Source organism: Myotis daubentonii, chromosome 11, assembly GCF_963259705.1.
Source record: "Myotis daubentonii chromosome 11, mMyoDau2.1, whole genome shotgun sequence".
Lineage (NCBI taxonomy): Eukaryota > Metazoa > Chordata > Mammalia > Chiroptera > Vespertilionidae > Myotis > Myotis daubentonii.
In genome coordinates, this window is record NC_081850.1 from 34,917,925 (window position 1) to 34,983,073 (window position 65,149).

At 40.6% G+C, this 65,149-nt stretch overlaps 1 protein-coding gene across 5 annotated transcripts; it reads left to right on the top strand.

Annotated features, from left to right (window-relative positions):
• The first annotated feature begins 327 nt into the window (after positions 1–327).
• PUM3 (pumilio RNA binding family member 3) lies at positions 328–41,118 on the top strand. 5 transcript variants are annotated; one of them, XM_059656791.1, is made up of 18 exons: positions 328–437; positions 4,104–4,195; positions 5,115–5,333; positions 8,200–8,335; positions 8,940–9,015; positions 11,404–11,497; positions 11,754–11,820; positions 13,118–13,292; positions 14,548–14,651; positions 16,014–16,092; positions 18,011–18,109; positions 19,143–19,196; positions 22,133–22,213; positions 29,599–29,741; positions 31,957–32,179; positions 33,653–33,740; positions 35,480–35,570; positions 39,127–41,118. In XM_059656791.1, the coding sequence occupies exons 2-18, from the start codon at positions 4,111–4,113 to the stop codon at positions 39,257–39,259; spliced, it is 1,947 nt and encodes a 648-aa protein (XP_059512774.1). In that variant the 5' UTR covers positions 328–437; positions 4,104–4,110; the 3' UTR covers positions 39,260–41,118. The 5 variants fall into 5 exon arrangements, 4 of the variants coding, with proteins under 4 accessions (XP_059512774.1, XP_059512776.1, XP_059512775.1 ...); XM_059656793.1 differs by having other exon boundaries at positions 367–437; positions 4,104–4,150; XM_059656792.1 differs by lacking the exon at positions 328–437 and adding an exon at positions 1,237–2,066.
• Positions 41,119–65,149: the final 24,031 nt, after the last annotated feature.

A 65,149-nucleotide genomic window follows, 5' to 3' on the forward strand; every position in this document is an offset into this window, starting at 1 on the left:
CTTCGCGCTAGACTAGAGTCAGAGAAGATGCATATTAACGCGCTCTAAAAACGTGAACTATTTAGTATTACTTCAGGCTACAGAAGGAGCCATGCCTACCAAGGCGGCTTTAAAAATCAAGCCGGCCCTCGAGAAACGCCGCCGTCTTCCTGGCGCGGAAGCGACAGGGTTAATGGCGTCACTTCCGGGAGCCGCTGACACGCCCTCGACGACGGATCGGTTCTAGGGCCAAACCCGCGTGTGTCACTGCCCCGGTTCTTCTCGGTGAGGTAATAGGGGTGGACCAATAGAAATGCCAAACTTCCCGGCTAGCCCCGCCCTTTAACCCAAGCTCCCCAGCGGAAGAAGAAATCCGTGGACCCGGGGGCGGTGCAAGTCCAGGAAGCGGAAGCGGCGGCGGGAGCCGGGAGCTGCCGGGTGGCGGCCACACGTGTGCGGTGAGTGTGGCGGGCCCGGCGACTGCTCCGGGAGGGATTCGCCCCACGCCGGGCGCTGGAATCGGGGCGGGGGGGGCCCCTCGGGGCTGCCAGAGAGGATAGAGGTGTTCGCACCTGTCGCTCGCGGGGCAGCCTTCAGTGACCGTGTCTGCTGTGGGAGTTTGGAGACCCTTTCACCCTCCGACACCCGGGCCCGTGCTAGTTGCGTTCAGTCTTCCTGTCGTTCGTTTGACACGCGTCCGCTCTGCGCCCAGTCGGTGCTACGCGCCGAGTTTGCACCCTGAATGCACATTGCCAGGCTCTGAGCCGAAGGGAAACTTGTTGGGAACGGAGGTGGAGGACAGGGGAGTCTGACGAAGTGATCCTTAAGCCTTAAGCCAGTGGTTCTCAACCTTCTGGCCCTTTCAATACAGTTCCTCATGTTGTGACCCAACCATAAAGTTATTTTCGTTGCTACTTCATAACTGTAATGTTGCTACTGTTAAGAATTGTAATGTAAATGTCTGATATGCAGGATGGTCTTAGGCGACCCCTGTGAAAGGGTCGTTCGACCGCCAAAGGGGTCGCGACCCACAGGTTGAGAACCGCTGCAAGCCGACCTAAAGCGTGAGAGAGGCAGCCCTGAAACCCCGAAGCCCGGGCGAAAGTGCTTTTAGTGGAAGCGGTAACTCGGGCTGAGTCCCTGGGCTGGGAGCTGTAGGAAAAGGACCCATGTGTTGAGCTCGGAGTGCAGCGATACCAGATAGAATGAGAAAGGGGGGGAGGGTGGTGGGACGAGGTTCTGCGGCGCTTTGAAGGCCATGGTGGGGGAGTTTAGGTCTTCTCTCCCTGGGAATACAGCGCCATTTCTGTTCCATGTGTAGAAAACAGCGAAGATTTATTTATAAGCAAGGGAGAAACATGGTAGGCCCCGGTTGTCTTTAGAAAAGGCCTGTAATTTGTATTATTGTTGATTATGTCATTGGAGATGATCGATAATGGTTTGGGTTGAGGTGGTGGCAGTGGAGATCAGAGGTGGAGGGTTAGAGGTGTTTTTAAAGGGGGTTGAACAAGACTTACCGCAGGCCTGAACGTAGCAGATAAGTGAGAAGATAAACCTTAGGTGTTTTTTGTTGTTCTTTTCCTTGAGTGGCTGATGTGCCATTGACTGAGATGGAGAAGAAGAGGGTGGGGAAGATGAGGATTGTTTGGGTGTTGTTTGCGGTGGCGGTAAAGTTAAAGAATTCTGTTTTGGACTTAGTAAGTGTAAGGAAATAAATGGAGGTGTCAGGTAGGCAGTGAGATACACAAGTCAGGATGGCAAGAGAAGTCCCTAATGGAGCGATAATTTGGGAGTCTCCAGCGTAGAGAGCCCTGGGATTGGATGAGGTCACCTAGGAGAAGTCTGGAGAGAGCGGGCAAGATTTGATGCCTACATTCAGAAGTTGGGTATTCCATGTTCACTGCTTTCAAAGCGTAATGCTAAGTCTGCTGAAAGGAGTGAAAAAAGATCAGTCCCATGTCCCACTGTCTGTGGGAAATCTCTGCTATTACCCTTAACAAGGTATAAGCTGGCTCTCAGCTCTGCGGCTCCCTGAACACTTTGCGTATACTTCCGTTATAATGCTCATAAATGCTGCACTGCCGATGGTAGGTTTGTGTCTCACGGGGATACAGGTTAGCATCTGTACCCCCTACATGTGTGCTAGGGTTAAACAATACACAAATTGTGGATACGGAGAGGCAAGTTTCTCATTGTCAGAGAAGGAAGTTAGAGATAAGCAGGAGAGGAAGGGTAGAGAACCCTGTGGCACTTGGTTCGAACTGGGAGACGTTAGTAGGAGCTTATTTAATAGGTACGGAAACAGGTTTGTGTGTTCATACGGGCTCGTGTACACACACATGTTACCAGCCCTGTTTGGTGAAAACACCCAGAAGCAGTGACACCCCAGCGGCAGCAAGCCCACCCAGCACTCATCTCCTGGTTTTGAAATACCATTCTCAGTACAAGGACCCTGGTTCCTTGGAGAAATGACTTATTTCACAGCTATCACAAGGAAAATATAAGGTGAACTTCGAACGTATCAGGAACATGATTTTTTTAAAAAGATGGGGCTTGTCAAAAGGACACAGCAGACTGAAAGATTTCCCACTGACCAAGGTTGGAACAATTCGAGCAACAAAAGGAATAGGTTATCAACCAAGTAATAAAAATATCTATGAGACCATACTGATGTAAATAAATGAACAGAGGAGAAGAAACAAATGTTCTCTACAGAAGAATTTGAAATAACAAAGGTAGAAGTAATGAAGGAAATAGAAAGTCACCATTAAAACACCACAGTTATGGATGCAGGGAGGATACATTGGATAATGCTAAAATTAGTGGGAAAATAGAAAATATTGCATAATCTCCAAATATATCACCCAAAATATTTCTTAGTTGCTATGCTGATTTTAACATACACATTTTAACAAATTGTTTCATACTCCTCCTCTAGGAAGTAGAGTTTAATTCCCCTCCCCTTAATTTATGTGAACGTAGTGATTTGATTCTAATAAATAGAGCGTAGAAAGGGAAGCATAGTGGAGAAACCTGGCAAACGGTACCTTAACCAAGTGAACAAGGTTAATATTGCCAGTCATGTTGATACCATGTTCCTCATAATATGATGTAATGTCAGGGGCACTTCGCCTCTGTGATGTTCTTCCCTGAAAATCCATAAAGCCAGTCTTAACAGTGAGAAAACTATCGGACAAACCCCAAATGAAGGATATTCTACAAAGTGCCTGACCAGTAGTTTTCAAAAGTGTCTCAGTCATGAGAAACAATTAGAGACTGACAAACTGTCATAGAAATACGATATTGTCTAGGGATCCCAACATCTACCCTAGGGCATCGACTTTAGAAATTTAGGAAAGAATTGAATATACAGTTTTGGAAGGTGGAGAAATAGCCAAATAACTTTTGCTTTTGACGTATTCTGCTGCTTTCAGGATCCTTGGGTAAGTGAGGGATTATCTGTTGTCTGCCCTGTGTACCATGGGGTTTCTGTACCCAGAAGTGACCTGTTAGGCAGATTTCTCAAATTATTAAATGTTTCAACATAGTAGTATTTTGAGGGTTACTAGAAAACACTTAAAAGAGTAACAAGTTAAACATTTGAAGTTAGTCTTTGTTTTAGTTACATTGTGTTAGGAAACTTTTAGATAATTTTTTATTTTTGTTCATTAAATTTGAATATATGGTAAATGCAACCTATTGTTTCTGGCTTTTTAGGATAGAGACCCAAGAAAACAAATGGTAATATTTTCAGTTTCTCATCACAAAATCTTCCCCCGTTATAAAAAACACAAATACTGACATGTATATCATATTTAATGTAAATAATGTTCTGCTTTTAGCCAGTACTATTACTGAAGTGTTGCCTCCGAATAATTTACACACTAGCCAGGGTGCACTTGTGCAAGTTTGTCTGTGTGTGTGTGTGTGTGTGTGTGTGTTCTTATTTTTTATGTTGGTATTTATTTCCCATTGTAAAATCTTAGGAGCAGTGATTGTTTACTTCCTGGACATGTGTGGGTTGCCCTGTATGTAAGAACTCGGACTAAATGTTGCAGTGACTACTTAATGACTTAGATGACAGCAATTCAGTGATCCTTTTGGGTTTTGTTTTTGTTTTCCAGAGTTGCCATGATGGAAGTCAAAGCAAAACAAAAATTCACAGGAAAAGGTACAAAGACGTCACAAGAAAAAAACAGATTTTATAAGAACAATGGTAAGATAGCCTTACCAAAATATGCTTCTGGTGTGGTTATTTATTTGGCCTTTATAATTGGAGGGAGGGGCATCAGCTAGTGATACTGTTGCCTCATGCTAGCTACACCAATTCACCACATTTTATTTTAATGTTTGATAAATTGTGGTTGGTTAGTATATAATACTGGTAAACCATATACTTTTATCTTCAAGATTTCTAATTGTGATGTCTTCATATTCCATCAGGTGTCAGTATTGCAGAATAGAAAAGTCAGTCTGTGTAAATGATTAAATGTTTCCTAAGCAATCTTTCCTTGTTTTTTCTTACAGCAGTCTTAGCTGTTGCAGTTTTCATTTCATTTGTTTGGTATTTAATTTGCAAACTTTATTGACCAAAGAAGATTTTTTTGTCAAATAACTTTATTATAGGGTTTGAAAATTATTTTTGAAAATTAGAATTTTTGAAAAATTAACATCCTTAATTTGCCTATATGATATACCTCTTAAATTTCAAGTGTTTATTCTATTTTTAGATTCCTAAGATGTTATTGAACTTTTAGAAGTTATATGTAAAGACTAATGATATGGAGTCATTAAATTAGAATACAAAGGTGTATAAATAATTCCTCACTTCTACTCTATGCTTAAAATAGAGAAATATACTGAACTGGTTATTTCTAGAATTATGTATAGTTTTTATTATGCATGCCTCTACTTTATAGGTTTTCTGTAGTGAACCTGTAATATTACAGTTTTGTAATCAGAGGAAGTTTTTAAATTTTGGTTTGGTATCTTAAATCCTTTGCTCCATATTTGAGAGTAGGACAAAGTATTTTCACTAAAGAGGGTATAATTTTCTGTAACAAATACAACCCAGTGGATACAAGAGATCTAGGCTCGGGATTATTGAACTAATGATCATTTTGTATCCTCACTAGATTCTGGTTCTTCAAAGACACTCCCAAGAAAAGTTGTTAAGGAAGGTGGACCTAAAATCACATCTAAGAACTTTCAGAAAAGTGCCACAAAACCAGGGAAAAAAGGTGTGAAACATTTCAGGAATAAACAACAAGGGGATAAAATACCAAAGAACAAATCCCAGCAGGCAAATAAATTCAACAAGAAGAGAAAATTCCAGCCGGACAGTAAAAGTGATGGTAAGCACTGGTTCCTTCGGCATGGTTTTTGTGGAAGGCTTGCCCTACCTGCGCTATTGCCAGGACCACTGTGCACAGGGACTCTAGAACTATTAGTGGCCTCCCATTGTTCCTTGACAGGCAGCATTTGGGGTGGGGGTGAAAAGTAGATGGGATTGCCCTAGCCGGTTTGGCTCAGTGGCTAGAGCGTCGGCCTGCGGACTGAAGGGTCCCGGGTTCGATTCCGGTCAAGGGCACATACCTGGGTTGTGTTCTCAATCCCCAGTGGGGGGGCATGTCGGAGGCAGCCGATCAATGATTCTCTCTCATCATTGATGTTTCTATCTCTTCTTCTCCTTTCTGATATCAATAAAAAGATATTTAAAAAAATATATATATATATATATATATCTGCATTGGCTACGGACGGATGCCTTGGTGATCAAGAGACATATAGACCGTCCTTTCACAGAGCTTAGGTCAACCCATCAGGTGGCTCAGGTCCAGCAGGCAGTTCCAAGGAGGGTGTAGAGTACACCTGGCATATTTGACTTTCATTGGTTCAGGACAAGTTGCTCACTGATGGGATGTACTGGCAGGGCTCCCATGTGTCTGTTGAAACACACTGCTCATCTCTTCATCAGGCTGTTCCAGGGGTCGTTTCTAAGCCAGAGCCTTGCCGTTTCTTGTACAGTGTGCCCCTCTTGTGTATTATCTTGCATTGGCCTCCACTTTACATGTGCTCTGCAGCATCATGGGACTTTCTCTGGTGTCTTTCATTCTCTTTTTCTCCAAGATGGCATCTCATAACACTGCTCCTCTGCTGCCAACTGAGACCACTGCCATACAGCCTTCTCACTTGTTCCCTAACCCAGGTCCCTGCTCTCTACTCTGCCTGGGCTGTTCACTAGAGGGACAGCAGCCTTTACACAGGGAGGTTGGGAGAGGGGAAGGAAGGAATAGTTTTCATTGTTTCTCCTAGGTCTGCAGGGTTCTTGCATGCTCTAGCTTCAATGTTTTCTCTTGATCCTTTTTTCTTCCTCTTCCCCCCATCACACACCCACACCCCATAGTTTCTCTTTCCTGCTTCGTCTAATAGCTCCTAAATCTTCCTTTCCCTACTAGGATTTGGGCACCTGATTTTTAAACACACACACTCTCACATGATCCTGTCATGCTATAGTCTGGGTTCGTTCTTCTTTGGGAGACATGTTCCTGACATCTCGAAATGGAACTCTGATTTTATTTTCTCATATTTTTATTCTAGCAACTGAGGGGGATTATATGCTAGACATTCCCCAAATTGGTATGTCTACTGCAACCTAGCATGGCATATGTCAAGGGTGCCCAAATGTTTATGGAATTAAATGAGCTCTGAGTCAGTTATTGTCCTTGGCTGTATAGTGCATGATAGTCTAATATCAAAGGTAAATATGCCCTCTGCTACCTATAACCCTCTATTACCAGGCCAGGAATAAATAACCAGTAAGGGGAATACATATGTTGTATAGCCATTAAAAATTACAGTTTCAAGGAATAGTTATTTTCATGGAAAAACGCTTGCAATATAGTTATGAAGTTTAAGTGAAGACAGATTCTGAATTTTTAGGAAGAGTAATATAAAACATGCATAGATAAAAAGACAAGAAGGAAATAAAATGTCAATGGTTATATCTAAGTTTTGGGATTATAGAAGAATTTTGTTTTTGCATTTTCTAAGTTTCTTATAATGAGTGTATTTTCTAATCAGAAAAAACTAATTCTCTGAAGAGAATACTCATGTTAACAATACACATTAAGTTATTCTTTGGCCTCTTTAGGCTTTTTGATTCAATTGGTTTTGAGGACAAAAAATACTAATAGAAAGACACTTGACTTTTATAGAATTGCTCTGTTTGTAGAGAACTTAGAACTTTTGATTGTGCATTGTCATGAGTAAAAGGAAGCAGAGCATAAAGTTTCAGAGTTGTCTCTGGATATGAATCCCGACACTGCCACTTACCAGTTGTATGACCTTGAACCTGGGAGCTTAACTACTTTATGCCTTTGTTTCCCCAATGTGAAAGGGAGGGCAATAATAGTACCTACTTCTTAGCAAATGTGTAGTATTAAGGATAGTCATCATGCTATACATTATCTCTAGACTTACTCATCCTGTTAGCTACAATTGGTACCCGTTGACCAGTATCTTTCCATTTTCCCCGCCTCCCTGCCCTGGTAACCGCTATTCTACTCTCTGCTTTTGTCTTTGACATTTTTAGATTCCACATGTATATAAGATTTTACAGTCTTTTTTCATTTGTGTCTAACCCCAGAACTCATCTTAAAAAAAAATAAATAAAAGTATTCACCTTAAAATAGAGTTGTTCTGAGAATTAAATGACTTAATACATAACAGCACTCAGAATGGTGAATTTCTTATTACATTGTTTTTCCTGTTTTAATTTGGACTAAGTAACCTAATTATTTGGACTAATTAATTTGAACTTATTTTTGTTGTCCTTAAGAACTGATTATACCTGAAGTCCAATGAACTTGATGTTCAAAAGTAGAATTTTATTTTACAATTGAAAAAGATGCTTAAAAGTTCTGAATTGCTTTTTACAATCCTTTTGCTTTCCTTTTTTTTTTAATTGGTATCCTCTTAAGAATCAATAAATAGCTACTGAATAAATGGATGGCTAGTTTGAACCAAATTTAAAATGTGTAAACTGCTCAAAGAATGAAATAAAGTATAAGTGTATAGAGAAAGATATTTTCCTCCTTCTAGTTTCCCCATATAGTATATGTAGATCCTGATCAGTGATTGCCCTATGTACTTGACTTATACTTGTCTGTGGCACTCAGAATGTTAAAAATAATTGGAAATAATTTCTATAATAATTAGAATCAGCAGCCAAGAAACCCAAATGGGATGATTTCAAAAAGAAGAAGAAAGAACTGAAGCAAAGCAGACAACTAAGTGACAGAACCAACTATGACATTGTTGTTCGGGCAAAGCAGATTTGGGAGATCGTGAGAAGGTAATGCTACTTAGTGGCATCTTTATTGGCCTCTTTGAGATGATGGAGGAGTAAGGGTATGCCTGGTAGATAATGAGATGTCATAAACAAATGACATAGCACTTGGGTTATTTAGGGAGCATTCATAACACTCCAGTGGAGGTATCAGTATTTGGATATCTTCTTGTTTTAGAAACGTGGGGATCACTAGGATGGTGTCAGATATGTTTATAAAAATGCATTCAAGTTAAATTGGGTTTGACATCCTTCCTGAAAGATTTCTGAGAAAATGAAGGACAATTTCTCATCAGCTAGGTTTTGAGATACTTAAATCTTTTGTGTCTTGCACTTGTTTTATTATTTTCTTCACTTTTGAAGTTCTGGCTGTGAAGTTTTAGATTGATGCATGAAATTATACCTTGTGAGATGAATTTCTGCCTTTGAGAAAATTACTTCTCTCTGGCTGCTCTGGAATAGTAATGTTAATGTCAAAAGGTTTGCTGCCTTCAAAGAGAAAATCACACTTAACGGGGTGAACATACACTGAAGCAGTTTTTAGTTTCGCGTGAATAAAATGTCTTCGCTTAAGCTATATGTTTCCACCCTCTTTTATTCTCTTTTATAGAAAAGACTGTGACAAAGAAAAAAGAGTGAAGTTGATGAGTGATTTGCAGAAGTTGATTCAAGGAAAAATTAAAACTGTAAGTAGGGCATACTTACAGTTGCAATTTTAACTGTTGAAATTGACTTACTCTGTAAAGGGTAGCTGGCCATTTATGACAAGTGAAATTGTTGTTATTTTAAATGCATTTAGCCAAAAATTTCAAATAATGACTAAGTAAAAAGTTTAATAATTAGAGAATATATTGCTGGGAAATTGTAAAAAAAAACAAAAACAAGTATTTGGCTGTGTCATTTTAAAATAATTTACTTAAGATAAATCAGTGTTCTTGAAAGTTATCTTGAAGAATTTATTAGTTAAGTAGTATGTGGTAAAATGTCTTGCTCTGGACTCTATTCTTTTGTATGTTCTAAATTACTGGCTTTTTAGGCATGTGATGCAAACTATTCTTTCTTTCATGCTTTTACAAACATGCAAAGATCTTTCAAATGTTACAGGTTTGGGAGTTCTAACGTAATTTTCATTGTTGATGTTTAGTCCTGTTTATAGTAAACAGTTGACTCGTGTATTTGGATAAATACTTAGCGACTGTTCACCTGTGAGACAGCAGACTCAGTAGCTTTGGGGACTCTGGAGGAGCAGCATGTGCCAAACCATGTACAGAGGTCTAACAGGCTACATTGCAGTTAGAAGGAAAGTTCCTCGCTGCTGCTTCCTTATACATCTGGCAGGATCTTTTTAGAAAGAACTGTTTCTCTGCTCCAGCAGTCTGTTATCCTCTATATATAAACATTTTACACTCAGGATCCTTCCCCAGTTACTCTTAGGTTATTAGTACATGCCCATGGACGTGGGTGTTTAAATCTGGTGTTCAATTCACTCTGCTGCTTAGCACCTGTACCTTTGGACAATTACAACATATTTATTATGTACTGTGTGCTAGGAGTTGTGCTAACCAATGCATATGTTGCCTCCTTTACCTTAGCGTTATTATCCCTATTAGACATTTCATACATCTGGGACTCAGACAAGTTAACTTTCATCTCCAGGGTCACAGGGATTACAGGTTCCTTAATGTCTCATACATTTGTTTTTCTCATCTGTAAAGTGGGAATAGCAACAGCCCACTCTTAAGGTGGCTTTGAGGTCTACATGAGAAAAATATATTTAAACCATGTATATTGGGTATGTAGTAAGTAGTCAATATATGTACAAAAGCGGCCTTATTTTTTAAAAATTGTTTTGGTTTTAGTCATTAATGTCTATATAAATACCCCTTAAGGAAATTCTAATGAAATCTGTGGCTTTGATGGGTGTGTACCTCACCTTCTGATTTATTGGAATTAAAACATTTTAGAGACAGATTGAGCAACTAATAAGCACTATTAAAGCAGACAGGTACTATATCATAGTAAAAAATAATTTTGCATAACTGATAGTTGTTGCTATAGAAAATTGATCAGCAAGTCCTCCCTTCATTGAGGACCTAATCTATCCAGTAGTTGTGATGAGGGAGTGGGTTGGGGAATTAGATTTGAAATACAACAAATTTCTAGGAATATAATTTGATAAATGTTTAGGAAATCATAATAAAAATGTAAGAAATGGAGGGATTAACTTACGATTACCAATGTGTGTATTGACTTGTGTAGCAAGACTTTTTTTAGATCTATATCTTTGGTTGCCAAAGCCAAACTTTCTTAGATTTAAAAAGATCATAAAAGAATAGAATTTTTGAATAAGAAAATTCCCTTTTAGGGAAAGTAACTTTCAGAGAATGAGAAATATGGTATGTATAATCATTAGACAGGTTTGCTTTGATTTTTGGTTTTAAATAATAATGATCGGAATCTTGCAAAATAGTTAAATCTGTTCCTGTCTCAGTGCTGTATTTTAGGCAGCAAAACCAAAGAATGCCATTTTGTACCATTAAAACGGGTGTTTTTACTCCCCAGTAGCTTAGATTTAATTTTATCCATGGAGACCCTACCTTTTATCTAGCAAGGAATTCTGAAAGCGATAGTAATAAAACATAAATAATACGAGAGGCCTGGTGCATGAAATTTGTGCACTCGGGGGTGGGGGGTGTCCCTCAGCCCAGCCTGTGCCCTCTCACAGTTTGGGAGCCCTCAGGGGATGTCTGACTGATGGCTTAAGCCTGCAGTCAGACATCCTTAGTGCTGCTGTGGAGGCAGGAGAGGCTCCTGCTACCACCGCTGTGCTCGCCAGCTGTGAGTCCGGCTTCTGGCTGAGCATTGCTCCCCCTGTGAGAGCGCACTGACCACCAGGGGCCAGCTTCTGTTTTGAACGTCTGCCCCCTGGTGGTCAGTGCGCGTCATAGTGACTGGTCGTTCTGCTGTTCAGTCGATTTGTATATTAGCCTTTTTTTATATAGGATAAGATAGGATGATAGAAACATAAATCTCAGAGAGAATTAGTCTAAAGGCCCAAACTGTCTTTCCTACAGATTGCATTTGCTCATGATTCAACTCGTGTGATCCAGTGTTACATTCAGTTTGGCAATGAAGAACAGAGAAAACAGGCTTTTGAAGAACTACGAGGTATTTCTTATATTTTGAAGATTAATTTTAATCATGTGTAATGAGTCACTTGTTTTCTCTTGAAATACCCAAGACTGTCCTGCAAAAGAATTCTGTTGTGGGAAAGCAGTGTGTCCTCTGTAGGACTGTTTAAATTTTTATTTGTTCTTTGCCTGGGATAGACAGAGGGCTAGTTGTTTATATTCCCAGGATTATGCATTTATTTAGTTCTTTCCTTTGTTTCTAAGGAGTCATTGTAATATATTTTGTTTTCCAGATGATTTGGTTGAATTAAGTAAAGCTAAATATTCCAGAAATATTGTTAAGAAATTTCTCATGTATGGGTGAGTTGTTTTATTTATAAAATCTATTTATATTAGTTTTTTAAAGATGTGGGTGCCAGTTGTGTGCAAATGTTTCTTGAATGTCTGTGACCATAAGAATGTGACCCTCAACAGTTGCTTGTAATGTTTCCAGGGAGTGTGATCTTAAGAACAAATACTGAAATTGATGTAAATTGATGGCACTGCCTTCACCATTCTTAGTATATATTTTGAAACCCTAGAAGAAGAGAAGTAGGATAATTAACTTGTAATTTGTTACCAGTATTTAGAGGGGAGAGGGTTGGGAGGTGCAGGTGAGTACACACAGAGGCAGAGGCAGAGCCAGTGGGTCAAGAAATGTCAAGATGGGCCCTAGCTGGTTTGGCTGAGGATAGAGCATCAGCCTGTGGACCAAAAGGTCCTGGGTTTGATTCCGGTCAAGGACAGGTATCTCGATTGCAGGCTCCTCCCCAGCCCTTGCCTTGGCCAGGGCACATGCAGGAGGCAACTAATCGATGTGTTTCTCTCACGTCGACATTTCTGTCTGTCTTTCCCTCTCTCTCTCTCCCATTCTCTCTCAAAATCAATGGAAAAATATCTTGGAGTAAGAATTAAAAAAATAATAAGATGAAGAAATGTCAAGATGGGAGGATTTCTTGAATTAGGTGGAATTGATATTTGTCTTGATTTCTCTTTCTGAGTGTAATAATGTGCCAAAATATGTTAATCAACAAAAAAGTACTGTTGACAAAATTTTCAACAGCTATTCCTGACTATAATTATCAGCTGCTTGATTTTAGGATGTAATATAAATACTTGTGATTAAGTTCTGTTTTAAAAGAGCATCCTTAGAATATGTTTTATTCCTATTTCTATGCATCTTTGACTTTTACCTTCCCCTTTCTCTTTCCCTACTTTTCTCAAGCTGAATAATTTAATGGGAACTGACATTTATTGAGCACTTATTACGAGCTGGTCATAGTTCTCAGTACATCTTAGCTCATTTAATCCTCACATGAACATTATTCTTTCTATTTTATGAATGAAGGAGCTGTGGCACAGAGAGGTTAAATAACTTGTTCAGGGTCTTGCAGCTGATAAGCAGAACCAGGTTTCGGCCGCCGAGTAACTTAGAAGCTTGAGGTAGAAATACAAGGCAGTTTGATTTTCTTTCCCATCAGCATTTCTCTGTGGTAGACACCCCTCAGCCCTCATGATGAGTTGGTCTCAGGAGTTATGCTGGTGTCAAGTCATGTTTTGTTGTTACCCAGCCTTCTCCTGTATCACTTACCTTTTCCCATTATCTCATCGGGTTTAGGGGTAAACCTCAGATTGCAGAGATAATCAGAAGTTTTAAAGGCCACGTGAGGAAGATGCTCCGACACGCGGAAGCCTCGGCCATCGTGGAGTACGCATACAACGACAAAGCCATTTTAGAGCAGAGAAACATGTTGACAGAGGAGCTCTATGGGAACACATTTCAGCTTTACAAGGTAGCACTTCAAAGCATTTTTCTAGCGTTTTTGCTTTTCCTGTGAGCTGTTACTTACCTTCTGATGCCCTGTTTTCAAACTGTATTTTTACTTTGGCTGGTCCTTCAAGAGACCATCTTAAAAGACCCTTTTTTTTTTTATGAGTTATTTTGTCTCCAGTATAGTGAGCAAGTGATTATACTTTCTCTTTCACCCGGAGCACTATTTTTAAATCCCCTTTAAATTGAACTGTCGTTACTCCCTCCCAAATGCCGTGTGTAATGCTTCAGTACTTCCGTTTCTGCAGTCAGATAGACTGAGGTAAAAGGCTCTTGAGTCTGCAGGCCGATGCTCTATCCACTGAGCCAAACCGGTTAGGGCTAGGTAGAAGACTCTTAACAGAAGTGAAGCTTCTGGCCAAAGTGCATTGGGCTCCCTGTTGCTGCCTTTTCCTGTGTTTCTTCATGTGTGTGGATTACTCTTCTCCAAGTTGTATCTAGAGAGGAATGGGAGTAGAGAGGCCCAACGTTGGATATAGTCACAGGGACTGAATCTGGAAAAGGCCAGGAATGCGAATAGGACATTTAAAGGATCTCTTCCAGACTTGGGACATAAATGCCCACACTCACCTCCAGGGATATGGATTAATTCCTGGGTTGCCTCTACCAGTCAGGTTCAAGTCCTGGATTGAATTTAGTGCTTTATTTCTTTTGTAACTGTCGCTGTAGGTGAGTACAAAACACATGTTGGCAAGGATTTTCAGCTGACTACTTGATTTTGTGATTAGGCATGTGGTAGGCCATGGGCAAACTACGGCCTGCAGGCTGGATCCGGCTCGTTTGAAATGAATAAAACTAAAAAAAAAAAAAAAAAAGACCGTACCCTTTTATGTAATGATGTTTACTTTGCATTTATATTAGTTCACACAAACACTCCATCCATGCTTTTGTTCCGGCCCTCCGGTCCAGTTTAAGAACCCATTGTGGCCCTTGAGTCAAAAAGTTTGCCCACCCCTGTTAGGTGCTTGACAAGTACCTATTGGCTGTTGAGTTGGTTGGTTAGCATGGCTCTTTTAAGTACATTGGTGGGTGTACACACTGAGAATGAGATAATCAAGAATTACTCTACAAGTGTATCTATAGCAGGGCTTTTGTTATATGTTTATGGGATGTCTGAAACTTTAAGTTTATTTAAGTGAGTGTTATTGGTTTTCTTTGCTATGAAGCTGAAGAAACGTCATTAAGTTTAGAGGGCTTTAATGTTTTTTCTGTTGCAGTCAGCAGATCACCCAACTCTGGACAAAGTGTTAAAGGTACAGCCAGAAAAACTGGAGCTTATCATGGATGAAATGAAACAGATTCTAACTCCAATGGCCCAAAAGTAAGAAGCTGTTGCTGTTGTTTTCTTAACAAATAGCATTTGAAGGAGGAAAGTTTTTGTATAGCCCTTGCATAGAATGATGGATAGTTTTCCAAATATAATGTTATTTCAGTTGGATTGTAAGTCTTAGAAATTGGGCATTTGGACCATGGTGGAGGGATTAAGATGTAGCCTCAGACCAGACGGCCTGGGTGTGAATCCTGGTGCCCCCTCAGTCACTAACTATGTGACCTTGGGCAACTTAACCTTTCTGTGCCTCAGTTTCCATATCTATAAAAATTGGGATAATAATAGTACATATTTTATAGAGCAGAGGTCCTCAAACTTTTTAAACAGGGGGCCAGTTCACTGTCCCTCAGACATTCCACACATGCACACTGCGGGCCCGGGACAAGTCGGCTGCTAAGCAGGACAGGCAGCGGTGGCAAAAACACCCGGCGGGCCGGATAAATGTTTTTGGCGGGCCGCATGTGGCCCGCGGGCTGTAGTTTGAGGACCCCTGTTACAGAGTTTCATGAATATGGGTTGATATTTCCAGAATACTCAGAACAGTGCTTTGCCCCTAAAAGCAATATGTTTCTGCTGTCTATTTAAACACTCAATGTGAACTTGAAGTTGTTGGTGCCTGACCATCAGCCTCCACTGTAACACCTGAATTCACCAAGTGTCACACTAGGAAGTCTGGGTCAGTTAGGTGTTGGCAGTTGCTGGTAATGTTTTGATCTACTTGGGTTTTAACTTTGCTAAAATTATTTTATGAAACATGCATTGTGAAGGGTGCTTGACAGAAAGAAAATAGGTTTATAATCATGTGCCCATTGTTGGGTAAAGAATATAGATGTTCTTATTTAAGAGAGTGTATTTTCAATGATTTCATCTGCTGGTTAAATACTAGTGATCTGTATCCTGGTTTTGATCATAGATGGTAAGCACTAAAATATTTCTATACTCTAAAAGGTTTTTTTAAAAAATATATTTCTTTATTGATTTCAGAGAGGAAGGGAGAAGGAGAGAGAGATAGAAACATCAGTGATGAGAGAGAATCATTGATGGACTGCCTTTTGCACGCCCCATGCTGGGGATTAAGCCCGCAACCTGGGCATGTGCCCTGACTGGGAATCGAACCCGGGACCCTCCAGTTCGCAGCCTGACACTCTAACCACTGAGCAAAACCAGCTAGGGCTAAACGTTATTTTTTTTAATCTTAATATTGCTGAAAGATATAATCTGTCTTTTGATGAATTAAATTCCCTGAAACCATTTCACTTGCTTTGATTATTTTAGGACAACTGAGGTTACTATGTCTGTATTAGTGTAGTGGCAGATCTGATGTATTCTCTTTTCCCTTTTTTCTATTTCCAGGGAAGCTGTGATTAAGCACTCATTGGTGCATAAAGTATTCTTGGACTTTTTTACCTATGCGCCCCCAAAGCTAAGATCAGTAAGTTCTTGGTTTTAGTTTTTAGACCAAAACATAGAAGAGCCATGTTAATATGTAAAATACTGCTTTGATATACACTGTCTTTTGGGAATTTTGAAAAGCTACTTATTTAAAGAAGATAATGCAGTAAACTTCCTTTAAGCAACTCTGCTAATTGCCTTTAGATTTTTACCGGAAGGCAATAGAATTGATCATAGTTTTATCAACTCCATTTAATTTTTATATTTTAATTATAATCCAGAGTATCCTCTAGCTAACCTAATTTAAAGATTAACTAACAAATAGAGGGAGATTCAAGTAGTTTGAAATTCACCTGTACCGATACCAAAAAAATTATGTTGGTGTTAACAGATTAGAGAGCGGGAAAGATTAAAGGAGGACAATTATGTAAAACTAAATGAACCATAAAAAATTGGACCTCATGTGATAGAAAAGAAACAGAGACTAAAGGTAAATTGCACTGCCCTTCAAGTCAGTGATGGGAATACAAATGAGAATTCATCATTTAGTCCCCTGAGCTTTGCTTGCCTCACCATACAGTGAGCTCATTGTCTGTCCTCATCCTAATAATAAGGGATCACTAAAGTAGTAACACTGACTTCCTAACACATATGCCAGACTAAACATTCATAGGAATTTTGACCTGCCGGAAATTGACATACAAAATAATTTCCCAAGAATAACCACCCACCTGAGCTTGTGGCTCAGTGACCATAGCAGCTGCTGCTTCTCTTTGGGGGAATTCTCTCCTGCCCCTGCATAGCAGAGTATCTCACAGTTCTAGATGTACTGAGGCAGGACTGTTTTCAGAACTGGAAAATGATCATGTCAATACATTCAGTGGTGGAAAATCTTTGTTTTTAGTGTTAAATGTGTTTTAGTAATAGCAAAATCAATCACTGAGAACCCAGTGTCAATATAAAGTGATGAGGCAACTCTTTTCTGGCCCTGGGGGCATTTTCAAAAGAGAGACAAAAAAACCTTTTGGGGATAGTGGAAGCATAATTGGAATATATATATATAGCTCTCCAGCTGGAGAGCTTTGAAGAGATTCATAAGTTTAGGTACATAAGTTGAAAGCTGTGCTGTTGAGATTCATCCTGGGTAAGGATTGTAAGATAATTAAGGATGGAATTGCTTGTTCCTTATTGAAGAAAATAGGCACCTACCTTCCTCTCTCCTGGCAGGAAGGAGGCTTTGTACTTACTTATTTAATATAAATTTTTTCACTGGGAATGGGCTAAAATGGGACCCTGCAATTGTTAACTGCCAGAACTCATTTACATCTATAATTCCAAAATACAATTTAAGCCAGACTACCTTAAAGAAAGTAACAATTGGTTTTTTACTAAAGAGTCATTGATAGTATTGGCCTAGTCTAATATAGAGATTAATTTTATTAGGGAAATGTTATTTAGTGTTTTTATGGTGAATTATTAATGTGATTTCTTAGAAGTAACCCAGTGATAAACTAAAAAAGAGAAACTTTTTAGGCCAAACTAGTGTTTTGGTTCTCTTCCTTTTAGGAAACAGCATTTTATTTATTTATTTTATCTGGCTCTTCTTTTTACCATAGCCACTTCCTAGCCTTCTTTTTCTTAAAAAATCATTTAGAATATATTGTATATATGCATTCTTATTTAAATAGACATTGTATTTTAATATAGACATATTTGATAAAATAGAAGTGTATTTTAATAGAAATTGCTTGTCAGCAGTATTTGTCACTCCTGATGGAAAAGAATATTCCTAGAAAGATGATATATATGCGTGTGCTTGTCTACAAAATGAAAAATTAAATTGTTTGCTACCTATAATCTTTTTCATTCTCTGCGCTTAACTGCTCCCTAGCAGACAGATTAGTTTTAAAGGCAGAAAGAAAGCATAAACTAAAGCCTTGATGGCATTTGTTCCCCAGGAAATGATCGAAGCCATCCGTGAAGCGGTGGTGTACCTGGCACACACACACGATGGTGCCAGAGTGGCCATGCACTGCCTGTGGCATGGCACGCCCAAGGTAAGTGTCAGGGCTTGGCCTGCTTCCCTCAGACTTTCTGTCTCCTTAGGTCTTACGTTGTGCATAAACGGCTTATCTTTGCAAAGTTGTGCCTCAGGGCCTCACAGGAATTGGCCTTCTTTGGGCCTAGCTCTAAAAGGTGTAGTAGTAAAAGACATTTTTAAGTAGTAAAGTCAGATTATTTTAACTTTATACTTTATAACAACAATTTTTTTCACTGCTGGAGTTTTCAGTTAAGTGTGAAAATCTTGAGTTGTCATTATTTGGGAAGGGATCTGTCAATCAAATCAATACAATATTTATTTATCTTAATGGGAGAGGAAGCAGGGGGAGGAGATAATGAACAGTTACACATTTGCTCATACAGATGTTAAGTATTTTGAGGGAAAAGTCCATATTAACTACAGAAGTTTAACAACTGATTCTCATTTCTTTGATCAGTATAATTCTGCCTTTAAAAGACAGTTGTACAGTGGGGCCTTGACTTATGAGTGTCCCGACTAAGGAGTTTTTTGGGATACCAGCTGTCTCTCGGCCGATTTTTTGCATTGAGTTGACAGAGTAATTTGAGTTAGCGAGCTCGGTCTCGGAACGAATTAAACTCGTAAGTCAAGGCCCCGCTGTACTTTGTCCACATTTTACATGAATACAAATTTAATTTCAACAAATATGTATTGAATGCCATAGACTATATATTTGAAGACTGTTCAGACATTGGAAGAGGGATCTCTCATTTCTCACTGTAAAAGAAGGTCATTTCACTAGGTTAGTCTTGCAACTGATAATTTTATGACTCATATTTATGTCTGAATGGATATCACATACAAATGTAAGATCCTAATAGCTCTGAAAGGGCTAATATATTGCAATTTTTTTTTGTTCTGGCTGTATAATTATTTTAACTAATGGAAATAGTTCGAGACCAGAGGATAGTATAAAGCCACTCCAATGACAACTTAATATTAAATCAAAATTTTATCTATGAAATACCTTAAATCTCTAATTAAAAGTTGAGTTTTGTGTTTTTTTTAAGGACAGGAAAGTGATTGTGAAAACAATGAAGACTTATGTTGAAAAGGTGGCTAATGTAAGTATAATAATATTTCTTTTAATTGTTAATAAAATGAAACCATGTTTATTACAGAAAATTTGAAAATTTAAGAAAACGACCAATAAATTTATTCTTTATTTTATTACAATCTTATTCTATGCATATGCATGCATTTTTATATATTAAACTTACACAAAATGAAATTTCACCTTTATTTAACATTGCATAGTGACACATTTTCCACTTTTATTAGATGCTTTTCAAAGACTTGATATTTGCTACATTATTTAGTGAATTTGTTCAGTCATATTAATTACGCATGGAAATTGCTGCCTAGAATAAATTCTAGTTAAGTTTTCAGTTCTTTGGAATCCTTTGGAGGTGTAACAGCTTTCCTGGTAAATTAGAGGATGTGTAAAGTTTTTGTGAGGCACTAATGACCTCATTAATGTTTTGCATACTTACAGCTATAAACTTATTTTGCCCACCCTGTATTTGTAGTAGCAAATACTATAACATTTTTTGAGTTATTATATTATGTTTTATAACCTCTTATTTATTGGAGAACTAAAATTTGTATTATCAACAACTTTTTCCTATGAAAAAATCTAATGAGAACGACTAGCATCTTAATGTAGTAAATACTAATTCAAGCACATTTGCTGCTGTGTGAATGAATACATACCTGTTGTCTTCTGTAGGATTGGAGACCAGGAGGAGAGTATAAAACCACTTAAAAGGCAGCTAACTTTTCTGTAACAAAATGAAATAAGATTCTCTAGTGGGTTGTATCAGAGTATGAGAATATTTTATGATTTATTATTCATCATCAAGTAAGTCTTTTTGTATAACATTTTAGTTTGAATATTTTAAATTAGAAATAAATATAAATAAGATGTTAGTAGAAAGTTCTTTAAGTAGTAAAATTAGATTATTTTAACTTCATAGTTTATTTTTAATAACAAATTTTTTCAAGAAACTAATCCCCGCAAGGCATTGTAATGGTAACAAGAAATTAACAATGCAATGTATTTTTTATCTCAAGAAGTTCCTCTAAGGGGGGAGTTAAATTAATACAACCCATGAATTTGACTTACGGATTGTTTAGAAGTGTGTCATTTCCAAATATTGGGGGTTTCCTGACATACTCTATTATTTTAATCCTTTTCTAAATACTTATTTTATGGCCTAACATGGTCTATCTTGGTATCTTGAAAGGAAAGTGTTTTGTGAAGTTATAGGGTGTAGTACTTTATAAATGTCAATTAGATCAAAGTGGTTGATAGTGTTCAGATAATCAAAGTCTTTACTAATTTATTTATCATTTTTCTATGAGTTACTGAAAGAAGCCTTAAAATCTCCAACTGTAATTGTGAATTGTCTGTTTCTCACTTAAATTCTGTACCAGCTATTTTTGTATTCACTCAGATGTTTTGTGCTTGGGCATGTTCCTGTGTGTCAGACTTAAAAAGTCAGAAACCAAAGCTTGTGTACTATATGCACATTGTTCTCTACTTTGTTTCCTTCACTTAATTTGTCTCAGGGGTCATTTTATTTCAACATACATATATGTACATCTATCTACCTCACCTTTTTGATGACGTCATAATATTTCATTATATGAGTTTCATAATTTATCTAACCAGTCCCTACTATTGGACGCTTAGGTAGTTCCTAGTTTTTTATTATTTCAAATAGTACTCCAGTGCATGTCCACTGTGCAAGCATGGCTATAAGATAATTCTAGAACTAGAATTGATGAGTCAGAAAGTACATGCATTTTAAGTTTTTTAGATGTTGTCGGTTGCCCTTCAAAATAGTTGAACTACTTTGCATTCTCAACAACAACATAAAAGTGTGCTTGCTTTTCTCCAGACCTTTGCCAAGTTAGTATATTATCAAGGATTTTCACTTCTGCCTATAGAGTAGGTAGAAAATGATATTTTATTGTTTTAATTATTGCCTTTAATTAATGAGCATTTCATATGCTTAGAGCCATTTGTATTTCTTTTTCAGTGAACTGACTCTTCAGTTTCTTTGCCCATTTTTAGTAGATTGTTGGTCTTTATATAGTAAAGATGTTAGACCTTTGTTATTTGTCTAACTGGAATGTTATTATTTGCCATACTCATCAGACCTGGCTCTGAAGAGGGTTATCAAAGTCAAATGCCCTCTCAAAGTAAAAAAAGGTTCATACTATCTAGAATACAAGAAGAATAGGCCTCAAACTCTGAATGCACTTTCTTCTTCTTTTTTATAAAGTAGTTCTTTAACTCTTTGGAACTATATCAGCATCCTGGATAATTCTGTCAGTTCAAGAGGTGGACATTGTGAAATTCACAGTGTGTATTTGTATGATCTCTTGCTGTTATACTTTTTAAACATAATTATTTTTATTTCTCATTCAGTATATAAGTATATTCTTCTAGTTTATTTTTAGTATTTCTAGTCTAATTATATAGAATTATTTTAAAGAAATTGGACAGTATATAAAGGAAAATGAAAAGTTTTTATCCTTCAACCCAGAGGTGACTATTACATTATAATGTTCTAGGATTTTCTGTATACATGTATTTTGTATACTTTGTATATGTATAATTATATTTGGATTTATATAATAGTGTTATGTTTTATAGTCTTGGTTTTTTTTTTAAACTATTGCATTTCTTTTTCAGTTTAATTTTTTTTAGTAGCTATTCATTAACAGAGTACCTATTTTTGAAAGATGTAATGAGTCCAGGCTATTTGATATTGAAGAATGTGCTTTTCTGTTTTTCTTTTTAAAAAATCAACCTAGAATATTATTAACTAGGTCCTGATAAGAATTCCTTTGAATGGCTTTTATCCCTCTTATTTGTATTATGTTGTGCAGGTTACCAGGTTGGTAACCTTTATAAAGTGACTCCAGGGGTGGAATAAAAGGGAGAAGCTATGCATTTTTTTAAACCTTTCCTGCCTTTCGATTCTTACAGGGCCAATACTCCCATTTGGTTTTACTGGCAGCGTTTGATTGTATTGATGATACTAAGCTTGTGAAGCAGATAATCATATCTGTAAGTAATTATCATGGTCTTGAATTTAAGTTACATTGATATATCATTTGTGGATTAGTAAGTGTTATTTCACATATATATGTGTAAAGACTTTGAATTATTTGCTCCTTGATGGTATTTCGTTATTTATTAGTTGACATTAAATCTCTTTGGGGGATTTGCTTTATTCCTGTATAAACCATAATCTAGTAACTTGATATTAATAATTATTGTCTTAAGTATGTAAAAGAATGGTTAAATTAGGATAACATGACTTTTTAGACCATGATATATTAAATGAAAATTTAGCAAAGCAGTGCTTAGATTTGATTAGAAATTCGTTGACATAGTAATTCTTCAATTATTCAGGAGCTCATATCCAGGCAGAGGACACCTGTGACCTTTCTCCCTCTCCCTGTGGAGAAACTACCACTGCACAGTACCCAGCCTGTCAGTACATCTGTCCTGATTGAGCTGGAGAGGCAAATCTGATAAAACTCAATTGTGATCCTTCCTAGAGCTTTCATGAAAGTTTTTGTAGAGTCAGATTAAAAATTATTACTAAAATGAAAATACTAGCTTCCATTTTACATTTCAGTAATTCCTTTTAGCCTAGTATAATGACCATAAAGTGGTAATAATTGAATGCAATTTATTTAACTCTAAATTTTCCTTCAGAAAAACTGAGCTGTCCTCTTGAAAGTACTACTCCAAAGTAAAAACTGCATTCCGAAATCATTTCCTTCATTCTGCAATGATTGACTTCTGAATCTGTGCTCTCTTCCCTTCCTTATTTCTAGTGTGCAGGTAGTGTTGGATATGTAATAGAGGTTGCAGGGGTAGGGTGAAGAAATTGCAGCATTGGTTGCAGGGACAAAACTTGGGCACATGGTAAAAACCACATAATCTGTATAGAAATATTCATCTGAAAATTACACAAACGTTTCTCTTTGATACCATGGATGGGGCCTTTGGAGAAATCTCAGTGACAAAAACTACTTTCATGCCAGCTGCAGAGAGAAGCAGATGGGGTTCAGAAAGAGACTTTACCTGTTGGCACGTGGCAGTGCTGTGGCCTCTCTCTGTAGCCTGTCTAGACCAGTAGAGCTGGGTGTAGGGGGAAATGTATCCGCTAGCAGAGGGGAAGGAGATTTTTCTTAGATGCCAGCTGTACGTCCCAGTGTATGTGAGTTTCTCATGCCCTGGCTGTCATTTTCCAGCTTTCCCCTTGACTATGTTAAGATTGTGATGACTTTCTTTGGGATAAGATTGTGGGAAGAAACCATTTGGCAAGACTTTCATGTCACAAACTGAGTTTTTTTGACATGTTCCTTGTATCTTTATTACCCTTTTGACTCCAGTCAATAATGATAGTTTTTCATTCCAGTGACAGTGATGTGAGGCCATAGATTTTTTAATGAATAAAGTTGTTTCATGAAAATGGAAACAGGCTGGGCTATTCAAAGTTTGCTTTTGTTTAATATATTCAGGACAAGTAAAATTTGCATAATTGTTCCAGATAGATTTCAAGAGAAGCTATACTTCCTTCAGAATTTGCCACAATTTGTCTGCTGGATATTTTCCCAAGATTTAGCCCACTTAAAGTTGCTGTTGAAACAGTTTTAATTCCTTGTGCTTATTAGATTGATTCCCAACACTACTTAACCCACATTCCTAATGACTTTCTCATACTCAGGGCAGCTTTCCGAGAATGGCCTGATTTACTGATCTCTTGCCTCTAGCTGACAAATGCTCAACAGCTTCTGTGTGTCATTACACTATGTAGCTGGTGATAAAATCCTGGAATGCTAATTGCACTTGCATTTTCCCCACCCATCTACCAGAAAACCTGTTGCAGTATGCAGTTCTTTTTCAAAATACACAAGAAAGCTTAGTGTTGCTAAGAATTCTCTTCAGGGTAGCCAGACTTCCTGAAATACCATGTTGATATAACAGCCTGGTCAGCTGAGCCCTCACTTTTCTAACTGGATACACACACTGCCCTGGCCGATGTGGCACAGTTGGTTTAGTGTCATCCAATGCATCAAAAGGTTGCCGGTTCATTTCCCCATCGGGGCACATGCCCAGGTTTTGGGTTCTGTGGGTCAGTGTGCATAAGGGAGGCAGCCAATCAATGTTTCTCTCTCACATTGATGCTTCTCTCCCTCTCCCTTAAAAATATCAATAAAAAACATTCTAAAAAAATAGATGCACACTGTTTTCCACCTACTTTACTTTCCAAAATATACCTATACAATTTTATCCATTTTACCCTGAAATTGTTGGTATGATGCAGCTGCTTTGACAGCAGTGTTTCTCAGAAAAGGAAATATATTATCATTAAAACATACAGAAAGGTATAAGGAATTATACAGTGGATATTCAGCCACCTACTGTCTGATAAAGAAGTGAAACTTGACAAATACAGTAAAAGTTCAAGCCCTTTGTGTACCTGTCCATGATTGCCTATCCACCCTCACCCTCACCCATGGTGATGGATTTTGTTTATTATTCACATGCATTTCCTTATCCTTTTGCTATATGTAGATGTATATAATACTATTTTGCATGTTTACAGATCCATGTCAGTAATATTGTGTATATTTTCTTATGTAACTTGCTTTTTTCTTTTGATACTATGTTTGTGGAATTCATCATCAGGAGTTGGCAAGCCCTTTTTAAAAGGGCCAGATAGTATTTTAGTCTTTGTGGGGTATACATGATCTCTGCTGCCCGTTTATTTTGTTTTTATTCTTTAACAACCCTTTAAAATGTAAAGACCATTCTTAACTTGTAGGATGTACAAAAATAGGCTGCAGGGCTATAAAGTGATATATAGGCTGTAGGATGTACAAAAAAAGACTCATGGGCCTTTGTTTGCCCACCCTGTTCTAAATCATTTCTGTTTCAATGCCAAATTGTATTTTACTAGGAATATACTGCAGTTTATTCTTCCATTTTCTGTAGATGGACATTTAGATTGTTTACAATTTTTAAAACTTTAAAAACTCACTATTTTTTTGCTATTCCAAATAATTCTATGGGCATTCTTGTATGTCTCCTTGTTTCTCTAAGTCATTTACTTAGCAAAATTGCTGGGTTGCCAAATATGCTGCACATGGCAGGGGTGGGCAAACTTTTTGACTCGAGGGCCACAATGGGTTCTTAAACTGGACCGGAGGGCCGGAACAAAAGCATGGATGGAGTGTTTGTGTGAACTAATATAAATTCAAAGTAAACATCATTACATAAAAGGGTACGGTCTTTTTGTTTGTTTGTTTTATTCATTTCAAACGGGCCGGATCTGGCTCGCGGGTCGTACTTTGCCCACAGCTGGTATAGAGTCACGTGTCCATCCCACTGAACCACTGCAGAGCCTGTTGCATTGTGTAATAATAAAAAAAATATATATCACTTTATAGCCGTTTTCAGTTTGCAGTGTGAATTTTCAGCTTTGCTCCTGGTAATGACCCACAAGTCAGGCAGATACATCATTTCCTTTTACAGATAAGGGAATTGATGTGTGGGGAGGTTAAAAGATTTGCCAAAGGCTACTCTGCTTGAGCTTAAAGACTGAGTTCAGCAAAAAGTCAACGATACCAGTAGTTGCAATAGTTGACTTGTTCTTCTTCTTACTTATTTCTACATGTACTACACTCATTAGTGTTCTCCTCACTAGAAATTTCTCTCCTCTTTCTAACTAGGTTAAAGAGAAATGAATTAGTGCTCTAATATGACAGCACTCATACCGTTTCCTTTTAGATATATGTTTTTTTGGTAGGAAAGCTGGAATGAGGGTGAAATTGAGGAGAATTAAGTGATTTCACACTCAAACAAACATAACTTCAGATTCTCAATTCCTAAATTACAAACTGAAAGGCAATGAGTTTGGGCACTAGTCCTTGAATAGTGTTTGTGCATGGAATTAAGCTTCTCTTGTTAAAGTGAAAGCTTTTCTGCCCACGTCTGTGTATATTACCCTAGTCCTTAAGTGTGAAACCCACAGAGAAAGTAAGTACATTGAGGAATAATAGCAGCCATTTATATTTCTTCACTGAATACTTCACCCATTTTGAGTTTTTGTTGTATGTGTTTTATTTATTTATTTTTTAAGCAACTGTTTTAAAGGAATTATAGCCAATAGTATTTTAGGACAGAAAGGTTGTGGGGGTTTTTACAGAAATTGGCCTAAGCTGTGTATCCTCACTCTCTTCTTTCAGCAAGTTAAAGCATCTTTGCTCTCATGAGTTGGTTGGTTAAACTTTAAATAGGAAAATCCATACTAATGGTAGACCATTATTTGTGGCACTAAATGCTTCATTATAAAAAATGTGTATGTTGACCCCTGATCTGTGTGGCTCAATTGGTTGGAGTGTCTTCCCGGGAAACGAAGGATCAAAGGTTTCATTCCTGGTCAGAACACATAACATACCCAGCTTATGAGTTTGAACCCCAGTCAGGGTGTGTGGGAGACAACCAATCGATGTTTCTCTCTCTCTCTCTCCCTTCCTCTCTCTAAAATCAATAAAAGCATGTCCTTAGGCGAGGATTTTTTTTTAAAATATATTTCTTTATTGATTTCAGAGAGGAAGGGAGAAGGAGAGAGAGAGAGAAACATCAATGATGAGAGAGAATCATTGATTGGCTGCCTCCTGCACACCCCCTAATGGGGAAGGAGCCCGCAACCCAGGCATGTGCCCTTGGCCAGAATCGAACCTGGGACCCTTCAGTCCGCAGGCTGACGCTCTATCCACTGAGCCAAGCCAGCTAGGGCAGGTGAGGATTTTTTTTTTTTTTTAATGCATATGTTGAATCCACTTTGGGTCATGTTTACCTTGAAATTACAAAAGAGCTCCCTCTTCTGTGAAGTGTACAATTTTGTTTTGTCTTGCCCTTTTTACTGAGATTTTTGTTCATTTTCCTTGAATGGTTGACATTTCTATTCTTTTTGAGGTGGTTAGGTCTATTGCATCTGTTCTCTGGAAACCTTTATGTTGTAGAGGGAAATCTTTATACATGACCTTAAACTTCTTCAAAGGTAGAAGAGCAGAGTGGGGTTTAGAGTCAGGGAAAGAGGCGATCATGTCCTGGATGTATGACCTTTACTTCTCTACTTTGTCACCTTACTTGTTTAAACCTTGGGCTTCTTACATGTAAAATGAAGGTAAGCTACAGTACCCTTGTCATCCATCATGCTGTGAAGAGTGTTTAAGATGATGGACATTGCACTCTCAGATAGGGTCTGGTTCTTAGTGAGCACCGTAAGTGTTTAGCTGCTCTTACTAATTACAGGAAGCACAGTATACTTTTGTGCAGGAAACGAGAGATGTTCGAGAATTTAAAGAGAAAATGTGTCTGGAATCTGGGTTTGTGTCATCAACCTCAGGGTCATGGACTTTGCTGTATCATGATCCCATAGTTGATGACTAACTTAATTTTTTTCTTTTTAAGATTATTTTATTTTTAATTAAATTTATTGGTGTGACATGGACTAATAAAATTACATAGGTTTCAAGTGTACAATTCTGTAATACATCTTCTGTATAGTGCATTGTATGTTCACCCCCAAAGTCAAATCTCCTTTTGTCACCATATGTTTGACCCCTTTTACTCTTTTTCTATCCCCTCACCCCCTTTCCCTCTGTTAACCACCATATTAATGTCTGTGTCTATGAATTTTTACTCATTTGTTCATTTGTCACTTTCAGTTTTATGTCCACATATGAGTGAAATCATATGTTTTTTGTTTTTTGTTGTTTTTTTTTACTTTTTCCATCTGACCTACTTCGCTAGCATGATATTCTCACAGTCCATCCATAGTGTCACAAATGGCAGTATTTCATCTTTTCTTATGGCTGAGTAGTATTTCATTATATATACTATGTACCACATCTTTATCCAGTCATATGTTGAAGGACACCTTGATTGTTTCCATATCTTGGCCACCGTGAATAATGCTACAATGACCATAGGGCATATATCTTTATGAATAAATATTTTCAAATTTTTCAGGTAGGTACCTAGAAGAGGGATTGCTGGGTCATATGGTAACTCTAGTCTTAATTTTTTAATGAACCGCCATACTGTTTTCCATAGTGGCTGTTCCATTTTACATTCCCACTAGCAGTGAATGAGGGTTCCCTTTTTCTCACAACCTCTCCAACACATGTTACTTATTTGTTGATAGTAGCCATTCTGATAGGTATAAGGTGGTATCTCATTGTTTTGATTTGCATTTCCCTAATAACTAGTGAAGTTGAGCATCTTTTCATATATCTATTGGCCATTTTTATGTCTTCTTGGGAGAGGTGATGACTGACTTAATTTTTAGTTTGGTTCCTTGCACTAAAATTACTGATCTCATTGTAATGAATAGGCACTTAATAGAATAGCAAATCTGAGTATATCATCTCATAGAGAATTCATTTCCTTAATAGAGAGCTTATGTTTTCTTGGAAAGAGGCTAGAGTTAGAATCAGGGACCAGAACTTGTCAGAGTCCTGCCACTGATACTCTACGTCCTGTGGCAGAGTTACCTCTCCTCTTTCTGGGTTCCTCATCTGTAAGCCTGCGTGATTGGACCTAATTCTTTCTATGGCCCCAGCCAGTTGAGAATATCTGGTGCTAAAACATACATGGCTTTGAGTATCTGTTAGGCTTGTGGCATGAAATAGGAATGTTAGAGGGAGAAATAGCTGATGATTTTTCTGTTGTGTATTGTCTATTAAGTGTAAAGGGATTTTTAAACAGTGAATTTTCTGACTTTGAAAACAGCAAATTTACACAGGAGCTTAGTTGAGATAGGGATACCATTGCCATTGTTCCTTAAATTCATACAACTAGAAAAGGTTACTGTTCATAGAGTGTAGTTACTTGTACCTGCTCTGTGGAGTCTTTCTGCACGTTTCCCTCCCCTTTCTTTCTCGTGCGATCCTTAAGTAGCCTTCATTTGCCATGAATGAGCAACCTAACTTTAAAAGCCTTTATCCACTTGTCCTGTTTAACAGAGTTTCTTTATCTCCCTCCACATACATTTCAGTGGGAAATTCTAATAAGAATGTTCTTCATCGATGCTGATGCTACACTTAAGTGCAGCTGCAAATTAACCGATCTGCTCTGGTAATGGTGGCCTAAGTAATATCGGTTATATAGTGACTGAAGATAACTGCTTTAAGTATTTTTAAGTCTCCTTGGATTTTTCAGTAATGCCAGTCACAGCAGAGAATCTGTTCTGTGTTCTGAGTGTAAATCTCTGGTACTTTAATGAGACGATTTTACAGCTAGCTGCACATTTTCCATTAAGTAAGTTGGGGGAAATAGTTAAGTATGTATCCTCCTTTGCCATTCAGATTCCAAGCATCCTTTGAGCATACAGATTCACTTTTTTTGTTTCTGTAATTTTACAGGAAATTATTAGTTCCTTGTCTAACATATTAAATGACAAATACGGAAGGAAGGTCCTGTTGTACCTACTAAGCCCCCGAGATCCTGCACATACAGTACGAGAAATCATCGAAGTTCTGCAGAAAGGAGATGGAAACGCACACAGGTAAGAACGGTAGACGGGTTGCGCCCTTTGTCCTCTGATTTATTAATTTCAGTAGTGCCTGCTTTCAGAAATCTATTCCTGCATGCAGGCCCCTTCTCATGCTCCTTTTCTCTCCAAAACTCAAAAAGTGTATTCCATTTTTAAACCTTTACTCATTTTTATCCTGAAAATAAAAGTGTTGTGCCTGTGAGCCCCTTGTACATAGTAGGTACTTAGGTGTGTGATTTGTATTGGTTTTGCTTTTATTTTTTAAAGCTACTGGTACCATATAAATGAGTATTCTAGAGAGTAGAGTTCATAAAATGGTGTAAACATGGGTTGTCTTATAAGATACTTTGTTGTCATTTGGTTTTTGGATTGATTTAGGTTGTTGTTGTTTTTTAATTATTATTATACTAGAGGCCCGGTGCACAAAAATTTGTGCACTGGGGGGGGGCGTGGGGGGGGGTCCCTCAGGCCGGCCTGTGCCCTCTCGCAGTCTGGGACCCCTCGGGAGATAACAACCTGCTGGCTTAGGCCTGCTCCCGGGTGGCAGAGGGCAGGCCCAATCCCTAGGTGCAGCCACTGGTCGGGCTCAGAGCAGGGCTAACTGGGGATTTGGGGCGCCGTCCCCTGTCATGCACAGAGCAGGGCGGATCGGGAGGTTGTGATGCCACCCCCAGTCACGCTCAGGGTAGGGCTGACTGGGGGGTTGGGGCACCGCCCCCTGTCACACTCAAGGCAGGGTCGATGGGGAGGTTGCGGCGCCACCCCCTGTCACGCACAGAGCAGGGCCAATGAGGGGGTTGGGGCGCCATCCCTGTCACTCACAGAGCAGGGCCCATCAGGGGGGGTTGGGGCTCCGTTCCCTGTCACGCACAGAGCAGGGCCCATCAGGGGGTTGGGGAGCTCCCCCCTGTCACGCACAGAGCAGGGCCAATCAGGGGGTTGAGGAGCTCCCCCCGTCACTCACAGAGTAGGGCCGATAGGGGAGTTGGGGCACCGCCCCCTGTCACACACAGAGCAAGGTGGATTAGGGGGTTGGGGCGCCGCACCCTGTCACACTCAGGGCAGGGCTGATGGGGAGGTTATGGCTCTACCCCGTCACACACAGAGCAGGGCCCTTGGGGGGGGGGGGGTTGGGGCGCCGCACCCTGTCACATACAGAGCAGGGCCGATCAGGGGATTGGGGCACCGCACCCTGTCACACACAGAGCCGCAGGGCGATCAGGAGGTTGGGGAGCTCCCCCCTTTCAGGCACAGAGCAGGGCGGATAGGGAGGTTGTGCGCGCCCCCCCCCCCCCCCATCACACAAAGAGCCGCAGGGCGATCAGGAGGTTTGGGCGCTGCCTCCTGTCATGCTGATCCCGGTGCCGGGAGGCCTCGCAGCTCCGCTGATCCCGGTGCTGGGAGGCATATTACCCTTTTACTATATAGGGTAGAGGCCTGGTGCACGAGTGGGTGCCGCCTGGTTTGCCCTGAAGGGTGTCCTGGATCAGGGTGGGGGTCCCCACCGGGGTGCCTGGCCAGTCTGGGTGAGGGGCTGAGGGCTGTTTTCAGGCTGACGGGTGACTGAAGCTCCCAACCGCTCCTTTTTTTCTTTTTTCTTTTTTTTATTCTGGGCCAGCTTTAGCTCTGAGGCTTGGCTCCAGCTTTTAGGCCTCCGCTGCTGAAAGCAGGTATCTGGTTTATTTGGGTTCTATAATCGAAACACTGTGTCAACTCCAGCTTTGAGATCCCCGCTGGCTGAAAGCAGGTTTCTGGGGTTTTGTTTAGCTTCTATATTTGTAACAATGTTTCAAACTGCAAGTTCAGAGGCCGGCAGCAGCAGGTGGGGAACGTTGGAGTCCTCCATCACTGAAGCAAGCAAGCCTCATGTTGGCTTCAAGCTGCCTGGCTGCCGGCTGCCATCTTGGCTGGCAGTTAATTTGCATATCGCCCTGATTAGCCAATGGGAAGGGTAGCAGATGTACGGCTAATTACCATGTTTCTCTTTTATTAGATAGGATAAGGCAAGCTTCACTTGTTGAGTGCTTGTTCTGTGCCAGGTGCTAGTCACATCCTACGACACAAGCATGAAAAACACATCCCACCCTGAAATCACTTAAGCACATGCATAACAGAAAGATATAGTAGCGTATGCCACAGATTGTTTAGAGGTTTTTGTGAAAAAACAGTCACCATGTTTCCTCTGTCATTTATCTCACCTTACTACTCATTCAACCTATTCCAACAGTAAAAAAGATACAGAGATCCGGCGCCGAGAGCTCTTAGAATCCATCTCCCCAGCTTTGTTAAGCTACCTGCAAGGTCACGCCCAAGAAATGGTGCTAGATAAGTCTGCCTGTGTGTTGGTGCCTTGCATTCTGGGAGCTGCCATTGGAGACACTCAACCTGCCATGAATGCCGTCGCCAGCTTGGCAGCAGCAGAACTGCATCCTGGCGGCAAGGATGGAGAGGTAATGTGCTCTTAGACAGGCAGGAAAGCTGCAAGGAGGATTTCAGTCATAACTGCCTCACTCACTGCATATCAGCAGTGCATTTGAAAACTGAATTCAAAACAGTGCTGTTGCAACACTGCCTTGCAGTGACTCCCTGAGCAAAAATAAGTCTCTCTGTTATCCATGATTGGCCCCAAGCTGTCTTCCCAGTGTATTATATGCTCTTAATTCTATTTTGAATTTTTTTCTGGACTTTTGAACCTCTTTGCATTTGTCCATGCTTCTTCCCTCAGTCTTGAGTGTTGCCCATATCTCTATGGTCCTATGCTTTCCATGTAGAAAGCCTTCTCATCCTTCAGGGTCCCTAGAATCCTCTGTGACATCTCCCCTAATCCCTTCTTAGTAAAAAGTCTTTGCTGTTTCTGATAGGCTCTCTCTATATTTATTTGGGTCAACGCTGCCCCTCTTCCCCAGAAGCTTACCATTTTGATGAACATGAATATAATATTTAAATAAATAATCATTTCAAAAAAATCATTTCACATTGAAATAAGCGCTGTGAAAGAAAACTACAGGTTCTATGGTATTGTAAGTGGGAGCCATCCTATCCCCAAAAAGGCTTCCCTGGGCCAGTGAAAGCTAAACCCAAAGGATTAGTAGCTCAGTGACGAATGGTAGAAAGAAGATTCTCGGCAGAGGGAAGAGCATGTGCAGCAGCCTGAAGGAAGGAAGGAGCGCAACTTGTGTAAGAACAGAAGGTTGGAGGGGTTGGAAATCGCTTAGCAAAGAGGAGAGGAAGGCAGAAGCCAGATCATGCGGGACCCTTGCCCTGCACTAGGTGTTAAGTTCCTGATGAACAGATAGATGTATACGGGAGCCTGTGGATCTTAGAGAAGCCTGGGCCCCTGCCCTCATAAGGCTGATCATGTTAGCAAATAGGGACGATGCGTGCATAGTGAAACTTTCTTTTTAAAGAAATTGGGCCCCTTGTTTCCCGTGCTTCAAAAGGAGAGATCCTAAGTACTGTGGGAACAATGATATGGCCTTGAGAAAGGAGTAAGATTGAGCTAAAAAGATGCTTTCTTGGCCGGAATCTGATAATGCCTGCATGTCAACATTCAGCATTAGTTTTCAATGTTTCTTCTAAAGGGTTCTGTCCCATAGGTGTATTTGTACCTCATAACTGCATATCGCAGTCTGAAAAGAGGTGTTTGATCTCTAGATGAACTTTTGGGGGTGCTTTTTAAACCGGGACTCGTGAAGCCCAGCCTAAACTAGTTATCAGTGGCTGTGTTGTCTTGAACAGTTGTCCTCATTTTAGTCTGGGGATTAGGATAGACCTCCAGGTATAATGGTCATTCTAGATAAAGATCTCTTAAGCCTTATGGAACTTTCAACATGGCTGAGTCCTTATCTGTATATGGTGATGTAGAATGGATTGTAGGCCAAGGCATGGATGAAATAAATTAATGTGTTCTTGATGCCTCCTAGCTTCACATTGCAGAACATCCTGCAGGACACCTTGTTCTGAAGTGGTTAATAGAACAAGATAAAAAGATGAAAGAAAACGGAAGAGAAGGTAGGTTGTTAAACTTAACCTTTGGGTTGCAGCCTAAGTGAGATTTCAGTAATTCTTGGCATCCCTGAACTTGATGTGAGCCATGCAAGTTCACATGAGTTTGTTGAGTGTTCAGAAATAGTGTCCTATAAGTAAGAACTGATTTAGTGGTTGCAAGTATTGCTTTAGTAAATGCTAGAAATTTGTGTCCTAGAATCCTTAAATTTTTTTCCTCTTTCCCCCCTCCCTCCTCTTACTCCTCTTTCCTCTGCTACTTCAGAATTCTGACTGGGCTTGGCCAGCTTTCTAAAACACCATTCTATTTCTTGAGGATGGTGAGAGCAGTACAGTGGGGGTGAGGAGGGGATTTCTGAGTATCATTACCCCAATTGAAAGGCATGGTATTTATCTCTAGTTTTGAGGAAGGGATGTGCAGAAGAAAATTATCCTTATCAGAGAATTTTGAACTGGTGCCTATTTGGCATTGAAGTACATGTGACCAAAGAGCAAGCCAGTAGTTGGTATTTATTGGTTTTTCATAAACCTCATGGCTGTTCTGTAAACTCAGCTCTCCAGGAGGACAGCATCTCTCATCTAATCGAAAAGTTGCATACCATTCCCCTCTCAGTCCTGTCTTTGACCAGACCTTCTCTTAGTAAATTCAACTCCCTCTGGTATTTTAGCCACTAAAGAGACTTTCCTCACTTGAGTAGTTTGGGCTTTTTATGACTGTATTTGAAAAAAACTGACAGATTATGAATGTATGTCTTTAGGCAAGTTGCAGTTCTAATGGTTAATAAGGCAGTCAATATAGCAGAGCTGTCACTTCTCACTCCACCTTTGAGAATAGAGACTAGGAGCTATTTTTCACTAAATTTTTTACAGAAGAGAAAAGCTTCTTATATTTTGAAGAAAAAAAAATATACTGAATCATCTTTTTCAAAGTCCAGGAATTTCCTAGTAATTTTATTCCTCGTAATCAAAATGCACTGAGAGCCCTATCACATGTCTGAAGTGTTTGTCATTTTCACGGAGCACCACATGAGTGTGGCTAGCTGTCTTGGTTATCTCTTGTTGTATAATAAGTTACCTCAAAACAGTAGTTTTCAAAAAAGTAATCATTTGATCAGGAGCTTGTTTTTCCTCTGTGCAGAGTGCTGCTCAGCTAGGGGTTGGAATCTACTTTCATAGTCGCTGGCAACGGCTGAGGCCAACAGACTCCTTTCCTCTCCTTAGGCTGCTGCTTGGGCTTCCTTAGAGCACGGAGGGTTTGGTTTTAAAAGAACAAAGTAGGGGGGTGATTTTTTCATGATTTAGCCTCAGAATTGTTTAGCATCACTTTTATTGTACTCCCTTGGTTAAGTGAGACATAAAGGCCCGCCAAGATTCAAAAGTAGAACACGTTGATTCCATGTGTTGCGTCGGTGCTGCTGTCAAACATTTACTTCCTGAATACCTTTCAGGTCGGGGTTAAGTCGTTCAGTAGAACAAAGAAGCACAAACATGACCAAGTGAGCGTTTCTTATGAGTTATTACTGCTAACATAGCTTAGAATTTGAACCAGATTTGAAAGAAATGGCTTTACAAAAAATGCATTATATAAACCTGAACAGGAATTTTTCATCTTAGGGGAATTTGGGAGAGAATTCTTTTTACTAGCTTTTTTTATTAAAACATACAGATTTAAGGGCAGAAGAGAGGGAGATTGGGGGTTTAAATCTTGGTATATGATGTCCACTAAGTTTCAGTATATTTTACAGGTTGTTTTGCAAAGACGCTTGTAGAACATGTCGGTACGAAGAGCCTGAAGTCGTGGGCTGGTGTAAATCGAGGTGCCATCATTCTTTCTGGGTATGTGTAATGTGTGTCCTTCCCTGCGCAGGGTCCCCATCCTGAGTGCTTGTTCGTACAAAAGACTTCTCACATTTATTTCTCCGTTCCACCATTTGCTCGCCATAGTCCAGCATTACTTTCAGTCACTCATGATCTATACAAATATAGCAAATAGTAGAAAGCACATATAACTCTTTCAATCAGTCCTTGCAGTTTTTTTTCATCTGCCCTCTTTTGGATGTCAAGGACCATAGAATTACAACATTCAGAGGAATCATTTAATTATCACATCACATTTATGGTTTTGACCAAAATGTATTTGTGTTCTTTTTTTAAAAAGAAACATGTTTTTATTAATATTTTTAGAAAGGGAGGAAGGGAAATCGAGAGTGTCAGCTGCCTTCTGTATTTCAGTTGCCTTCTGTATGCCCCCTACTGGGGATTGAGCCCGCAACCCAGCCACGTGCCCTAACTTGGAATTGAATGGGTGCCCCCTCGGTGCAGGGGATGCTCAACCAACTGAGCCACACCAGCCAGGACTGTATATTTTTTTTTAATGAATTAGTCTTGTCCTTAGGAAAATGTTGACAAGTTATTTTTTAAATTGTGACTGAATTTACATGTAATTTTCATTCATTGTTCTCAACTATTCTAAAAGGATTTAAAAGCATTTGCTTCTGAAGTCTGCACAAGTATTGTTTATTTCTAATTAAAATGGATAGGAAACTGATGATTTGTGAATTGAGGCATATGCTTTACTTGCATATTGTTCTCTAGACACCATATGTTAAGTTTATAATTTACAGGTCATCGAAAATTTGTGTATTCTATTCCCAGATGAAACCATCTATTAAGAACATTCATTTAAAAGTAGGTTTAGGTGCCTCGTTAGCGCAGTAGGTAGCGCGTCAGTCTCATAAAAGTAGGTTTGTTTGTAGATTGTTTTAAAGCAATCACTGTTGATTTTCCTTGCTGTATTACCGAGGTTTGGAACACATACCAATCTTAGTTTGAATTTCCCTCAGTATTTCACATGCAAATGCTATGCAATTTCATCTGTAATGTCGGTAAATGTTATGTTTGTTCAATATATAATTTAATTATATAATATACTTACAAATATACACATTCCATATGAACATTTCTTTTTTTTTTAGGTATATCAATATCTACAAACATGGGCGACACATCATTTTGTTCATTTCCCATTAAAATTAATTTTTCAGTTGATTTTTAACACCCAGAATCTATGAGCTGAAACATGCACTTTTTTTATATAAATTTCTTTATCAGACATTTGAAAGGTTACCATCTACTGACACATTCTTTCATTACACTTAATTAACTAGAAATTTCAACAGTGCCATGAAATTAATTTATAGAGATCGTTCATCAATCTGAGCTGCCCTTGGGTGGATTGCAAACATATGGGGGATGTTATAGGTTCTTATGGAACACTGCTTAGAATTGGAGCAGGAGCACATGAAGTATTTGGGGTTCGGAAGGGAAGATGAACCATAGATAACCTAATAATTTATTAATACAGTAATCATTTTTGTTTGGTTCTTAGAATATTGTCATGTGCTTGACTTGTTTGGTAAAATGATCTGCCTGCTTATAGTTTACTTCAAACTCTTGCGATTTTCTTTTTTTTTTCTAAATATTTTTTGCATTAAGTGAAAAAGCATTCTGGGTGAAAAAGAAAATCGGCCTTGTGTGCAGTCTGAATACTAACCCAGGGAAGCAGAATTGTCTAACAGGCATGAGCTCTAGACAAACAGACTGGGTTCCAGTCCCAGCTCACTGTGTGGCCTTCGGTACTTTATTCAGCTTCTGAGTCTTAATTCTCTGGGTTTTAAAATGAAATAAATAATAGTTCTGTGTTGTTATAAAAAAATTAAATGAGATGATGCATATAAAATACTTAGCATTATGTCCAATACACATGCTCAATAAATATCAACTTTTATCACTGTGCATTATGTGACTATGTGCTTAGCCACGGTATTTAAAATAAAATTGCGTAGTGAGTCACAGATCTATTAAAAGGGCACTTTTCAGTTTCATAGGTGGCAAGCAGTATTTGTTGCTTGTATCCCACGAGTGAGATAATGCTGCTTGGGGCTGCTAGCTTATCCTTCTCTTTCTCAACATGATGAAAGTTATAGGGACCAGGCACTTTAAAAAATGCCAAGCATATGTTTAAGAAGTTCACATGTACATGTCCTTCAGAAGTGGGGGGGAAACTGGAAATTCAGCCCGGGTGTGCTGCCTGAGTCCCAACCCCTATGTAAAGAGAAGGGCCTGCATGTAGCCTGCCGGGGTCCAGCCCCGGCGGGCCAGGGGTTCCCAAAGGTGTGGACGGAGTCGGTGAAGAATGATTTACACGGAGACAGCGTTCATAGCTCCCTAGCTCTCTTTAGTTTCCGTGGATCTTCCTGTGCCTGGCTGAGGCCACAGAGAAAGATCTGAGGCAAAATGAGCCTTTATTTTATAGTCAGAGGTAAACAAGGTAGTGGTTACCAAAGTTACACTGTTCTTGTGAGTTTCACTTGTTTTTGTTCTTGTTCTTGCTGCACTTCCCTCAGCCCATTAGCTTCCCAGATAAGATCTAGGGAGCCTCATAAGGTCAAACCTAATTATGCTAAGAGGACTGTGCCCTCTAAGCTGGGACTTGTTTGTGACTTTGCCAACAGGTCAGTCCGTCCGAGGCTTAACCCTATATGGGCTTCCCACAGTAGCCCGCCTCTGGGGCCCGGTTCCCTGGTGATGGATCACTCCAGCAAGGTCTCCGGAAGCAGAGCTGATGTTATTTTGTTTAATGACTCACACTGATTGAATGCCTCCTGAGTGTCAGGGTCTGGTTAGGTGGTGCTTTACATACAAGATCATTTGAGCCCCGAAAACAACCCTGTGAGGAAAAAGGTGATTCTGTTGTTGATCCCACTTTACAGGTCAAGAGTGTTCGAGAATTTAAATAGCATTGTTCTTGGCTATTCAGTTACTGAGTGGCAGAGGCAGGTTTCAGATGTAGGCAGTAAAGCTCTTCACCCCTTCACTAAATGTTCTAGCTGCAGAGTTCAGAAAGGAGGCCGTTAACTGCTTCCCTTTCACGGCCCCACCTTTCTCTGTGCACCTGTTCATTCATGTGAATTCAGAGGCTCAGTGAACATTCTTGGCCATCTGTTCTGTACACGTGGTGCCATGGAGAAAAACACCAGGTTTCTGCTTTTGAGTTCAGGTGGAGAAGGGGAGATAGAATACACGTGGTAAAATAATTTTAAGGCAGGGTGTTAGCCCTAAGATAGTCAAAGTGAAAGGACCAATTCTGTATGAAACAGAGTTGCTCCTACTTTCCTTGAGTGACTCCACCAACAAGACTATGAAATGGTTTTTATTTATGTGGTTTTAGAACATAGGCTACTAGCCCTATCATTTATCTGATGGAAAAATGCGTTTATAGTTATAAGACTTGTCTCACAAGTCAATAAATTTTGTTTACTGTGGCTGCAGGTAGCACTGGCAGACAATCTAGGGATTTCTATGGAATTTATTTTTCTTCTTCTCTCTTCAGCCTTCTCCAGAGTTCTGATCCAGAAGTTGCAAGCAAAGTCAAAGCTGGACTGAAAAGCCTGATCCCCACATTGCAGAAAAACAAAAGCACCAGCAAAGGAGTAGAAATGCTGCTTGAAAAACTGTCTGTGTAGATGGACACAATTACCAAGATGGATCCATTGTTTCTCGTCAGATCTGTTTTCCCAGAGTGGAGAGAAGGGCTAGGGGCCCACCACACTGGTGATTTGTGTACTCGGTGTATGTGCTGCTGCTTTGTACATGAATTTATTTATAAAATGCTTTCTAAAAATGCCCTTTGAAAAAAATTCCAGCCATCTTCTTTATCGTCTTGAGTAGTAAGTAAATCGCAGTGTGAGGAGTGATGTAAAGGGTTTAATGGTCAGATGCAGTGAGACCGACCAAATACATGTAAAGTGGTTGCATGAGTTGCTTCAGGGGGAGACATCCTTTGTGAGCAGCAGTCTGAGAAGGCTCCATGGAGGGGGCGGGACTTGAGAGGGCCTCCGAGGAAAGCAGGATGTAGAAAAGAAGAGCTAAAGGGAGTTTTGAGGGCAGTGAGGTGGGACTTAATGGTTGTGAACTGAACTTCAGGAACTGTCCACCTTAGGGCCTGGATGGATGCAGAGAGGGGAGGGTAACCTGCATCCAGGGCAGCCACATTCCTAGCTGCCTTATGGATTGGGTTCCACTGTAGATTTTGTTTGAAAGCTACTCGAGGAAATTAGGGCTAATAGGGAGAATGTGCTAGTCAGTGGTCGGCAAACTCATTAGTCAACAGAGCCAAATATCAGCAGTACAACGATTGAGATTTCTTTTGAGAGCCAAATTCTTTAAACTTAAACTATACAGGTAGGTACATTGTTATTAACTTAATTAGAGTACTCCTAAGGCTTAGGAAGAGCCACACTCAAGGGGCCAAAGAGCCGCAGTTTGCCGACCACGGTGCTAGGTGAGTAAGGGGATGATGATGGGTCGGGTTGGTAAGGTCCCGGTCACTGGGGAAATCTGCCTGTCTTTGGGTCTGGGCTGTCCCTATAAATAGTTTCCTTTGATGACGTTTTCTTCCTTGGGACTATCCCTAAAGTAGTGGAAACATAGGGTTTGAGTTAGGAAGTAGATGCTAATTTGTTAACAGTGCAGAAGTTTGAATTACATTCAGTTAGGATGTTTAAATTCTGTAACTGCACTTGGCTTTTAGCAGCAGAGCTTGGAAGGTTTGGTAGACCATTCAAGCTCAAGTAGCCTGCTGTAACATGATGCCCCCTGGGGTCTGTCACTGTAACTACACTTGCTGGAGAATTGCTGGGCCTTTCCTGACCAGACAACAGGGTCCCAGGACTACTCCCAGGACTTCACCTGCCACCTTCTCCTGCCTGGAACTTTGAACTCCACCCAATGCAAAAAAGCTGACCCATTCATACTTCTCCTTGGCATGAAGCCCCTTAACCCCCACTACCCAGACCCCACCAGTGTAAGGGTGGGGGTGGGACAGCTGGGGGAATGGGATGGGAGGAAAGGCAACATCAGAACTTGCTTTTGTTTGAGTAATACATCGTCAGTTGTGTTTTCCATATAAAGGGCCCATTCAGAAAGTGGGGGAACCTCACTCTTTTCTATCTATGAGACTAAAAAAATAAAGTGACATACAGAATTTTAAAAGTTAGAGTACTGTAAAGTGTATAATAAAAGCTGCAATCCTGCCTGGCCCTCCCCAGAAGCAGCTACTTCCAACTCATTTAGCTTTGCTAAATTTTTAAATATATAGTTTTTGATGGGATTTTTTTTGAAGATGGAGGGATTTGTGTAGCAGTTAAGGCACTTTCTTTTGACTTCCTGTTATGGGACAATATAGATTAAGACTTTACCACTCCTGCCCCACTTTTTTTCTCTCCATGTTCCCAGTATAATTGCATCATTTTTGATAAATCAGTTATACTGACATAAATTGTGAAATATTCAAATAACTAGTAAACTGTCATTTCCTAAACCATTTTTATTTACCCTGGAATTAATAACTGTCTCATTTATTTTCATTTGCTTACTTTCCTACGTTCCTCTTATTTACCAAACTTTTATTTACAGAGAGGAAGGGAGAGAGATAGAGAGTTAGAAACATTGATGAGAGAGAAACATTGATCAGCTGCCTCTTGCACACCCTGCACTGGGGATGTGCCCGCAACCAAGATACATGCCCTTGACCGGAATCGAACCCTGGACCCTTGAGTCTGCAGGCCGACACTCTATCCACTGAGCTAAACCGGTCAGGGCTATTTACCAAACTTTTAATGAGAATCGCTTAAACTCTTCTGGAGCAGGCACCATTTTCCTCTTTTTTTTTTTTTTTTTTTTTTTATTCAGCCCACTAGTCTCCCATGTTATTCTGATGTTCACAATCTTTACCCTGTGGCTCTGATATCCTGACTGGTCTAATTCAACATTTCACACCCAATGTGATGAGTGGGTGCCAGATGTGCTGAGATTTTCACAGCTTCATTTATTATTCCACTGGGCTATACAGATATTTCCCTTGTGTGTCTAGTGCAATAGAGCACTGCTGTGAACTAAGCCTGGGCACATCCCTTCAGTCAGTGGTGGATTGGAAGGAGCCTGGCCCAGGAGCCCTAGAAGAGAAGTGTTTCTGGGGAAGGTTTCCTAATAGCCCCACAAGGAGGAGAGTCCCTTTCCCGCGGCTGGCTTTGGTGTGTGCAGATCAGAGGCTTAGAGTGGGGCATGCAGCATCTTGCAGCTGAGAATGTTAAAAGCATGCAGAGGATAGATGAGCAGCAACCGGTAGGAAGAATCTGGAACGATGGTGATGTTGAACTGCTGAACAAATCAGCCACTGAAGTGGCCTCCTCCTGGACCTCTGGTTATGTGAGAGAATAAACTCCCGTTTATCATTTAGACCATTCTGAATTGGATCTTCAGAAACTTGCAGCCAAACATGTGCTAAACTGACTGTCTTTGAATACTAATTTCCACACTATTCAACACAACTCAACTAGCGTTTCTACTCTCTTCATACGCCCTTCCTGGAGCCAGCTGGCTTTCTGGATGTCCTGAAGGATAGTTGCACAACCAGCACCGTCATCTGTGCCTTCCCTCATTTCTGCTATGGAAAGTCCATTCCAGGATCCCATGCATTTCTTTTCCTTGCTGAACACCTTTGCTTGTTGCTATTGTTATTTAATGGATCAGTAGATTGATTAATTAGGTTAAAACTTCTTGAATCTTTAGTAGCTTCCTGAGAAAGAATGCATATGTGGCAAAATGTTAAAGATTTGCATGTCAGAATGTCTTTATTCTGCCCTTTCATATTTGATTACTTAATTTAGCTGGATATAGGATTCTAGTTTGAAATTAATTTTGCCTTGGAACTTTGATGGCACTGGTCAATATTTTCTTTGACTTGCAGAATTGCTATGAAAGTCCAGTGCCACCCTAATCCTCAGTCTTTTGTATGTGGCCTTTGGGATGGGAGTCGGAGGGCGGGTTCTGAAAAGTCACAGGACTTCTTTAAATCCCCAGCTGCCTTATATGTCAGGGTCATGTGAACTGGTATGTGTTGTGTATGTCTGTTTATCGTTCTTCATGCTGACACTTACTGAACTATTTTAGTTAGAAAAACAGAGCCTTTTTTTATTTCATTCTGGGAGCTGTATTTGTATTGTTTCGCCGATCCCCCAGCCTTGTTTTCCCTCTTCTTTCTCTCTGGCACTCTCCTTGTTGAGATTTTGAATGCTGGTTTGATCCTCTGGTTTTCCTTTTCAGTTCTTTGGCTTTTTGTTTTGCTTTTCTGGGTGAGCTCTTTCCTCCCCACACTCTGCCAGTCCTTTCTTTGTAATACTCTTTTGTTGTTTTGTTTCTTGGATAAAATGTCTCTGTGTCTCTGGGGATGTTGTATTTTGTGTTTATTTGTGTTGTTTTGAGTTGCTTTATCTCTTCTGCTATCTGCTTTTTTTTTAATTTTGGTCTTTTATGTTCAAGGCTTTCTTGGAGATCTTTGTCTTTATATACTAAAAACTGATCAGAAAGGGGGCAGGCTCCACCTTTCTATTGACTGTTCTTTGCCCAGGTGACTGGGTGTGGATTCTGCTCTTTCACTGGCATCCTTCAGATGTCAGGATCTCTAAGCCTTTTGTCCTGGGCCATTCATTGCCTCTAGACAGAAATCTACCTGACAGCCAGTATTCTGTTTGCTCAATACTTGGTGCAGATTTTAATTAACCCACCTGCTCTCAGTTCAGTGCCTCTCTTTCATGCTCTCTTTAATCTAAAGTCCCCTGGTCTGGAGAAACTAAACCAACATGAGTCCATGAAATAAACTGTCAGCCTTCTGCCAAGGTGTGGCATGGTAGTCACCGGTTTTAGCCACTACCCCTGTTTTCCATTCCAGGCTTCCCTTGAGTTTTCCCCAGTGTCTGGCGTCTCTCATTGCCGGGACTTGCTGTATATTCCTGTGAGAATGAACCATCTCTTCTGCACGCACTTGGTCCTCAGCTTTCTCAGCCCTGCTACTTTCTGCACAACTTCCTTCGTTGCTGTTGCTCTCCATCTGATGGTCTCTCCGGTTTACTTTGTTCCTGTGAGTTTATACATCCTAAGCAGAAATCTACAAATAGTTTCAACCAAACTCAAAACAATGCACCTGGAGGGTTTATTTTCCATGTAAGATCTTGCTGGGTTTGAAATGTCTTTAATTTTTAAATTGAGCTTTTTGTAGTTTCCAGATTTCCCCAGGGATCAGACACTGCCTGGAAGGAAGAACCCTGTTTTCCCTTTAATCGGGGTGATGTGTGTTTGTGGAACAGAAATAAGGGCCTCTTGAAGGAAATGGCTTCCTGCGTGCCAAACTCAAAGCTCTTTAACATATGAGATGGCACTTCTGTTTTTGTTTTCAATGAAAATTTGAAAAGGTCACATCTTAATTATAGCAGATTAATCACTCTGTAGAGACATGTGTATTTCAGTGGTTCTCAGCCTTCTGGCCCTTAAATACAGTTCCTGATGTTGTGACCCAACCATAAAATTATTTTCGTTGCTACTTCATAACTGTAATGTTGTTGTGAATCGTAATGTAAATATCTGATATGCAGGATGGTCTTAGGCGACCCCTGTGAAAGGGTCGTTCGACCGCCAAAGGGGTCGCGACCCACAGGTTGAGAACTGCTGGTTTAGAATAATGGTTAGAGCACACAATCTCAAAAAGAGCAGCGGTTAATACTGAGTCACTAATCATAAACTGTTTCTATACCAAAACTGAGGAAGTAAACAAACACAGAAGTCCTCCTCTTGCACTCTTTTTCTCACCTCTGGATTGCTTAACCCGAGGGAACTAAGTTTCTAATCACCTCCATCTGTTTGTGCCCCCCTCACATTTGTGTGTAGAAATCCTAATCCTCCAGAACTGCAGAATGCGACTGTCTTTGGAAATAGGGCCTTTACAGAGGTGGCTGCAGTGCAGTGAAGTCATGGGTTGGCCCTCATCCAACATGACTGGTGCCCTTGGGAGAAGAGTCAGACACACATAAAGGAAAGACCATGTGAAAGCAGAAGACCACTGACAAGCCAACGGGTAAGGCCTGTGCGTGCCACCCACCCTGCTAACTCCTTCACCTGGGACTTCAGATCAATTTCTATTGGTTAAGCCCACCAGTCTGTGGTGTTTGGTACAGCAAACTACACCATCTCTCCTTTTCTAAATCTAAAGGCACCACCAAAGTGTCCCGAATTCCCTAACCTTTTCCCAGATGAACAGTCTTTTTTTTTTTTTTTTAATCAAGATGAATAGTTTTAAACAGGAGATACAGTTTGCTGTTTGCATTGCATGTCTGATGATTAGTAACGAAATGTCTGCCCTGCATTCCAAAGTGTTCCAGCAGACAGTGGCTGCTGTGTACATGTATGTACAACAAAGGGTTGCCTTGGAAGATAGGGCCCATATTCCCACTCCCATCCCCTATAAAGTGATGGTGTTTGGAATCCTTCATCAAAATGTTTTATCCAATTTTAAACATGGAGTCATGCCAATTGTTGAATGTAAGTGGACAAAGCAAACTGCGATAACGTGCTAATGGGAAATATTGGTCGTGCTGTCTTGTTCTTAGGGGAATTGATTATGCCTTGGGGGAAATGATTAGCTCTTGGCTGTACTTGATATGTGACAACTACTTGAGTGGAAGGCTGGGAATCTGGTAGGGTTATGAGAATCATTTTGCCTTGTTTCTTGGTGACTATAATTAAAAATAATGAATAATTTAGATGTTTTAAATGACTTCCAGATGCTTAAAAACAGACTTTCCTTTTAGATAGAAATTCTCTTATATTTAAAACTCATTGGTATACGTACCAGTAAAGACATTGGCTTGCTGCTTGCTATTCCACCCAACAGTGGGCAGTGATAGAAAGAACAAACATGATTCTTAAAGACCTGTGTAACAGCACAAAAGTGCTTCTGAGGAAATGGACAAGTCTTGAGTTCTCTTTTTCTTGCCAAGTCAACTATTCTGCCCTATCTGTGTTGCTTAATATTTAAGTCTAGTTCTAAACATAGACCCGTTGGAGTCCGCTGTGTCTGCTTGTAATAGCTTGGTGGACGTTTGTTTTGGTCTGTCTCCCACATTTTGCAGTCATCCTGTTTGGGTGGGGTGAAGTCATCATGACCTGCTTCCGCTGGCGGCACATGACCCAGGTCTCCCAAGTCAACACCATTCCCCTGACCACAAGGATTAGTTCATGGGGTGAAGTGTAGTCATTAGTAAGCAGCATCAAATCAGAATTTGGCGGAGGCCCAAACCCCAGGCATTTGGAGTTCTGGGGCTTATAAATCATGAAAGATACCCTCCATTCCCCTAGGATCTCAGCTCCTTAGCCTGTTGCCGCCTGCCTGGATGTATGTCACCAGTTGTACAAACGAACTATTTTTGTCTTATTTTAACCTCTGAAAGGCTGCATCTTACAGTTGATGGCATCTTGGCATGATCCTTTTTAATAGGCAACTTTTTTTTTTCTCATCTTTTTTAATAAGTTTTTTTATTGACTTCAGAGGAAGAAGGGAGAGAGAAAGAGAGACATCAATGATGAGAGAATCGTCTTTCAGCTGCCTCCTGCACGCCCCCTGGGAATCAAGCTTGCAACCCTAGCACATGCCCTGACTGGGATCAAACTGACCTCCTGCTTCTTGGGTTGACGCTCTACCCCTGAGCTACACCAACAGGGCTAGGCAGCTTTTTTTCTTAGTGACAGAAAATAATGGTGGGTTTTTACAGTCAGGTTACAATTGGTAAAATACAGTATTCCATCTTTTCCTCTATCTAGCCTGCTTGCTTTTCTGTACATTTTTACTCCTCTCAAAACTTTTCTTCGTTGCTAGATTCTTATGTGTCTCCTGCTATGTATTTGCATGCTTCACCCTTTGGAAATTGAAAATCAAGTAAAATTAGAGACATGTAGGATAGTGACTGGGAGCTCTGGCTCAACCACTTTGTAATTTTTGAGCAAGATGCAGAGCCTCTCTGCTTCTATTTCCTCATTTATGGAAAGATGATGCACATTTCACTGGGTCACTGTGTGAAGTGAGCTTATGTACATACAGGACCTAGAACTGGGACACACACACACACACACACACGGGGCTCACTTTTGGGGCCAGGCTTACATTTGGGCAGGTAGAATCATGGGAGATTTGGGGGTTGCTGAAAAGGCCTCTGTGACAACTATGAAACCATGACATGGAAGTCAAATTTCCCATCGTTGAGATTTTTAATATCAAATATTTCAGCAACCCTTGCCCCAAAATGCAAAATTACATTTGTACTCCTGAGCATATATTGGCTAAGAAATCACATAAAAAACCCATGAATTCACCATGTTTAGATGCTTATTTTACAATCTGAAACAGCTGTATGCATTTGAATAGTAGTTAAACGTGTGAGCCACTGTCATTCCATTTGTAGCTGGTACCTGGGTTAAGGTGGGGTTTGCAGGCTCCTTGCATTATTTCCGCCCACAGGTTAGCAAGTGGAGGGTGAAGGCAGGTGAGACCAAATTGACTATTTTTAAAAATGCAAACAATCCTTGTAGGAATAACACCTTTAGCTGTTATCTGTAGTTAACATCTTCCTTCAAAGTCTATCAACTTGTTCAAGTAGAATGCTGAGGGCTAGACAGGTTGGAAAGGGAGTTGGTGTCCTTGGAAAAAGCATAAGGAGTACTTTGGGATCACTTTCCTGGGCCAGTAGGCCTAGGTACAGAAGAAAAGTGGGAGGTTTCACCTTAGATAGTGGTCTTGGCATCCAGAGATGGCGTATGGGTCGCACCAGGAGACGGGGTGTGCTAACTCCAGGCAATGGTTCTAGAGAGGAAACGGCCTTAGACTTGCTTGGGAATCTTGGACCCGGTGTGGTTTCTGCCACTTGCTAGGCAGGTGATGTTGGTTCTCAGTTCTTTCATCTATAAAACAAGGCACCTGCCTCATGTTCCTTCAGTTTACGAAGACTTTTTAAACAGTAAAATTCTCTACAGCTGTGGAGAGCCGTACCTCACGAAAAGCGCTGGGAGTTTGTTTTCAGAGGATCCTGGCTCTGACCAAGAATGTGGGTAAGTCACAATCTTTAGGAACTTCTGTTTTGTGTTTTTTTTAATCTGTAAATATTTTTTTAATCTGTAAATACCTGAAAATCTCAGAGGGTTGGGGTCAGAATCAATGAGATTGTGCTTGAGAAGGTGCCTTGTAAAATTGGTAAAATTCCCCAGGTAGAATAGATAATCCGTGCTCTATTTGATTCCCAAGTCACAGGATTTCAGTGTACAAATACAACTTTTTAAAGAATCTAATGTTAAGTAAAATTATCCAAAGCCTAGAACTAAGACGAAAAGATTGGCTCCATTCAGAGACATCCTAGAGCACTGTTTACAAAACTACAGGCTATTTGACTTTTCGGGGGATGGGGGGAGCTTTGTTTGACATATTAGTTTATTAATTAGGGCCCAGACTCTGGAAAGGTAAGTTATATAGAATATCAATAAGTTGCAAAAAATTTCTGTCTAAAGTAGGGATGACTCCAAAGATAAGTTTTATTGCCTTGTAGAAAGAACATGAACCAGTATTGATATAACTGCAATCTTATTTTAGTAATCTTTTGTTGAATATGTAAATATATGTATATTTTAGAGGAAGAAAAAAATAACTTTCCCTCTACCCTTCTAAGATGGAGAAGAAAATATCTATGGTGCCTACATGTGACATATCTTTAAATCTCTGTGTCTTTTTCATACTATTAAGATAACTTCTATCTATGCTCAGTTTATAAATATATTTTATGTCCCCATAAACCCAGGGGCTCCCACTTTTCCCTCTGGGTGGTACAAACACTGTCTATCTGTTCCATTCCCTTTCACTCACCTTTCCCAGGGACTTGCCCAGAGATAGAAATAACTTGCAGTTAATTATGTGGAAGGGGTACCCAGTCCTTCCACCAGGGCTGCGGTGGGCGATGTTCTGACTCGCCATAGAAGCAGGTAATGGCTGTGCTTTGATTCTACAGTATAACAAACACTGCCTTGGGGATTAAGTGAGAGATCACTTGGCAATAGGCATTTAAGGGCTGGTCTGGGAATTGAAGGATGACTATGGTAGAGTGAAAAGATCTGTGTGCGGTAGGCTGAGCTAGTCAACCTTTGTGGGTCTTTGTCCTCTATAAGAAAAGGGGCTTGGAATAGACCCGGCGTTTTTTCAGATGGGATCCTGGAAGACCCAGGGTGCCTGGATGCCTTGGGAGTTGTGGGGTGGGGGGAGGCAGGGGCAGAGTAGATGGGTCTCCTGACCAACTATGGGAGCAGCCCCACTTACATCTGTTTAACATGATCTGACTTTGAGTAAGATTTCTCTTTGTAACAGGGTTCTGCTGCTAAAAAACAAACAAAAAGTTAGAAAACTACTCATCAGCATCATCTCCCCCATCTGGATGAAACAGTCTGAGTGCCTGATTGCAGTCACCTGCACGCGTGCTCAAGGCCAGGTACCCTGTGCCCCGTGCAAAAGCAGTGCCAGGAAGGGAAGTGCTGGCAGCAGATTTCCTGGGAAGCGCAAGGTGCTTAAGTATCAGGGCCCCTTCCAAAGCCTGCTACCTAATGTTTTATTCACAGTTTAATGTTTTCCTTAAAGGGAGATCCTAAATTGTACAAGCTTCAGGCCCCACAAACCCTGGGTCCTCCCTTGCATTAGGCCCAGCTTCTCTGGTGCAGACACCACTGCAGGCCTGTCCTGTGAGCTGGAAATGCAGTCTTAAGACAAGCCAGCCACCGGGAGTGCGTGGGGCTGCTTTGTACTCACCCTTATTAAGTGACAGCAAAACCAATGCTACATTTTTCCTGTTAATGAGGAACGGATGTAAAATATCGTTAGTACTCATCGTTCGTCTGAGAAGCATAGCTAAACTGCCTCGGTGGAAATTCTGCTCCACCACTTTCTAGTTATGTGACATCCGCACATTAACCAACCTCTGCAAGCCCAAGGTTTTTGTTGTTGTTGTTCTCCATCTACAAAAAGTGACAATGCCCCATTAAATTGTGAAGCTTAAACAAGATACTGTTGTGTTTAACCCAGTTCCTGGACACCCCAGTTCCTGGACACCCCAGTTCCTGGACACCCAGAAAACATGCATAAGTTTTAGTTTTCCTCGTTGCTGTCATTAAGTCACTAGTTCAGGCAGAAACAACTAGTTGTCTATCTTAGTACCTCTAAAACAACTTCAGTTTTTAGCTGGGAGCCTGTGCCCGACTCAGACATTTCTAGCCTTCACAGGAAAGATTTTTGTCAGTGAAGTGTAAGAGGAAGTGTTGTATTTGGGTAGGAAATCACGTTACAGGAGACAGAGCCCTTCTCTGTTTTTTTCTCCATCCTGCTCTTTTGAACTTAGATGTGATGGCTGGAACTCTAGCAGCCACATTGGATCACAGAGACAGGTTTTTGCCCTAGGGATGGAGTGTTGAGCAGAAAGGAACATGGGTCTCTGACAACTTCATGGAGATGCTGTGCTAGCCGCAGAATGCAGCTCTGAAGGTCTTTTATAAAGGCAGTTCTCAAATCACCTGCAGGCCTTATTAAAACAGAGTTTTGAGTTCCACCTCCAAAGTTTCTGATTCAGTAGACACAGTTTAAAGCCTGGGTCTGCATTTTTATTTTTTTATATATTTTTTTGATTTCAAAGAGGAAGAGAGAGGGAAAGAGAGAAACGTCAATGATGGGAGGGAATCATTGATCTGCTGCCTCCTGCACACCCCACACTGGGGATCGAGCCCAAAACCCAAGCATATATCCTGACCGGAAATGGAACTGTGACCTCCTGGTTCATAGATCGATGCTCAACCACTGAGCCATGCCATCTAGGCTGGGTCTGCATTTTTAACCAGTTCCTAGGTGATGTGGATGGTGTGCTGGTCCCAGGACCATGTTCTGAAAACCAAGATGTTATGTGTTAGGGAAATGAACATTTATCTTGTTTAAGCCACTATTAGTTTGGGGCTATTCTGTTACTTAAAATGACTTCTATACATTATTTAACTTCAGTAACTACTTATTCTGCTAAGTAATAAAAAGCAAAATTATTAAAATGCCACTCAATGTGAAACAGAGAGATGAGGTGAATTGCAAATTGAATTTTTGGCCTCTGCACCATTCTTTTGTCAAGTGAGTACTGAGCTCCTGGTATGTGCTAGGCATATACAGAATACTATGTGAACAGCAGTTACCTCCTCACTGCCACGCATGTGGATTTCAGCTGAGACAGACTCACTGTAACCGATGTCTGCAGGAGAGTGATGCACTAAGCCAGCGACTTCCCTTCACCCAATTAGTCTGGAAATGGGGAGGACACAGGCCTGGAGGGGTCCTTGGAGACCACCCAGTGCAGTGGGGATCACCTCACCTGCACACTGGAATCACCTAAGGAGCTTTAAAGTACTAACGCCTCGCCTGTCTCCAGGATTTTCATTGCTCTGGGCGCGCCGGGTCTCTGGATTGTTGGAAGTTGCCTTGGTGATTCTAGTGTGCATCCTCGGTTGAGACCCACTGATCTAAACCAAGCCAGAGAGAGGAGGTGACTGCCCCAAGGTGGTATAGCGGGTCAGAGGCAGGTCTGCCATCCTGCCAAGTGCCCTTCAGATGCCTGGCTGGCTCTGGGAACCTGGCCGAGGCTGGGTACCCCACCAGGCCAATCCTCCTTCGCCCGTCATCGTCAGTGACATAGGATGCCTGGTGCTCCAGGCGCGCTTCTGCTCCCAGCCCGGTGACAAAGCTCGCTGCAGCTCATCAGTTTCCCTAACAAGATTTTCCTTAGTGACAGGGAAACAGATCATTTTAATTAGCATTAGATAATGAATTTAAACAGCACTGAAGTAATTTCCAGAGTCTCCCTTAGCTGCCCTAAATAACATCATGCGGGAGGTATCGAGGGGGATTTATTGCTGAGAGATGTCTGATAAGGGCCCAGCTGAAAGTCTCCTTACCTGGGGTTGTGTTCCCTGGTTCTACTGGGAACATGCAGTTGGGTTGGAACCAGGGGCTGTGAGGGCTGCGGACTCGGATGTCATCTGGTGTCCTCACCCCTTCCGAGGTATGCACATCTTCCTGTCTGCTCGTCCCCAGTGACCTCAGCTCAGACCCTGCTGGCGACAGGGAGTTCGTTTTCAATCTCCCGGGAACCTCTCTCCACTCAGGAAGTCATTCTATTCAGCTGAGAGGGTCCCCTGTAACTTCCTGCCTTGATCCCACTTCTGCTCTGGGAATTGGTTCCTACTCTCCACTCTCAAGGGAGCCGGGCAGCGTCTGAGGGCACCCTGGGCGGTTGAGTGGGTGTGTGTTTGGGAGGAATAGTGCTGCTGTTCGCCTCTGACTGCAGGGACTGGGACAGTCACATTATCCTCGTGACCCTGGAAGGGTCTGCAAGCAGAGTTCCGCTTCACCTAAATTTCTGTGAAATTGGCAGTAGATTTTTTAAAAAATATATTTTATTGATTTTTTTACAGAGAGGAAGGGAAAGAGAGAGAGAGTTAGAAACATCGATGAGAGAGAAACATCGATCAGCCGCCTCCTGCACATCTCCCACAGGGGATGTGCCCGCAACCCAGGTACATGCCCTTGACCGGAATCGAACCTGGGACCCCCCAGTCCGCAGGCCGACGCTCTATCCACTGAGCCAAACCGGTTTCGGCGGCAGTAGATATTTTTGATTCATATTTCTCTGAAAGGAAAAGGAAAAAGAAAAATCTTGCCAACCTTTAAGGCATTAGGCTGTGGACATGCTCATCTTGTCATTATGGTGTTAGGGTCTCCCAGTTCCTATTCTGACATAGAAAGAGGGGTTCTGCCCTCTCCCCAGCCTCACAAGTTGTTGTATCGCCGGACCTGAGCTGCTTTATGGCAACATGAGTTGGTAACTTGAAATCACAGGAGCTAAAGACTCTTAGGTTCCAGTTTTCTTGCATCTTTTGAACATAATTTTCATAAAGTGGGATAGTAAGAGATAATTACCTAATAATGGCTTCTGTGTGTGTGTCTGGGGGCGGGAGGGCATAGATAAAAGTGTTCGTTTTGCTTGGTCTTTGCTTTAAGAAAGAATTTTTGAAGTTTGAATACTCATTTGAGGTACTGTACAACCACATCCCTGTCTCTAAGTTACAGTTGCTATGACATCAACTGGTGTCCCGCTGTGCAATTTTGACACTAAAAGCCTAGTTAGCATTGGACTCCGTAGGTTAAAGACTTGGTTCCCAGCAGGACTACCTTTTCCTTAATTGCCAGCCTCCTGAACTTCTGACTACTGACTACAGATTCCCAGTTTCCCACAATAGCCTCAGGTTCGATCCTTCACTATAATGACTCACAGAGCTCAGGCAAGCACTATGCTTATAACGACAGCTTTCTTACAAAGGGTAGCCAAATGGAAAAATGCATAAGCTGAGGTGTGGAAGGGTCTGGAGTGCAGAGTTCGGTGGAGTCAGAGCCCATCACCCTCTGTACATATTTGTGATCACCAATCAGGAAGCTCCATTTAGTTCAATGTCTAGAGTTTGTGCTGGGGTTTTATTTTGGAGGCATGAGTGATGGAATCATTAGCCATGTGATTGAACTTAATGTCCAGCCTCTCTCTCCTTCCTGGAGGTGGGGCTGGCTCGACGTTTCAACCCTCTGATCACATCAGTCTCCTGGGTACCAACCCCCATCCTGAATCATGTCATCTCTCAACATAAACTCCCACGTGATCCAAGAATCCTATATAATAAAGATGTAATATACAAATGGCCGTTACGCAGTGAAGCATATCGACCAACGGCATAACGACCGGATCACAGATCAGCAGGAGGGTGGGGCAGCGACCTACAGGTGGGCAACGGAGAGCTACAGGAGGGGCCAGGGCAGCAAGCTATGAAGGGGGAGGTGGCGGGGGGAGCTACAGGAGGGTGGCAGCAAGCTACTGGCTACAAGTGGGCAGCGGAGAGCTACAGGAGGGTCCAGGGCAGCAAGCTATGGGGGAGGGGCGGAGGGAGCTACTGGAGGGTGGCTGCAAGCTACTGGCGCATGGATTCGTGTGCAGGGCTACTAGTTCATGAATAACAAAAACACTCCAATTACAAGGATTGAGCTCCTCCTTCCTGGGAACCAGGGGCAAAGCCAGTCAAATTTATTGTACAACAGAATGATTCAACTAAACGTGCTTGCAGAGTAGTGGGAGGGACAAGTGAAGTTCTGTCTACAGTGTGCCCCATAGTGTGTGAAATAGACTTGAATCAGTAGTTGCTTTATTTGGTCCCCACATACTTCTCACAGGGTTGTATGACACCTGTGTTTAAAAGATTGCCCTCTTTATTATACAGTGAATTATTAAATGTATTATACATATATGTCACATGCACAAACTCATGATCTATCATTACCGTACTTTATAGGTAGTAGTTTTCAAGGTGACTTTGGCTATAGCTGATTTTCCTTGCTGACTTTAGAGCCCAGCCTCCATGTAAAATGTTACTCTACTATGCAATACCCCAAGAAAACTCTCCCATCGCTTTCCAGAAGTTTGCTCATCTAAATTCGAACATTTCTGGTGACACAGAGTCAATCCATTCCATTGCTGGGCAGCGCTCATGGTTCCAGAGTAGTTTCTTACGTTGAACCAAATCTGTCCCCTGGCCTGCGGCGTCTCACATTGGACACCTTCTGTTAGAAGAGGACTTTCAGTATTTGAAAACAGAGATCCTGAGTCTCTAAGTGTTCTCTCCAAAGCAAACATTCCCTGGTTCAACCAGTTTTTCATACATTCTTCTGCATACATAGTTTTAGGACAACCTCATTAGCCTTCTCATGAAATTTTAATGTCCCTTTGTATAGCACAGGGCCAAGAACTGAATACAGTACTCCAAGAGTGGTTAAGCAATTACAGCACAGTTCTTACACTTCCTGATTTGACATAATATGCCTGTTAATTCAGTCATTCTATTATTACACTTTTTTAGATGAACTATAATTCCTCCACCATTTTACAGATTAAGCAAATGCACGTGGTGGTCACATGTCCCTCAGATGCCTAGCATCCGTCTCCCTTTCTCCTGGTAACTTTATGAAAAAGCAGGATGATTTTCCCTGGGCCAGCCACTTCCTCATTGTCAGTCTCTGCACACAGATATGGGAGTATAACCCAGGACTAACAATCGGCATTCTATTCATCTCATCAAAGCGATGGGATGCTTGGCTTAAACTACTGGGAAAGAGGGGCTCTCTTTCCACATTGTTGCAATGCTGATATGATCAAAAACAAAACAAGACAAAAAAAAAACCCAAAACCTTGAGTTACTACTGAGCAAAGCCAACATGGAAGAAAATGTAATAAAGGGAATGAGACGAGCGTTTCTGACATCACTCGAGCTCAGGTTCCAACTCTGCCTGTAGGTAGGTTTAACGTGGACTTGTCAGTTACTTGAAATTGCTGGGTTTTGTTTGTTGGCTTAAACCAGTTTTAGCTTTAGTCAAAAGAGTCCTGATTGACATATCTACTTTCTCTTCAGTGGTGTGGAGGTACATGTTTACCATCCTCTTGTGGCCTGGTTTGCAGTGCTTATTATTTCTGTGGTCTAAACACCCCGCCATGACCAATTACAGTCTAATGACATGATGTCTGCCTGCTCACATGGTTTCTGAAAATGTAATGATCTCTCACAAACCAGCTTCAGCACACCGAAGCGTCTGAGTTCTTACTCAAGTTACTAATAAAATTTTGATCGAGCCAAGGATCAAGTTCAGAAGCCAATTAGAGAATTTTCTTTTGCTGCCCAAGTTGTCATGGACACACCAATCGACACACACACTTTGGACAAGCCCAACAAGCCACAACTTGAACATTTTACTAACATCCAGCTTATGTTTCTACTTTGTCCCACCTCATGAAAGAATGTCAGAAATTTTGCTAATGGCCAATCCTCTATATCCTTCTATACTTTGCTCTGTCAATCCAGTCACCATGATAAATGAAGTCACCTTGTCATAGCTTGGTTTAATGACTCTGCCCCCCTGAAGACCACTGCTTTCCATTTTAAAGGGCAAACTCTATGCTAAATACTCCGGGCTTGCATTTTTATTACTTGCCATTGGTCTATTGTTTCTGGAATCTGTCCTACTCCCCACTTGGAAAATTTGAACATTGCCTGTGTCCAGTCTTTCCTCACTTTCACAGATAATTTGGGGTATGTGTCATGGGAGAAATCAGAAATGATTGGACTTGGAATTTTGTTGTTTTTATTTTTGTAATTTTGCCAACATCTATTTTCCCTCTGACAGATCTGCAAGTTCTTATGGGTCTAGAAGCCTGCCTCAGAAAAGAAACCGGAGTTCTTTTTTAATCTGTTCAGTCTTGAAATGTGTGACTTTCTTAATGTTTGCTGTAGCCTTTTAGATAAGAACATACTCCCACGGGTAGAATTTCTCTCCTTTTGCTTCACTTAAACGTTCTTCTCTGTGTCTATTTCAGATCTATGGATTTCCAATTAAGACTCTACCCTCTTTATATTTTGTGACTCTCCTTTTCCTACTACTAGATATTTCTTTTGAATGATTCAACTTTCCATTGGGCCGTACCATAGGTGAGATCCTCAACCCACACGGTTTTCTTGACATCAGTAGGACTATAGTTCCCTTGGGTTAAAATTCCAAGTTTACTGTGATCATTCCTAATCTTTTGTGCATCAGTATAAAGATGTCTGAGGTCATAAGCACTACATCTAAACGCATTTTCCATGATTTCCTCATGGGAATTACTGCCGTTTTATCTAGTCATCTTCTTTACTTATGCAGTTCCCAAATTCCTTACACCAGCTCTCCTTGGGGAAAAGGACGTAAAAGTAAGACCTCTATAACCAAGTTCCTCAGTTGCCAAACCAGGAAGCAGTAGGGCATAGTGGCTATAGCATTCAAAAGGGAGTCTTTATTCTTGGCTTCTAGTCCTACCCTGGCAACTTGCTGACTGGGACCTTGGACAAGTGACTTTGATTCTCTGAACTTTGCTTTTCTCACTTGACAGGTGAAAATGGTAATATCTTCCCTGCTCATATCACAGAGTTATGTTCAGAATGAAATGAAATGGTGTACGTAGAAGTGTTTGTGAACTGAGCATTACACATAGGTGAGCTACTGTTAATAGTTCTTATGAAATGTGAAATTAAGGTAGATTTGTGGAATTTCAATATAGCATTATCCACTCATGATCAGAAGTTCTTATTTCACTGATACAGCATCACAATGGGAGGAGAAACATGACTAATCAATTTGCTGAGCTCACTCTTCATTTGGTCTTTTTTTATTTTATTTTAGAGAGAAAGGGAGAGGGAGAGATAGAAACATCAATGATGAGAGAGAATCATTGATCAGCTGCCTCCTACAAGCCCCTCACTGGGGATCAAGCCCACAACCCTGGCATGTGCCAAATTTGGACCTGGTCAATGCAATAATTCCTTACCAATTTGAAATAAATACTATGGGAAATGGGTTTTTTATAAGGGATTTACAAGTTAAAGCAAAGTAATTTAAAAGTCATTGGTTATATGTGAATAGTTTGTGGATCATGTTAGTCTGGAAGACAAATGATTATAAAAACTCATAGGGCATGGAATGAGGAATGTTAAAGCAAACCTGAGCGGGAAGACCCATCTGCAGTCACACCAAGTTAACAGCCTCCCACCTCTTGTTCACGTGCACAGAGGTGGAAATAACGTCGAGAAGCTCTGTAAGAAATTTTTTCCTAGGCAAATTAAACCTGTCCTAAGAGTAGCTAAGAAGTCCATTTTCAGTCATTATTAGGATCTTGTGGCCTCCAACCCATGCGTTCACATAAGAATCCTTGACAAACCTGGCACCGGACTGTGGGAAGAGCCTGGTCCTAGGTCCTGGTGTCACCATTGTTGCCAGTGGTGCTGTAGAGCTGGCCTCCGCCCTCTGGTGGGCACTGCTCTCCCCACAGGGCCCCTTCAAGCCGTCTTCCACTCTGTCCTTGAATGCTGCTTCCAAGCTGCAGTGCTTCAAGTCCATGTGCCATAGCGACCCACCGACGCCCTCCCCGGGGGACTCTGAGTGCAGGTAGTGACTTTCAGAAACAGGATTCTTATTCTCTTCCTGGGCTCAGGAAGTTATCACCCCAGCAGACTCAGCCAGTTCCACCTCTTTACCTCAAAGCACCAGCTTCCAGCCCCTGCCTCTTTGGTTCTCAACATAATCCCATCCCTTCAACTTCAAAATAAAAAACTACATAGTGGACTCTTTTTATTATTATATACTTTCATTGATTTCAGAGAAGGGAGAGGGAGAGGGAGATGGAAACAACAATAATGATTAGCTGCCTTCTGCACACCCCACACTGGGGATCAAGCCTACAACCCGGGCCTGTGCCCTGACCAGGAATCGAACCATAACCTCCTGGTTCATAGGTTGATGCTCAACCACTGAGCCATACCAGCTGGGCTGTAGTGGAGTCTTTTGATAATTCTTGATTGTGATTGTAAAGTGCCTAAATCATAACCCACTGAGTTAAGAGAATCAAAAATCAAAACTACCAAAACCAAAGAGCAGCAAAAAGAAAAACAAATATTTTGGTATCTATCCTACTATGGAGGAGGGAAGGAATGGTACAGATTACCTTTTCATTCTAAGAGTCCCCTACATTAGCAAAAAAGTTTTAGGAAAAAAAATATATACACATATATAAATCTGTCATATATAAATAAGGGTAGAAATGTAGACATAGATTTGGTACCCTGCCTAACTAGCAGTTTGAGAAATGAGGCAAGATAGAAGAGCTGCAGAGGGAGGACAGTGTGTAGCCAAGTCTGGGCCCTTGGGAGTCGTGACCTTGGTGATGTCATGAAAGTTCACTGGTTGTCAGCTGTGTAAACTCTAAATCATAATTATCATCCAGAGGGTGGTGGATCTCTCTCATCTCTCTCAGCCCAGTGCATAACCCAGGAGGTCAGTTTACTGACTTGTAGCATGAGTGTGTAACTGTCAAGCAGGTCAAAGCTTGTGTTCAGTCGCTTAATGAAGATTCATCAAGTGTGTGCTATGCACAGGTATTGTGAATCCAGTAGGGAACAAGACAGAGAGGTTAGTTTCTGCCGGTCTGTTCATTCCCTCTCTAGGAAAACCACACAGAAAGCCAGTTTGTGATCACAAAGTTGCTTTGTGTGTCTGAAATCAACCCACAGGTGGTCATGTATGAGACCTTCCTTAAATGGCTAGTGTCCTACCCTGACAGTCCAAGAGTGCACACCTGTCCACATGGGGGCCGCATAAAGAGCAATGAACTCGACCTGCTGTGGGAGCTTCGGAGTCAGCTGGGGAAATGAATGGCAGCTTGGAGAGGCAGACCTCATCTGGAAGTGTGAATAGCAAAACCCCAATAGGTGAACAAAAAATCCAGGCCTTTCCATTTTGGCAGCCTGTCCTGGAATCCTAGAACCGCAGGGGCCTACTTCAATTTTATGCAGATAAAAACAACCAGGCGCCTGGAGAGAGAAAGTGTAGCCCCAAGGTATTCCAACAAGTCCTGGTTGAATGTGAGCGTTTTAACCAGGTTTCCTGTCTCCAGGACCAGTTCTCATTTTCCCACCAGAATTTTAGAGCAGAGATAAGGAAAGTGAAAGAACAAAAGTAGCTTATTTTCATGGTGGAGGGAATATAATTTTAAACTTAAAGGAAAGTTGCAAGAATTATACTCTTCACCCAGACTCACCAATTGTATTTGCCTCCTATTTCATTATTTTGTTCTCTAAATATATGTGTGTCTGCACACTTTTAAACCTTTTGAGGGTAACTTGGAGATATGTCCCTTTATCCCTACTTATGTGCATCTTCTTAGACAAGGACTTTTTTTTTTTCCACATAATCGTAGAATAATTCTTAAAATCAGGAAACTTAACATGGATGTAATATTTTCTAATCTATAGTCCATATTCCAATTTTGCAAGTTGTCTCCATAATGTCCCTTATGGCCCCCCCCCCCTTTTTTTGACCTGGTCCAGAATCACATATTACGTTTAGTTGTTATGCCTCTTTAGTCTCCTGTATTTTGAAATGGTTCTTCAGTTGATCTTTCCCATTCTTGACCTTAACATTCTTGAAGAGCACAGAAGAGTTATTCTAGCATGGCCCTGAACTTGGATTTGCCTGATTAAATCCAGAGTTTGCATTTTGGGCAGAAAAAGCACAGAAATGACATGTGTTCCAGGTGCGTCAGGAGGCACCTGCCTTCAGTTTGTCCTATTACCGGTGATGTTAACTTTGATCAGGTTAAAGCCACTCAACTTTAAAGCCACTTCTTTTTCTTTATAAATTAAGTAACTTATGGTGCTGTATGCCAAGACTATGTAAGTAATTGTGTCTCATCAGACCTTTGCCCACTAGTTTCAGCATTCATTGATGATTTTCTAACTCTACCATTCAAAAGGATTGCTTTCTAAGTATAGCTGGAGATATACTTGAAATGGTCCCTGATGTGTATTTCCTTCTCCACAGTTCCACTCTATTCTATAGTCTTTCCACTGCCGGGACTAAGGCCAAGTCTCGCTACCCCCAGGGTGGGGGTTGGATGCTGGAGAACATAAAGAGCAGAGTAAAATTCCTAATGTGTTATTCCAAAATAAGATATTGAAGCCACAGCTACCATTTTAAGAAACGGGCACTTTTACAGGAAGAGAGACTTGTTGCTTCTTCCCTTTTCACCCCCCACCCCCTTTTTTTAATGTTAAAAGCTTGGCTTTCGTGACTAATAACAAAGCCTAACCCCTGTGTAATAATTAATTCAGGGAAGAATTATCAGTGGGTGTGAAAACCTGTTGGAGAATGAACTGTTTGCGTGATACCAAAAGGATCGCACCTCAGATTTCTTACAACTTCAAAAGGAAGATGGTGCCTTGGAGGAGAGATCTTGCAGTTGCCATCCAAGTACTGTAATCAAACTTAATATCACCGGTAGCAAGAAAAACTGACATTAAGTGAGCTCTCATTGTATTTAAAATAAATAGCACCTATGCAGTATTGTTGCCAAAATGATTTAAGTTGAATCTGATCTAGTCTCCAGACTCAATTTCCAATTTGTCAGAAATATATGGGAAAGAGGAGCAGGTTAACTTATATCACAAGAAAGCTCTCAGACCAATTTAGAATATGGGATTTTTCCCTCACTGGGAAAAAATGGAGGTGGTTCTGTGTTAGACAAAAAGTAAAGAGACAACCAAATGGAATGATTAACCTTGGTAGGATTATATTTTGTTGTGTTTTGTTTTTTTTAAGCCATGAAATAGTTTATTGGGAAAATAGGAATTTTAATATGGACCGGACATTAATGAATTATTGAAGTTGTGATATTATGAAATCATTGTCAAATTTGTTACTTGTGATAATGATATGGTAATAATGCATGAGAACGCCTTTATTTTTAGAGTACACATGCTGAAGTAGTTAGAGGTGCTGTTATCTTTGTGGGAGACAATCTTTGTGCTTTTCTTGTATTTCTGCACATCTTGTGAGCAGAGCACTGGTAGCTTTTGTTCCAAACATTCTTTTCAATGATGTTTGCATAACACACAGTTTTAAAGGATAGAGTGTCTCTCTGTAAGTCAAAGGGAGAATACATTTAGATTCTTTAGGTTATGAGGTAAGTGAAGAACAGAGGGATGAGTTGCTTTAGCAGATGCTGCCAGCAGAGAACAACCATGGCCAGATGCCCACCCTGCCCCATCCACCATGTCACACTGTTAACAAACTTCCTGTGATCCCATGGGCCACTTTTAGGATGAGAGAAAAGAAGGGGAATCATCAAAATAAATATTTTCCCACTTAAAACAGTTTAGATCAGAAGTTGTCTCAAATTAGCTCCCCAAAAGAGTGATTAAGGGAAAGGTACATTTAGTTACTTATTAGCTAACATGAATCTGGGAAGGAAAAAAAAGTAAGTTTGCTATAAAACCCTGGGCCAGCCTGTGGATTCTCATTGGTCCACTTTTCTGTGGCTCTTTAGTTAGCAAAATTCTTAAGATAAAACAAAACTTCTAAAATTTTAAATGGTAAGTGGATAAAATAAAATACTCCCATGGGTCTCTTAACAGCTATGAACTGAATGTTTGTGTCCCCTTGTTCATATGCTGAAGCCCTAACCCCCAGCGTGGCTATATGTGGAGTAAGGAAGTACAGTGGGGCCTTGACTTACGAGTTTAATTCGTTCCGTGACGGAGCTCGTAACTCAAATTACTCGTATGTCAAATCAGAAAGTAACGAGTGAGACACGTGATGCTGGGCTGATGTTGTGGAGTTCACTGTGACGTTCACTGCGCCAACTAGCGGTGGGGTATCTGAAACTGGCTCGTAACCCGAATTTTAGCTCGCAACTCAAAGCAAAAAATCGGCCGAGAGATAGCTCGTATCTCGAAAAACTCATTAGTCAGGACACTCGTAAGTCAAGGCCCCACTGTAGTTATGTTTAAATGAGATCATAACGGTGGGTCCCTGAGCTGATAGGATTAGTTTCCTTATAAGAAGAGACACTGTCCAGAAGGGATATTTTGTTACAACAGTTTAAGAAAACTAATACAATAACTAAAAGCAATCACTAACCTGATTCTGAAAGCCTTGGAAAAAAATATACTTCCTGTAGATTTTCTTGAGGGAACAGCAAAGGGAAGATAGCATAGCAGAACAAGGAAAAATAATTCTTTTCTATGATTCTTCCCTCTTCTCAAAGTTCCACATCTCCCAGCAGCTCCCCAAATCTCTCTTCTCTGCTTTTTAAACTGCACTCAATACAGTCACAACTAGCCACGCACTGGGAGTGTGGCAAGGCTGACTGAAAAACTGATTTTAAAATTTTTATTTTAATTAATTTAAATTTACAAGCCAAAGCAGTATAAAGCATTTTGCCATTGAACACAAATGTATTTTTGTAGTAGGGCTACATTTCACTTTAATTCAGTGGTTCTCAACCTTCCTTATGCCGCGACCCTTTAATACAGTTCCTCATGTTGTGGTGACCCTCAATTTCATTGTTACAAAATGAACATAATTAAAGCATAGTGATTAATCACAAAAACAATATGTAATTATATATGTGTTTTCCGATGGTCTTAGGCGACCCCTGTGAAAGGGTCGTTTGACTCCCAAAGGGGTCGCGACCCACAGGTTGAGAACCGCTGCTTTAATTGCATCACTTAATACATCAATTGGGGCGTTGTAGTGTGCAGGCTGGGCACTTCTGATAGTGCTAATGGATTGTTTCAGTTCCACTGAATTTTTTTCTGTATATTAATAGAGTATTGTAAATTTCTTTGAACATTTTAAATACAGTATGAGCTACCGTCATATAAATTGTTATTGATAATTAAACTGGAGTACTTATTATTTTAGTTATAATTAATCAGTGTTTTAGTTAAACAAATACAAGTGGACAAATCTTTACATTTAAAATTAAGGAATGATATTGATGTGGCAGTGAGTGGAGACCAAGACACGAGTGCTATAAAGCCTCAGTCCGTTTGGCTGCGATAACAATGCCACAGACTGGGTGGCTTGAACAACTTCTCCCTCACAGTCTGGAGGCTGTGAAGTCCAAGCTCAGGGCACTGGTAGATTTGGTGTCAGACAAGAGCCAACTTCCTGGTTCATGACAGCTGTGTTCTCACAGGTGGGGGCCAGGGAGCTCTCTGAGGTCACTTATAAGGGCACTAATCTCACTCATGAGGGCTCTACCCTCATGACCCAAGTACCTTCCAGGGGCCTGACCCCCCAATACCATCACTTTGGGGACAAGGGTTCAGCATATGAATTTTGAGAGGACACAGACGTTCTATAAGATACAACTAGACAGTTTTATCTTATAAAACTAGAAGGAGGTGTATTGCAAATTTCACAAAGAATGGCAATTGCAATTTGCTACAGAATGTAAAAGGTGTTTGTCTTGTAAAAGCATTTTAAGCCAATAATACTCAAATTCTGCTTACCAATCAAAACACAATTGACAGTCACCTGAAATCAGAATTAAATGTTAAGCAGAAATAAATTGAAAAGATTTTCAACAGAATTTGAACTCATAACTTTGCTTGATTCTTAGACACACACACACACACACACACACACACACACCACCTCTAACTTTAGATGAAGAGATGGTAAAAATTTTTTTTTTCAGTTATGGAAACTTTGTTAGATAATTAAGATAAGCCTAAACATATTTTACAAAAGGGGAAAGATCATGAATTAAGTAAACAAAGAATTTCCCATAGAATACAATACTTTTCTAATAATATCAAAGATCAGTTGATTCTAAATGTGCAAAATTGCAAGTACTTCTCTTTACCTTTATGTGAGCCATGAGTTATATGCAATATTAAAGATACAGCTCAATTAATACATTGGGTACATTTTATAGCAAAGGATGTACAAGTTTATGGAGAAATGTTTTCAGTTTGTGACTTAAACATTTAAATTCACAGTACAGATATTTTTTAATCTATTACATCTGTCTAAGAACTTCCCCCAGACAAAGATCAGTTTTTATCAGTTTTAACAATGTTCCAGCTGTAGATCAAAAGTATGGATTCAGGGTAATTTAATTCAAAAGGCAGATGTTTCCCTGATTGCTTCATTCTGCTCTTGATATTGACAGTGTTCAACTGGATCTGAGCCCTGTGGACCTGGAAAAGTTTTCTTGCAAAGGACCACCCAGTTCTCACACTTTCTGAGATCAGACTCTCTTCCACCCTTCCCTCAATGACTACTCTCTTGTTTACCTGGCTGTGTATTCCCAGGTCCCCTTCCTTCTCTTTGGAAGAAAATCCTCCTATATAATAAAAGGCCAATATGCAAATTCACCAAAAGGAGGAATGACTGGTCGCTATGAAGCACACTGACCACTAGGGGCAGACTCTCAACATAGCAGCTGCCCCCTGGTGGTCAGTGCGCTCCCACAGGGGGAGCACTGCTCAGCCAGAAGCCAGGCTCCCGGCTGGCGAGTGCAGTGGTGGTGGCAGGAGCCTCTCCCATCTTTGCTGCAGCTCTAAGGACTCCTTGGGGGATGTCCAACTGCCTGCTTAGATCCACTAGCTGGCAGTCAGACATCCTGGACTGCGAGAGGGCTCAGGCCAGGCTGAGGGATCTCTCCCCCAATGCACGAATGTTGTGCACTGGGCCTCTAGTAAATAAATAAATGGGTTGGTTTATTTTCCTTCAAAGAAAAGGAAGGGGGCTTGTCCCCCACCCCCTGCATAGAATAAAATGTTCCAAAAATTTGATAAAAGATACAAAACTGTGCATTATCCATAGGGTAATACTCCATTGCATCTTATTTCTATTAACATTTGCATCCTATTAGACTTGTAGAAGTTGACTTCTCTTTCTACAGAATTTCAAAATAGACAATAAAAGGTACAGACCTCTTCAGAATCAGGTAACCCTGGAGACTTTCTCCAAATACTTAGCATTCTTTTGAAATGATACT

What these genes read in the sequence shown, in the direction of transcription:
- PUM3 (XM_059656791.1), top strand. Translation starts at nt 4,111, where the DNA reads ATGATGGAAGTCAAAGCAAAACAAAAATTCACAGGAAAAGGTACAAAG. An exon ending in TTCAAGGAAAAATTAAAACT is followed by an intron (nt 9,016 to 11,403) that starts GTAAGTAGGGCA and finishes TCTTTCCTACAG; the next exon opens with ATTGCATTTGCTCATGATTC. An exon ending in TGTGGCATGGCACGCCCAAG is followed by an intron (nt 18,110 to 19,142) that starts GTAAGTGTCAGG and finishes GTTTTTTTTAAG; the next exon opens with GACAGGAAAGTGATTGTGAA.